The sequence below is a fragment of the Papaver somniferum genome, chromosome 1 (assembly GCF_003573695.1).
Source record: "Papaver somniferum cultivar HN1 chromosome 1, ASM357369v1, whole genome shotgun sequence".
NCBI classification, from domain to species: domain Eukaryota; kingdom Viridiplantae; phylum Streptophyta; class Magnoliopsida; order Ranunculales; family Papaveraceae; genus Papaver; species Papaver somniferum.
In genome coordinates, this window is record NC_039358.1 from 49964364 (window position 1) to 50036452 (window position 72089).

The window sequence follows — 72089 nt, forward strand, 5'->3', positions numbered from 1 at the left end:
ATATATGGAGAAATAAAATTTGTTCGTCCTTTCCAAATAAATTGATTGCATTCTTTTTTTTATGGGTACCAAGTAATATTGTGTGAAATCCACCGTTAGCTGCTAGTTTTTTTTTTCTTTTTTGTATTTGGTACAGTGTTATTGTGGTAGTGTTTTACAATTGCCATTGTTAATCAACAATGGGCTTGATGCTGGTTATAGTAATATTGTTAAGCTAAAATGTAAACAAAGAATGGTATTGTCCCTTTATTTCATTGCCACCCCTAAAGGACACTAGTTCCATGTGAAAGTGTTTCATTAAATTATAACTTCAGTTGAAGTATTATTGGATTTGGTTGAGTAGGTTGCGGCTAGGTTCTAGTACATCATTCATTTCACTTTAGTGCTTGCAGGAACATTTGTTATATGTTTTAATCTGGGAAAACTTCATTCCATGCCGCGTAATATTGTGCTTACGTTCATTATTAGTTGTTATTAAGATGCTAGCTTAATAGGGCAGACGAGTTCATCAGTATATAAAAAAGACTATATTGTGAATTAGTGATTCTTTGTCAATATTACTATTGATCACATTGTTAGATCACTAATTTTACTTTTCACATCCTAGTGGGTATATTAAACTTGTGTTACTGGTACGTACTAGCCTTTTAGACTGCTTATGGCCAACCATATAAAATGCTCTAGTGTATTTCCATGTATCCACACTTATCATCTAATACGAACCTTGAGCAGGTATACAGAAGTATGAACTATAAATGATAACACGCGGCACATTTCATCTCTGGTTGGATTTGCTAGACTTCAGAGAGTTCCTTGATTAATTTTTGATTAATTTCTGCAATGGTTACATGAAATATGCTTTCATTTAAGATTTTATGTTATCTGTTGAGTCCAAAGATAGCATTATAGGGAAATACATAGAAATCTCAGAACCTTTTCTACAATAAAAGCTGCTATTAAGAAATATGTGCTTCTTCTGTGTAGACATATTTCTAAAATTCATGAATCCAGGAGGACTTACAAATTGATTTAGGAATACTTAGGGGATATCTCTTGCTTCCTTTTAAATTTTGGGACTACTTTGATATTCACCAGCACATTACTTTGAAAGAGAACTGCTTATTTGAATTCAAACAAATAGTGTGTGTCCTCAATTATGCAATACTAATCCTCACTGTTTTTTTAATGCTTTTGCAGTTACAAGTCTACTTGATATCTGATCTTGCACCCTATGTTACTACCTAGACTAGGTCAAGCCATGTTTCTTTGTACTGCAATATATGTTGTTTGTTGATGTTATCAGGTGTTGAGGGTAAAATGCATATTTTTAGTTTAAGAGTAAATCATTGGTACGGTGGGGCTGTGAGTGAAAGATTGCAGATATGCTTTGTTAGAGCCAGGAAATGTGAATGGTCTTTATTGTTTTTATGCAAACTGATTATGTTGTTCTCGTATATGTATTATGATGATTCAACTAATACGTTAATACACTTACCTTGCATTGTTTGTTGATACTCACTTTACAGATAAAATTTGAAAGATCCTGACTATACTTTAATTGCTTAAAGCTTATTAGTCTGAGTTACTAATGTAATGGTCTTTATTTTTTTTAAGCTTATACTGAAACTTTATAGGATAATATGTTTCTTCATTAGCTTATATAATAAGTACTATAACTGGATATTACTTCTGCAATGGCTTTGATAGTGATCAGATGAGGCGAAATTGAGTGGTTTACAAGATGGTTGAATGAGTATATTGAGTAGTTGGTGTTCTATTTCCATGAGCTGACGGGTCTGATGCTGTTATGATGTTTGTGGTGGTGTCAGTGTATAGATTGAGAAGTATTGCAGCTGAGTAAGAAGCAAGAAGATATGAGCAGGCAGAGCAGTCAATATGCAATTGGAGTGGCGCCCAAAGATAAGGTACTTTATGTCGATCCTTAAACTATGTTTAACTTTGAAATTTTTGTATCCTAAATTTCTCACACTAACATTATCCGTATCAATAACAGATTTTTAAGAAATATATTGAGATTGAGCTGCAACTTGGTGACATGGATCGTTGTCGAACCCTTTATGCGAGGTACTTGGTTTTCCCGTCAGTCGCTCGTTTTTTCGGCTATAAAGAAAACTGCAAGAGCTCTCGGCGAAGCACTATTCAATGCAGAACTTGGTAAACCAATTGGACAGATCACCATGGAAAGTTCAGTAAAGGTAATAGGTAATTCACTTGTTCTGTATATCTATTTTTGTATCCTAAATTTCTCACACTAACATTATCCGTATCAATAACAGATTTTTAAGAAATATATTGAGATTGAGCTGCAACTTGGCGACATGGATCATTGTCGAACCCTTTATGCGAGGTACTTGGTTTGCCCGTCAGTCGCTCGTTTTTTCGGCTATAAATAAAACTGCAAGAGCTCTCGGCGAAGCACTATTCAATGCAGAACTTGGTAAACCAATTGGACAGATCACCATGGAAAGTTCAGTAAAGGTAATAGGTAATTCACTTGTTCTGTATATCTATTGTGTATGTGCAAAGAGATTCGATTCTTGTTTTATTGTTCTGGTGTTTGTGGTGTGGTAAGTGATTAGTCAAGATTGTATGATGCTGTTTGGATCTCTTGAACACCATCAAAATAATTGTCGCTCACTAGGATTTCTATCTTATGCATGCTAATATATAAAATGTCAAATAGTTGTATCTCTTATATTTAGTTCTTATTGATTACTATGTGTACTTATCAGATATCGACCTTAGCTGCTCCTCCAGCTATTCAGAAGCTAAGAGAGAACTTTCCTAGGTAAAATTTGCTGGTGATTTTTGATGTTTTATTGAATACATGTTGATGCAGATGAGACGAGAGTGCAGATTGAAAAGGCACAATTATGCCTTTTTAGGTGTTGCAGAATGGTTAGTATGGCCTCTAAAATGCTACTAGACAGTATATTGGGTATTTTTATAGCGAGTACCTCTCCCGTGTTTGTTGTTCCTTATTGGACCTGTAGTCATTTGAACCTTACATTTTACGTTGTTACTCATTTCAGATTTAGACATCTTGCGGTTGTAGGTTGGTTTGTAGGTTGGCTTAATTGATAGTGATCCTTAAACTTTGCAGTTTCAACCAAACAATGAAAAGTTTCTCAAAGATCATATATGTAATAACTAACTGTGCATTTCGCCTTTTGTTATTCTGGTTCATTTTTTTTCTGCAGTTTGTTAAGTTCATAAAATCAATCTCGCCTCTTTGTGTTTCTCTTGAAAACTAACTTGTTTGAATCTCTTGGAAATTCCACAGGTGTTAATTACCAAGTATCCTCCAACTGCATCTATCCATTTGGGCAAAAAGCAGACTACAAGTTGTGGAGATTCAGGATTTGCTGGTTTCTTTACACTTGAATGATGAATGATCAGAGAGGAACTTAAACACAAGAATGATGGCAATATGAATCTCTTATTATGAGCTTGGTGCTACAAAGTCGAAGGAGTGTTCATCTTTAGTTTCAAAATTAACGAAATTGTAATCATCATTTTTTAAAGAAATGATTAGTTTGTATTTTTGATCTTTTTGTTCCTCTAAAGGTTGTCTTTTTTTTAAAGAAATGATGTAAATTGATCTATGTGATATAATAAAACATGATTCAGTTTTTAATTTGGTTCATAATTTGTTTTAGTATCAATTTTAATTGTAATTTTAATTTTAATTTCAATTTAGGATTATCTAAATCGAAATAGGCCAGATACTTCCGGCACCAGAACAACAGATGTAGCGGGGTAGCTCAAAAATGTAAGCAACCAACTTCAGGGCAAAAAATTTGGTAGCTCAAAAATGTAAGCGACCAACTTCGGTAGCTCAAAAACGTAAGCAACCAACTTCAAGGCAAAACATTTGGTAGCTCAAAAATGTAAGCAACCAACTTCAGGTATTTCACTTGCTCTATTATGGTTGGTCTATCTATGAAGTGATCAACGTTTTACTTGTTGTATTTTGGTTGGTCTAGCTTTAAAGCGATCACTATTTTGCTTGCTCTATGGAGGTCGGTCTAGCCATGAAGCAATTAAGATAAAAGACACTACATGATAGTTGCTTGATTACTAAAACGATTGCCTAGCTGCTCTAGACTTGTAGAAATCCCACCTTTTGCAACTCGAGAGCGAGAGCCAAATTAAGTCGCTTTAAGGGTTAGAGCGACTCAATATGGGTTTTTCCAACCAAAAATGCCCGGTCGCTTAATCCAACTTTTCTTGTAGTGTGTCAACTTGAATTACCTAGAGGTTTAAAGAGAATTTTTACCTTAGTTGGTTCGAGTCCAATACCAAGACCCGAGATCTTAGCTTTTGATCCATGCAGTTATTCCTTCGTAGCTGAGGTTAATAAGTACAGCTTTAGTGCCTCAGATTTAAATGGTAAAAATTTTCAAACCGAAAGAAGAGATATTCCGGTTGTGCTTAATTGGGGGATCGGGAATAAGACGTGTGAAGAAGCGGTAAAAGATTCATCTACTTTTGTTTGCCAAAAGAATAGTAAATGCAGAAACTCAGATGATGGTCCTGGATACATTTGCGCTTGTGAATCAGGCTTCGCGGGGAACCCCTATCTCAGCCCTGGATGCCAAGGTATATAAATTCTGTCTGCTAAATTAAACTTTGCCGTGTGTGTTGTGCATGATCTAATTAACTAGTGTATAAGCATTTAATAGCTGTTTATAATTCAATTTTTAGTTGCCATTCAAAAACAAATAAAAGTTGGTTGATCCTACTAATGTGTTAATTTAATTATATATTTTTATGCGAGACGATAAACAGATGTAAATGAATGTGAGGATCAAGAGAACAACCCTTGTGAAGGAACTTGCACAAACACCATCGGAGGTTACGTATGCCAATGTCCAGTTGACACCTATGGAGTTGGAAAGAAAGGTGGAATTGGTTGCTTACGCAGAAAAGCAGAATTTCCCCATACTGAAAGTCACTTTAGGTAAGCATTACTCCTTATTCCCTCAACCAGATAGGGTTGTTTATTCTTTTAGCCACAATACTTTTCTGAATTGACGTAATTATGTTAACGCAGGCATTGGATTAGGGCTCTTGTTCCTAATTGTTACAAGTTCTTTAATATACTTCAGCATAAGGAACAGATAGCTAAGTAAACTTAAGAACAAGTTTTTCCAACAAAATGGTGGTTTGTTGCTACAACAAAAATTGTCCTCAAAGGCAGGTGGTGTAGAAGCTACAAAGGTTTTTACAGCAAAAGAATTGGAATTGGCAACCAAGAACTACAGCGATAAATCAATACTTGGCCGAGGAGGTTTTGGAGTGGTCTACAAGGGAACTTTACCAGATAAGCGCATAGTCGCCATAAAAAAGTCGAAAGTAGTTGATGAGACTCAGATTGATCAATTCATTAATGAGCTTGTGATATTAAGTCAGGTTAACCATCGAAATGTGGTGAAGGTCTTAGGATGTTGTTTAGAAACTGAGGTACCTGTTGGAATATTTTCAACGACGCTAACCAAAGGGGGGTCCTGGGGGAATATTTTCAAAAAACTGAAGAATTTTTTGAACTGACGGTTTTATTTGGCCGATAAAAGCCTGTTCGAAAATTTCGAATCCAAAAGACACCATTGATGTCTGTTGATGAAGGAACCTGACGTTTCGTGAATAGAAACCTGTTGGCGAATAAAAACCTATTCCCAACAGGTGCAAAACCCTTTATAAATAGCTTCTCCCAGTTTCGTTTAACATATAAGAAAAATCAATCTGTTTTCTCTGTTTCAAAAAGCATCATCAGAAATCAGAAATCTCTTTGTGTGTTCTTGATTGAATCAAGGGGTACAAACCTTGAATTCAGTTTTCGTTGCAGGGCTTTCATTGTATCCTGAAGGCAATATTTCGCATACCTGTTGTAATCGCCAATTGTTATTGGGAGGGTAGAAATATTTGTCTAAAAGAAATTTATACAAGCCTTGAAAGTTTTGGAGTGCAACACTTTCTTCTCTGTGTCATTCATCCTTTGTGAAACCAATTTTTTCCAACAGTACCTTTGCTTGTTTACGAATATGTTTCCAATGGCACCCTCTTACAACACATCCATAACAAGGTGGATGGAAAATCATCTTCCTCCCTTTCTTGGCAAAGTCGTTTGAGGATTGCAACCGAAAGTGCAGGAGCACTTGCGTATTTACATTCTGCAGCTACAACACCCATCATTCATAGAGATATCAAATCTGCAAATATACTATTAGATGATAATTACACTGCAAAAGTATCTGATTTTGGAGCCTCAAGGTTGAACTCATTGGATGAAACTCAAATTGATACACTAGTTCAGGGGACATTGGGGTACTTAGTTCCAGAATACTATCAAACAAGTCTATTGACAGACAAAAGTGATGTTTATAGCTTTGGTGTTGTTCTTGTCGAACTCTTAACAGGAGAAAAACCCATTTCTTTCGATCGGCCAGAAGATCAGAGAGGTCTTGCTTCATATTTCATTTATGCAATGGAAAGAAATGATTTGTTCGAAATTATTGAGCCCCAAGTAGCAAATGAAGGAAGTAGGGAGCACATTGTTGCAGTTGCAGTGCTTGCCAAGAGGTGCCTTAAAATGACCGGTGAAGAAAGACCATCAATGAAACAAGTTGCTGCTGAACTAGAAAGTCTTAGTAAATTAGTGACGCAACCATCTGAAGTTTATAATCGGCATAGGCATGAGAAAAAGCCCAACATGTTCATCGATGAGCCAACAGACCTCTATTCTGTACCAATAAGCTCTGAAACTTCTGGTGATTCTGGGCAATATAGCATTGAGAAAAATGCAATGATGTCAATGACCATGCCGCGGTAATATTGTATATAATGTTTCTTCAATTTATTGTGTGCACTAATTTTCAAAATTAGTGCTGGTTTTTGGCATGTATATCTTGTTATATCGTTTGTTCTTCGTGGGATGAGTTCTTTCTACTAGTAAATTTATTTGTTGTTCCTGTATGGAAAATGCAAATACTAAGTGGTAAAATGCCCCAATTTGGAGTATAACGTTGTGAAAATGCCCCAGACGTTAGGCAAAAGATCAAAATGCCCCATTCCGTTACTTTTATCTTGAATAGTCAAAATCAGTCAAAATTGGTCAAAATGCCCCAGCTTGACTAGTCAACTGTATTGTGAATTGGCGATTTTGCCCTTCAATGAAAATGACGGTAGGCATGTTGCACGTGTGCTTATAATTTCGTGAGACACGTGGAAAATAAAACGTTGACACGTATGCAATGTAAAACGATGACACGTGGACTGTGGCCGACACCTGTACCATACGAGCGGGTTCGTACTTCTGCTTCTAGTCTTATCTTCAACCTTGGTGTTTCAGCCACAGAAAAAAAAAAAGAACCAGACCGATAGAGAGAGAGATCGAGAAACAGAGAGAAATTTCCAAAAAAGAGAGACAGAGAGAGATCGAGAAAGGAGAAGAGCAGTGATGAACCAGATCGAGAAGAGAAGATAGATGAGACGGAGAAGATAAGATCCGTGTTCGAGAACACTGAAGAACAGGTAATTTCCCTTTCTTCGTTAAACCCTAATTTTGTTTTACGATTTCTGATTTTCGATTCGTTTGTTTTTCTTGAAACCCAACCTTGTGAAAATGGATTTATGAACTTAGGGTTTCAGAGACTTGAAATGAAATTAGGGTTTCAGAAGCTGTAACTAGGGTTTCATGAAACGAAATTAGGGATTATAATTTGGGGTTTTTCAATTTTAGCCGATGAGATTGGTTTGTATGATGATTTATAATTGTGTCTTTGTCCCTCTTTCTCTGAATTTTGTCTATCTCTTTTGCTTTATAACCATGCCATGGCTAAGAATTGAATGAATCTACTAAGTGACCTTTGATTTTAGTGTATTGATTAATTTTGATTACTACATGATAACCTGTATCTTATATGTTTCAAATTGTATCCACACTTTTCAAATGACCTTTGGATTTAGTGTTTTAGTAACTTGAAGTGCCCTGACTTGAATGTGCACTAGTAGAATTAAGGGATAATTTGTGTTTTTGTATATAATTGAGTGTTTATAGTACAATTCTATTCAGTTGGTCACACTTTGCTGCAATTAAATTAGTAAGCAATTGAATTAGGGTCTCAGATAAACAAATTATGTTCAATTTAGCATTTTTATTGGTGGGGTTAGTGGGCTTGATATTTGAAAAGTAAGCATTTTAATTTATGTAACCCCTGTAACAAATCGGGACACTTTTTGAATACTCTGAAGATTTTGATAATATATGTATTTGGAGCCATATCTTACTGAAATTATAAAGAGTTTTAGACACAAAATGAATGGCACATGAAGGTACTGAATGCATATATATCCAGTCAGCTCAGTCAGTTGAACATATGAAAATGACAGTCTGTTAAATCACTGCCTGTTTTAACCGGATTTATAATGGTCCTGTTAAGAATTCTAGACAAACAATCAACATTACTGAACCATCATCAAAAAGGGTTAGAAAGCCTAACTCTAAATATCAGTAATGTCAGAAATCTTGGGCTCTTTTTCAATTATGTTTTTTTTAGCATTTCTAGACCTATGAAGTTTTCATGGCAGATATACTAGTTGCTAGTTTATGTTTAAGAGTTTTAACAGTCTTTTGTTTATAAATCTATAGTTTTACTTAAAAAGTATGGAGACAATCATGATTTTTTTTCTTAATTCATGAGTTAACAGTTTTTTGTTTATAAATGTATGGTTTGAATTGATGTTCAGTTAATTTGTAGCGGTTAGTTTGAATTGATGGCATACGTGTCGCAATCCTAGTTAATAGGATACGGTGGTCATTTGTAAAAAATAACAATCATTTCGGTAAAACACATCCTCATCTGGGACCGCCCATTTCTGATTTTTTTTGCCACGTGTCACCTTTTTAGTACACGATGGGAAAATGCCCAGAAGCCAAAACAGTCACCCTTATGCCATCTTTTTTATCAAAAGGGTATAAATGTCTTCTTATCACGCATACGGACCGTATGCTTCTGAATTTGACCACTTAACCATGTCTAACGGCAACTTTAACGGATTGGGGCCTTTCGATATCATTTTGGGCATTTTAATCTTTCGCCTAACGTCCGGGGCATTTTCACAACCATGATATCTATTTTGGGGCATTTTGCCACTTAACCCTTTTACGTAATGCAAATTTAAAGAGAGATTTTGTATATTATTGTCTGAGCACATGTTAGAACTGGGGTGGGGACCTCTAGTGTGTGAGACTAATAATGCTCCCTTTAATTTATCGCATATTCGGGAAGTATTATGAGTTTACTGACTAACGAATGCACAATTCCAAAAATTAGTAAGAACAAGCAGCAGAAGAGCCAAATTGGCCCCTGAGCAAGTTCTTTCAAACATCGATGCGGTCACCGCTGTTAAAAACTCAAGAAATAAAAATAAAGATAATAAAATAACGTACATCTTAGATAATTACTGGAGCACAGTCGTACTGGGAACCAGTCCTGAAGGTTTTGTTGTAGTCGCGTAGTATTAGAGAAGAGATATGGCCACGACGTCAGAGATGAATAAGTCAACTTAGGCCATCGAGGAGGGAGGCAGGAGAGAACCCATCTTCAGGTGATTTTCTTTCTTTTATAAAACATACTCCCTCGGTTTCAGAAAAGAGATACTATCACAGTATCACTTATCACTTTTCAAGAGACGGAGTAGTATTGATTTTCTACTGTGGTTATTTATTTTGAATTATACTTTTTTTAGTGAAAACGGTCCAGCAATCTGGTTCTTGTTAGCTAAAATTGAGTGGTCATGACTCATAAGTCAAGTCCAAGTCCAATTATACTTCCTTCCGATAAACCTAATAGTGACAGTACAATGATTGCGGACTCATATTGGGGAAGCATAAGAGGAATATCTGGTGATCAGTATTCTTAAGAAAAACTTGCTTAAACATGTACTTCAGAACATCCACAATATAAGGTATCTATACCAATTATGTTACAGCAATTAAATCACAATATTGCTGCGTCTAGAAATTTTGCAGCATTGCCTACTGAAAATGCCAAATTTGGCGATTTCAGAGGGCAACAGGTAGATATAATGATTACAAGGAAGGTGCATAATGCAATCATCGTGGATTAAATGATGACATTGACATGTCTCTTTCTGTACTGAACTGGTCAGAATCACCGAGTGAGTAGTGGCCTATTGGTACTGTATATAAATCTGTTGGCTCAGATATTGAATATGTTCGCTCTTCGTTGTGTTTACGATAAGGGTTAAAGGACAAAATGCCCCAAAATCGACCCCCTAGGTTTGAAAATGCCGCGGACGTTAGGCAAGAAATCAAAATGCCCCATTCCGTTAGTTTTCCCTATTTTGGTCGAAATGGGGCATTTTCACTTCCTTTGACTAGTCAATTGTTAGGTGAATTTTCTTTTTTGCCCTTTCATAAACGAAGCGTGTACCACGGCTGACACGTGTGCCCCAAAATTATTGACACGTGTGCATCTAAGTCTAAGTCCAATTATGGAATGCGGATCTTATCTTTTCTATTTTCTCAGTTGATAGTGCTGAGAAAATCCTTGGAATAAGGGTGACATCTACAGTTAATGATACTCTTATTTGGAAATCAGACAAATAAGGTAATTTTTCTGTCAAGAGTTGTTATAATTCTCTTGGTAACTTTGAGTATGACAATCCTACAACTCCTATTGAGATATGGAAGTTTCTTTGGAGTCTTAAATTACCACATAGGATTCAACTTTTTATGTGGAAATGCCTTAATGATATACTCCTTATCAGGGATAAAATTCTACAATTAACAAATAGAACCCCATTGTAATTTCTGTCATGCTCGTATAGGTCTTTTATCCCTGATAATGATATACTCCTTATCAGGGATAAAAGACCCATCTTATTTTTAGTTTATAAAACATACTCCCGTTCCAGAAAAAGAGATACTATCACAGTGTACTTTTCAGGAAATGGAGTAGTATACTATCGAATTTCTACCGTGGTCATTTATTTTGGAATGTTTGTTCTTAATTCGAATTTTTAAATTTTTTGCGAAATCGGTCCAGCAATCTGATTCTTGTTAGCTAATTGAAAACTGAATGGTTATGACTCATGAGTCCAAGTCTAAGTCCAATTATGCCTCCTTCTGAGAAACCTAACACTGACAGTAATTATTGCTTGATTCATTTTGGGAAGCATAAGAGGAATATCTGGTGATCAGTATTCTTAAGAAAACTTGCTTAAACATGTACTTTAGAACGTCCACAATACAAGGTATCTATACCAATTATGTTACAGAAATTAAATCACAATATGATTGCTGCGTCTAGCAATTTTGCAGCATTGCCTACTGAAAATGCCAAATTTGGCGATTTCAGAGGGCAACAGGTAGATATAATGATTACAAGGAAGGTGCATAATGCAATCATCGTGGATTAAATGATGACATTGACATGTCTCTTTCTGTACTGAACTGGTCAGAATCACCGAGTGAGTAGTGGCCTATTGGTACTGTATATAAATCTGTTGGCTCAGATGTTGAATATGTTGGCTCTTCGTTGTGTTTACGATAATTATCTTGCATTGATGTGTGTGTTGACGATGACGATTTCATCAAATTTTCTAGCTCCATAGCAACTTCTTTCATTGTAGGCCTATCTTCACTCTTCAAACTGAGGCATCTCTTTGCAAGTTTTGCAACTGAAAGGACTTGCTCTCTATTCCCTTCAGCCACAACCCGAGTCTCAAGGACATGGAGCACATTGTTTCCTTTCATCAATGAAATGAAATATGATGCGATATTACGTTGTTCTTCGGATCTCTCCAACGATATAGGTCTTTCTCCTGTTAGGAGCTCTACAAGAACTACACCAAAACTATAAACATCGCTTTTACCTGTCAACTGGCCAGAATGATGGTATTCTGGATCCAAATAACCTAAGGTCCCCTGAACAAGTGTGTCTATTTCATTTTGATCTAACGGATTTAACCTTGATGCTCCAAAATCAGCCACTTTTGCTGTGTAATTTTCATCCAACAGTACATTGGCTGATTTAATATCTCTATGAATAATGGGTATAGAAGCTGCAGAGTGTAAGTATGCAATTGCGCCTGCAGTTTCGGCTGCAATTCTCAACCTACTTTCCCAAGAAATGGATGATGACATTCCATCTTTAGCGATATGGATATGTTGAGAGAGGGTTCCATTAGAAACATATTCATAGACAAGTAAGGGGACTTCAGTCTCTAAACAACACCCCAAAATCTTCACAACATTTCGGTGGTTAACCTGAGTTAAGATGACTAGCTCATTGATGAATTCTTCAATCTGACTCTCATCAACTATTTTTGATTTCTTTATGGCAACAACACGATTATCAGATAAAGTTCCTTTGTAAACTACACCATGACCTCCACGCCCAAGGATCAATTTGTCATCATAGTTGTTGGTTGCCAGTTTTAGTTCTTCTGCTGTAAAGATCTTTGCAGATGATTCTCCGCCACCTTCTTGTGAAGACGTTTGCTGCTTTAACAATAAACCTCCATTCTTTTGAAAGAATTTTGCCTTGAGAAGGATTTGCTTTCTTTTCCTCAAACTTAGGTATAACAAAGAACTACCAATAACTAAAAACAAGAGGCCTAAACCGATACCTGCATTCACATTGACCATTTTTATTTTAGTATGCCAAAGCCAAACATATATATATCTTAAATTTTAAAACTAAATTGGAGTTGATGTTTATTGATGACTCTATATATTCTGATATCATTTAACTTTTAAGCAGTTTAGGGAAGTTTTACCAAGAGAGATCTTAAATATTGGAGACCCTTCATTACTGTGAACGCAACCACTCCCACCTCTCCTCCCATCACCACGACTCCCTTTTGCACAAGAACAATTGTAACTTCCCATGGTGTTGGTGCAAATCCCTACACAAGGATTGCTTGTTTGATCCTCACACTCATTTATGTCTGTTTAAAATACATAGAAATTGCATTAGCTCTGCAGTTGTAGTTAACACAAGAAGATAAATTAGTGTAAATTAGCATGGACCAGCCACGTGAATTATTCGTAATTTCACACACCTTGGCATCCAGGGCTGAGATATGGGTTTCCCTCGTATCCACTATTGCAAGTGCAAAGGTATCCAGGATTGTTGTCAAGATTGGTGCACTGACTGTTTTCTTGGCAAACAAAGTTTGCCAAGTCTTTTTGTGCTTCTTCACAAGTCTTATTCCCTATAGCCCAATCAAGTACAATAGGTACAACTTCCACTTTGCTCATAAAATTGTTTCCCTCCAAGATATCTGATGCAATGAATGTGTACTGATCTTGCTCAGCTACGAAAGCATAACTACAAGGATCGAACGACCAGGTTGATGAAACATTCTGCGATGGGTTTTTCTCTCTCACGAGCATAGGCATAAACTCCTGTATTCCCTTCGGGATGGTACTTTGACAACACCCTTTTCCGAAGCAAGACCCAGTTACCACACTTTCCTTATTATCACAACGTGACGAGCACGAGCCGGAGTAATCTTTTAAGTCGGTCCCACTACCATATAGAGATGCATATGTGTCACACCCGATCCCGAAGAACATGTTCTTAGTATAAGATAAAGTAAATGGCGTCTGATTGAAATTTGTCGATGTCCACCACCTATCAACCGTCACGTTACCAGATTCAGTGTAACATAAGATAGCTGGGTAGTTGTTAATGCGAATTTCGGTTTCTGTTATATCTATGACTTCAATGTTACCTGTATCTAGGAAGGGCTTGGGAGGGTGGAAAGAAGTATTGCAAGTAATTCTGTAATCAAACCCAGTTTCCCCAATTGAGCAATCATTACCGTTCGAATTGATTATTCCAAAGGGATAGGGAATTGAAACGTTACCACATTTGGCATCACAACCTGCTTTTGTCTTGACGAATGGAGGAACAGATGATGACGACGCTAGGGTTAAGAAACAGAATTGCACGAGATATAAGAGCTGTAGAAGCATGATGCAACAGGTACGTATTATGTTTCTTGGTTATGAAATGATGGGTGATATGTGTAATCAGTTTGAACGAAGAAGAAGGTTGCTATACTGCTACATAAATACAAGGCTGCAGTTTGACTTGGTGAATGGAGTGAATGTGATTATAAACAGAAATAATATCGGACAATGGGTCATTTGTCCAAAAAAATTTAAAACATGGTTCAAATGGACGAGTAAAAATTAGTATGGGTGAAATGAAATGGACACAAAAAAAGTAGTAAGGATGAAACTGGATTCATCCTGACTTAAACTTAAAAAATAGCGAGGATGAAACTGGATGCATCGTGATGTAAATTAAAAAGAAAAAAAAGTATTTGAAAATGGGTAGGATGAAACTGGTTACATCCTGACTATTTTCATATTTTTATCCATTTAAACAGTATCAAAATCTAAATGTCCTTTTCATCTAGAAATTGTTGATTTTGGTCTTTTTAATTGTGAAATAATATTGGATTCTGAAATATTCTTTTCTTCCTTGACTTGAAAATGTCAGCTAAATAAAACAAATACATACAACTAATATTGCATCATTCATAATGCATCTTCTCGACTACTACTTCCTATCGTGTTGTACATTCGGTTTGTTGGATACTTTCAACAAACCCTTGAATTGTAGGCGTTTAGGCTATTTCCGGGGTTTGACCTTGAATTGTTGGAAATTTTCTGTTCTAGGATTTTCATTGTCAGTTAGAAAAACTGAATAGAAATCTCGTTTCACCAATGGATGCATTGAATGAAGAGACGCGCCTGTTCACTCTGAAAAGATGCCTGTAGAGATGAAGAGTCATCTCCAAAGGGTGTGATTTCCTCTTTAAATAGGAGACTTGTTTTCCATTCAAAATACATCTCAACTCTCTCCGTTCTCTTTCTTACAAGCATCATCAGAAACAAAACCAGTGTGTTCTTGGTTGGACCAAGGTCGTACAAGCTTTGAATCCAACATTGTTGTGGGGCTTCAAGTATCCTGACGGCGATGTTCATTGACCTATTTGTACTCGCCAATTCAATTGGGAAAAGGTCGAATAATTGTCGAAAAGAATCTTTCATTAGAACCTTGAATCCTAATACAACATTCTTTTCTTCACCCTGTTTTAGTGTCAATTTTTCCAACACGGTTGTACATAGTCACGTAAGCACTGAAATGGCTTGTTTCGATATTTACTTCACTTTGTATATTGGCTCATATAATCTTTAATCCAATTGATTAGCCCACATTCTAAACAAGTTGCAATTCATTTAGACCCGTTCACCAAAATTGTTTCTGAACCCTCTTTCTTCTTCGAGCAAGGTAAGTAGTTAAAGCTACATATGTATATATACTAGGTATCATCCCGGCCTATGGCTGGGGCTCAACCTTTTAGAGTTCTGTTTATTGTTTGATCGGTCGGCCAGTGTCTTCCCATATTTTAGTCCATCTATAATAGTCCGGAATATATTTAGTTAGTCCGGTTAATACCACAACGGTCCTGATATTTAGTTGGTCGTGTCATATTATACCGTGTTAGTTAGTCGGGTCACAATAGCGTGTTCAATTAGGCGGGTCATAGTAGCCGGATGGAGCCGGGGCCTACGGCCCCGACCGTGGATTAGAAAATTTAAAGGCAAATATGATATCCGCATTAAAATTAGCCGTGATTAGGTAAAATCTATAGAGTCTTCAAATTAATATTTGTTTTTTTTTTGGTAAAATCAGAAAGGATATTTATAGTTAGTGCATGAAAACTTTCAAGGAAACCGACACGCATTAGGAAATGTTGATTCGAGTCACATAAGGAAATGTTGAGTCTCGTTTTGCACCGGGCCGGGGCATAATCCCTGCCGTCTAAAACAAAATATTAAAAGAAGATCATCTCACGAACCGACGGACGTAAATATCTCTCAAAATTATATGTCTAAAACGGACGGATGGATAGAAATCTCGCCAACTATCTTTCTCAGCCGTCGGATTGCCGAAATCAAGGGTCGTCTATTACCCAAGACAGACATCACTTCTTTTTATAACAGCCTTATTATTACTTCAAAGTCATATATTCTTATATCGTGGCATCAATCCCGAACGTCCAAAATAATAAAATCCCCGTCATATATACAACAGACGGATGTACATTTCGCGAACTAACGGTCCAAGCGCCAGAATGGCCAAAGTTAATGTTTGGATCTGTCCCAAGGCTAATTTGTAATATGCGTGAATCTAATATCTCTATACATGGTTCTAAAATTGTATATAGAATATTAGTAAACTACACCGAGTTTGTTTGTCCATTTTGTTGTACAACTTTGTCTCCATTCAGCAATTTGTACATTTGCAACCTCGAAGGTCTGATTGACCGAGTCAAACTTTTAGGTTGTTCATTTTTTATGTTTTTGGGCAAGGTTTTATGCTTGCTCCTCGTGCTTTATTTAAATTGCAAATTAAATTATGGCATTGGGTATTTAATTTGCAAGAGATGATTTCATGGGGTGCTATTCGTGTTTTTGAGTTCGTGTCTATTTGGTAACATTTTCTTTTTGCTTTGTCTTAATTTTCTGCGAAAGGAAGAGAATGAAGCACCAGGTTGCACCCGGGTGAAGCTTCCTGCCCAACAACTTTCTCCAATTCCTTACTTGACCTTACCATAACTTAGTTAGTTTAACTTGATACCTAGTACATATATAGATACTGTGATATTGTGCTAATGTCCTACGGCTGTCTACATTTTTTTTGGAAAAAAAATTTGCGAATTTTTTTGCATTGGTTTCCTTTTTTGTTTTTTGTTTTCCCTTGTAGATGAAACGTAAGTATCTCTCAAAACGTAGTAAGATAAGGAATTTTAATATATCTTTCTCCCATATTTTTATTAGGAAACGTAGTTAACGTGGTATTTTTTTCCCGATATATAATGGTGTTATGGAAGCATAGTCAAATCAGGAAATCCAACAATCCGACGGACGTCTATATAGAACATATAACGAATCGATCCACGCTGTGGGATGACGAAATCGATGGTCGGATTTATCAGGCTACACACACAACACTTCTTTTTATAATATATATATATATATATAGAGTGTCATTTTCAGCTAAGGTGGATATTGTGCTTTATTTAAACTTTAACGGGCAGGATTCGGATAGAAGACCAATTTTCAGCTAAGGTGGATATTGTGCTTTATTTAAACTTTAACGGGTAGGATTCGGATAGAAGACCACCATCGTCAGGTGAATATTGTTCTTTATTTAAACATTTAATTCCTTCCTCTAAATTCATTGATGAATGTATTCAGTTTATGCATCATTGCATCAAGGTTAGTTTTTAATTGGGAAAATTGGGAATATGTCCCATTTTCACTAATTCGTTTGGGGATCTATCCCATAACGGAAAAAATTAGTGAATCTATCCTAGAGAGAGAAAAAAACTGTCAAGTGGCTAGTATTCCACATGTGTGGGCTTACACATGCGACAGAGAGACGTGTTTACCCTCATCGGTTAGATGATCCACACGTCACCTACAGTTACACGTGTTTGGGATCCGACGAATTTGAGTGATAGCTTTGTGAAACTGGTCGTCTTCTCTGTAGAGAAAAGAGATCGAGACAAACAAAAAAACTTTGCACCGAGAAATAGAGAACCAGGCAAAAGAAAAAAGTAAATCGACTGAAACAGTGATAGACGTAGTTCATTGATGTGTTTTTAGAGATGATTAGGTGTTTTTAAAGGAAGAACAACTCTAATATACATACGTTGCCTTTTTCTACTTCAAAGTTGTGAAGGCTTCTCAAATCCAGATTATAGTGCTGCAAAACATGTAAGTTCTTCAAACCCAGTTGCATTCGTTGTTGTATCTCACATCTAGTAGGTTAATTTTGCTTTAATTGCAATTTTGAATTTAGGGTTTATGTAAAAATCAGTTTTAGGGTTTCTAAAATTGAGGGAGGGTGTTGGTTTAGACATGTAGGTTCTGGAATTTCGTTACATGCTGCTATTTTAGGATAACAGTTTGAAAGGAATTTTTGTTGAATGTATATGTAAATTATTGAAAAGAATTTTAGGCTAACTGTTACATGAATTTTTTTTCCAGGAAAGTGATTGAAAGGAATTTTAGGCTAACTGTCCTAAATCAGATTGCCGGGATTGAAGCTGGTAAACCATTGTATGTGTTGAATGTATTTGCAAATGATATTAGCTTTGATGGGTTTATTGAACACTTAAGGAGTAGGTTGAATTTGTCTAAGGACTACAAAATTGAAATACTCTAGGACAGTAAGTTACTAGTTGATGCATGCGATTTCTTTGAAATGTTTAAATGTGCTGAGCAAGATGAGGATGTATTTGTTATGTTAGATTTGTATATAAGTGGTGGTGAAGATGCTGATATGGATGGTGGTGGCGGGGTTCATATGGAAAGAAGTTGTGTAACTAATCCTAGATTCAGAAAGAAGATGACACCAAATATGACACCTAGAAGAAGTCCAAGACTGCAAGAGAAATCAAAGAAGCAAGAGAAGTTAAAGAAAAAGAGACCTACAAGACTACATTTTGAAGATGAAGCTATGAACGAAGTTGAAGTTCAAGTTAAACAGGCTAGTGTGGCTGATAACCAAGAAGTAGTAGATGTGATAGAAAGTGAAGCATCTAAGCATGCAGATAAACTGGAAGTTACACTTGGTGAAGAAGAAGATCAACCAGTACAACTCCCAAATACAGCTGTAGATGAGTGTAACCCGGATGATAATTTTGAGTTTGAGTATAAATCAAGTGATGACGAAGATAAAGGGAGGGAAATAGATGTTGAAGGGTATGGAACTGATGATGATGGGTATTTTCTTTATGATTATGCTGATGTAGAAGTTGAAGAAGATGATGAGGGGAATGGAACTGATGATACTGAGGCCAATCGTAATGTTCTTGGAAATGATGATGTGTCTGCAAGTAGTGATGTTCCTGCAAACGTTGACGTGCCTATAAATATTTATGTTCCTATAAGTGGTGATATACCTGCAAATGGTGATATTCCTGCAAATGTTCTTGCAAATGGTTATGTTCCTACAGATGGAGATACCCTTGAAGTACCTTGGACTGAAGATATGGAAGCTGAGTGGCAATTTCATTTTGGTGGTACAAATGCTGAGGACCCGATAGATTTTTCTATGCTTGAAGAAGCAATTCCTGAACCTACTCCTGGTGTGTTGATGAAGGGGATGATTTTTCCAGATAGAGATGCTTTCACAGATCATCTTAGGTATTATGCAGTGAAGACGAAGAACAATTTTAAGTACAAGAAGCTTGACTTTGAAAGAGTTGTCGCTGAGTGTAAGAATAAAGACAGTCAAGGTTGTAGATCTCACTTCCCACATGATTGTGCATTTGAACACATCAATAACAACTTTTCTGAATCATTTAATGCAATGGCTACCAAGATCAGGGACAAGCCAGTTTGCAAGTTGCTAACCATGTACTCTCAGATGGTTATGTTGTTGTTTTCCAAGAGAAATGCAGTAGCTGCCAAATGGAAAAGTGGTCAACTAGTCCCTGCTGCACTCGATCTAATTAAGAAGATGACAGATAACATAAGCCAGTTTAAGACTGGTCCTTCACAGATATTAAAATCGTATGAAGTTACTAACAGGGCCACAGGAAAAGTGTTTACAGTTGACATTATTGAAAAAACTTGTTCTTGTATCCAATGGCAGCTCAGGGACTTCCCCTGTCAGCATGCTGTGTGTGTGTTGGTCACCATGAGACCAGATTGGCCTAAGTAAGATGTTTGGTTGAAATATTTTATTTCATTGTTTGTATTTGATTGAAATATTTTTTTCATTATTTGTACTTGTCTGTTTGGTTGAAACTCTAAATTTTGTGCTTGTGTGTTGTTGTGATATTGCAGGTACTGTAGTAAATACTACACAGTGGATTTTTATAGGACCACATACTCCTGGGCAATTACACCACTAGAAAACATGGAAGACTGGCCTGAGGTTTGTTTATTGGGAACCTTTTACTTTAAGAATCTTTTCATTTTATATTCTTATCTTATTTTCATTATTTTGTCCTTTAGTAATTGTTTTAGTCTATCCACTTTGGATTCCTTCTTTATAGATCTGTAAATGAGGCAAAAATCTAATTTCCTCTATTTTCTAATTTTCTTTACTTTTCTTCTACACTTTCAAACTGCATCTGTTTTTCTTGCACACAGTGTGAAGGAGTAAAGATCAAACCTCCACATTTGCTTAGAGAACCAGGCAGGCCTTGTGTCAACAGGAAGAGGTCCTGGACAGAGATGAACCCCGAGAAGAAAGCGAGACACTGTCCTAAGTGTGGTGGTTCGAGGCACAACAGCAGAACATGTAAAGGTGGTGAGGTTGGATCCAACCCCAAGGGAAAGAAAGCTAGAGTTGAATGCGAGGTGAATGGAAGTTCATTTACAACCACTACCTCAAAACCAAAAAAGATTCCCACTGGAACCAAGATCAGAAGGAGCAGAGCAAGTGATTCTGGTAAAAAGACAACCTCAAGGACTGCTTCATCTTCTGAAACTGTTAAAAAGACTACATCAATTGCAACAACTAAGCCAGAAGGAAAACAACCAAAGCCTAAAACTGCTGCTACATCATCTAGTGTGAATGTGTCCATCAGAAACATCAACAAGGGCCCTGTGAAGCAGACCATTAACAATTTCAACTATGATGCAGGTTCAAAGAGGCAGAGGAAGCCTACAGTCCAGTTTGATTTGTAAGCTTGATCAATGTTCATTTTGGTGTTTAAATTCGATTTAATCTGTGTGAGAAGCAACTGTTGATATAGTGTGTTGGACCAATGTTAAATTATCTTTGGTTAAATGTTTGACAGTACTACTAGAACTAGCCTAACTAGTCTTTTGTTCTTTCTGTGTTAACATCTCAAGATTATATAAAGACAAACTTGATTTCATAATTTCTTTTATTTAAATTGTTAATTTTATTATGTATCTTAATTTTTGTATCTTAATTTTTTTCTTAACTTCCAATAAAAGTTTCTCCACGGTGGAAGTAGGATGATGATGAAGACTTTCGATAATTTTTCTATTAAATAGGGTAAAAGTGTCATTTCAAGTATCAAGGTAAAAATAGACCATTGGATTTCATAACACGTGGCTATCATCGACATAATAGGTGACGTGGCGCTCATTTATATGCTAGTTGACGTGGCGCTCATCCAACGGTCGAGGGCAGAAATGTCAATCTGTCGCATGTGTAAGCCCACACATGTGGGATGCTAGCCACTTGACAGTTTTTTTCTCTCTCTAGGATAGATTCACTAATTTTTTCCGTTATGGGATAGATCCCCAAACGAATTAGTGAAAATGGGACATATTCCCAATTTTCCCTTTTTAATTATCCTTAGTCATCAATTATTTACTGGCTTTGGATCGAGGAGGGCACATCTTCATTTGATTTTTCGTTTTGTTAAACTGACCTGTTCTTTCTTAATTAATCAAAGATGCAACATGTAAAAAAACTCTAGTTATTTATCTTGGACTTTAGTTTTTCTTGATTTGTTCCATTCCATAGTTGGGAATTAGGATTCTGAAATATCTAACAGAATGGGTCCATTAATCTTTTTTTATGAATTAACTATGACTTGGTTTGTTGTTGGTTGATTCATTTGGAAACCATTATTGAACTGTGAGTGGTTATGTACTTTAGGTGTATTGGGTGATCATTGTTGGATAAAATTTTGGCTTAAGAGCAAGGGCTACAGAGTGGGTGTTCTCACTCAAATTGGGTCAAACTTGCTCTAAGTATGTACTTTAGGATATCCACTGTGTTCATTTTTACACCAATTTTTAGTTGTGTAACCCCAATTTTCCCATGCAAATTGTGCCCTGTACATTTTTCACCCGTTACAGGTTTCTAATCCTAAGTGCCTGACCATATATTTTGCAATACATTTCTCTTCCCAACAAAGTCCAAGTCTGGAGCAGACAGTAATTCCCCGGGTGTAACTTATAGGGAAATTTGGGAATATGCCCCAAAATCCACTGTCATTTTGGGGATATGTCCCAGGATTCCAGTTTTTGAGAATATGCTCCAAAGTAACGGTTTCCGTCAAGGAACCGTTAGTCAATTTATCGTAAATGTGTCTGAACTTTCTCTCTAGTTTTTTCGAGATTTTTTCGTTTGAATATGTTCCTGAACCTTGTAAAGGTGTTAGTATATCGTAATTTGTCTTTTTAATTCGCATATGTGATCCCAAGCGTGTGCGAATATTGATTACTTAACGATTTTGGATGGAAATTTGGATGGCTGGGGTATTATTCCCGAAGACTGGAATCCTTGGCATATCCCCAAAATGACAGTCGATTTTGGGGCATATCCCCAATATTCCCTAACTTATATTATTGACCAATGTACGTGCACACATATCTACTGTACTTTTCTTTTCTTTCTTTTTGATTGATCGATTGGTTCTACTATGTGTGTATGCCAAGTCTCTGCCATTTGAAGTTTGAAAAATTATATGTACTGCAACTTGATCGAAAAGGTAAGTTGTGGAGCACAATCATGAATCAGAACTCTTCTTATCGGGAACATCTTATCCACGATGAGTTTTTACAGCAAGTGGAAATAAATTAAAAGGGTCTAATAGTAAATATAAATATAAATTTCCAAGTCCATTGATCAAGACTTCTAGGAAGCAGTCATTACTGAGTCACCAGATGTAGGATCGTTGAAATTTGTATGAACTTGGTGGTACTCAACAGACAACAGACATATCCTTTATATTAGTATTTGATAATTACCATATCAACGCGCTAAAAACCAGAATATAATGATTAGTTTAATAACATATATATATATATATATATGTCTCCTCTACCCAGAATTCATTTCCATCTATGGAAAGCAAAGCATAACAAAAACCAGAATATCATATCTACAGCTTGTGCTATTATGCTTCTACATCTCTTATTGCTATTGCAGCTCTCAGGGCTAACCCTAACATCATCAACAACTCCATTGCCACAGTCGAAGCCTGGATGCGAAGCCAAATGCGGTAACGTCGCAATTCCATACCCATTTGGTATAGGTCCCAGCGAGAACGGGTGTTCCTTTACCGGAGACGGACTACAGCTCTACAACATCACATGCAATACATCTTTTAACTCTCCAAAACCGTTCTTATGGCTTGGTACAAACCTGACTTCAGGTAAAATTAATATGATTGAACTGATAGGTATATCAGATAACGAAGTGCGTGTAAAGAAATCACCAGCTACACTGTGTTATGAACAGAAAACTGGCAATGTTACCCTAGACGAATCCACAAATTTTTTGAGTACCAGAAATACCCCATTTACAATTTCATCAACCAAGAACAAATTATTCGGGATTGGTTGTTATTCCATGGGGTTCATTTTTGAGCCAAATGTTAACTTCAGTACAAGTTGCGTCACGAGTTGTGAAACTAAAGAAAATATTGTAGATGGGTCTTGTTCTGGAAGTGGGTGTTGTCAAGTAGAATTACCTAAAGGAATCAAGAGGTTTCTAAACTATGCTGATTCTTTAAACGCAACAAAGGAGAGTGTATCCTTCAATCCTTGCAGTTACTCATTCATAGGTGAGTCTGATAACTACACATTTAATGCTTCAGATATATTAGGTACAAATTTTCGTACCAAAGGGGCAAATATTCCGATAGTGCTCGATTGGGCTATTGGTAACAAGACGTGCGAAGAAGCTCAAAAAGATATGTCTACGTTTGCCTGCCAAAAAGATAGTAATTGTAGCAATTCGGACAAGGTTCCTGGATATTCTTGCACTTGCAACACGGGTTTCATGGGGAACCCATATCTAAGCCCTGGATGCCAAGGTATGAATTGGTAAACTAAAAGTCCTTGTGTTTACAATTTAGTCAATCGAACTAGTGTGGTAGAAATAATTTCTGTGACCCCCTATCCAGATATGTTGTCTCTGAATAAATTAGGTTTATTATGCTAACTGATGAGTTTGTCGGTTACTTTTCATGGTGGAGGATAAACAGATGTGGATGAGTGTGAGGATCAACATAAAAATCCTTGCTCAGGAATATGCACAAACACAATAGGAAGTTACAGTTGTACTTGTCCACAGGGCCACCACGGAGATGGGAGGAAAGGTGGAATTGGTTGCATTCGCAAAAACAAGGAATTTCCTATATTATATGTCACTCTTGGTATGCAATACTCCTTCTCCCTTTGATTGGATATGCGCAATATTATTTTTGTTGATTGAAATAAGATTGATGCAGGTATTGGATTAGGGTTCTTATTTCTTATCGTTGCCAGTTCTTTGGTATACTTGAGCGTAAAAAGAAATAAGTTAAATGAACTTAAAGAGAAGTTCTTTCGGCAAAATGGTGGTATATTGTTGAAACAACAACTATCATCATACGAAGGTGGGTCGCAGGCTACAAAAATCTTTACAGCAGAAGAATTAAAAGCAGCGACTAATAATTATAGTGATAAACTGATCCTTGGTAAGGGAAGTTTTGGAACAGTTTATTTGGGAACTTTATCTGATAAAAGTGTAGTTGCCATCAAAAAGTCAAAAGTAATTGATGAGAGCCAAATTGAACAATTCATTAATGAGCTTGTTATTTTATCTCAAGTTAACCATCGAAATGTGGTTAAGGTGTTGGGATGTTGTTTGGAATCCGAGGTTCCGCTGCTTGTGTACGAGTATATTTCAAATGGCACCCTCTTCCAACACATCCATAACAAGGTAGACGGAAAATCGTCATCTTCCCTTTCTTGGAAAATCCGTTTGAGGATTGCAACTGAGAGTGCAGGAGCACTTGCATATTTGCACTCAGCGGCTTCTATACCCATCATTCATAGGGATATTAAGTCCGCCAACATACTTTTAGATGAAAATTACACCGCAAAAGTATCAGATTTTGGAGCATCAAGGTTGAATACACTAGGCCTAACCCAAATAGATACACTAGTTCAGGGGACGTTAGGGTATTTAGATCCGGAGTACTTTGAAACTAGCCAATTGACAGATAAAAGCGATGTTTATAGTTTTGGGGTAGTTCTTGTCGAACTCTTAACAGGAGAAATGCCCATTTCTCCAAATCGATCACTAGAACAAAGAAGTCTAGGTTCATTTTTCCTTTATACAATGGAAAGGAATGACGTCTTTAAGCTTATTCAACCTCAAGTAGCGAACGAAGGGAGGCGTGAACATGTTATTGCAGTTGCAGAGCTTGCAAGGAGATGCCTCAGTATGGAGGGTGGAGGAAGACCTACAATGAAACAAGTTGCTGCAGAGCTGGAAAGCTTGAGTAAATCAGAAATACAACTATCTGGAGTTAATTATCAACCGAGCCAGGAATTAAAGCCCAAAGTATTCAATGATGAACCAACAGATCTCTACTATGTACCTATAAACTCTTACACCACTGGTGATTCTGGTCAATGCAGTAGTATGGAAAAAGATGTGTTCAAGCCGATGAACATGCTCAGGTAATACTGTCTGAATTTGTTTGTTGTTTCCCCAAATTACATTTTAATAAATTGTATCCAATGAATGCGTAAGTTTCTATAGGTGGTTACCTACTTCGGTAAGAATATATTTATTTATACTTTTTCTCTATCTGGGATGGATGATTAATTCTCAGATTTCAGTAACTTGATTGCATTTTGATTTCAATAATATGATGTACTTATTGTTGAGCAGCATAACCCAATTTCTCATATTTCCCTAAAACCAATTATACGAGAATAAATTTGAAATATCCAAAATTTAATCCTTTATTCTTGGGACGCACAACAGTCTGTCGGTCAGTTCTTAGGCAAAACCGCCGACCTAACTGTGTATAACACGGTTCTCACATCTGAGACCGAAGCTGAACTGTTCAGTCTTCGCTTCTGTTAATTTAAGGTTTTGACCGATGGCTTTTCACGAAATTTTAAAAATTAATCACAACTATAAATATTTGTATTACAATTCTAAAATGCATACTGAATTTCAAGTTACAGGTTCAAATTTAAGAATTAAGAGAGTTCAATTTTCACTAGATCCATTTACAGGTGATCGAGAGGCTGGAGATGAACTTGACCTCTTTTTTTGTAACCAAAACTGAACAACTTGATCCAACATTAGAAGTTAGAACCCCTAAGAAATGCAAACAAGTCATTTACAGTTGCACCCATAAGATTTAAGGGAAAAAAAATTGTTAGAGCACTGCTCGGTCGAACTCGCAAGCATTGCTATCTCAAGCTTGTTTGTCAATGTTAGTGATCAAAACTATAAGTCTTAATTTCTAGTCTACTTATAGTGATATCTCGGACTAGGATAGATTGTATAGTAGAGCATTAGACTTCACGGCGTTCATCAATTGAAGACGAAGAACTACTAAGGAGACCTTGTGGAACTTCATCAACAAAAGGTATGTGGAGACTAAAACTCGTCTATCGCTTGGAAAGTCTATTTCTACTCTATTTCCTACATTAAGACAAAAGTCGTATTACTATATAGTTGTCGATTATACACATTTGAGCTTTCGAGTTGAGATTAACTCGCTTACATATTTCTCGAAATATGTGTTGGTAAGCTTTGGCTTCAATCAAGTTCATCTTATATTCTTGACGAAATTCAAAAGATAATCATGTGAAAATTTCCGAGTAACATCTTACATGGTTTGTGTGATACAATCATTTGGTGTAGTCTTGGAATGTTTCGTCATGATTATTTCAATAACTTGAAAATTGCTTTGATGCTAATAGTGTGTGAAAACGGCTATTTTCATTCTCTAAGAAAGTTTCAATGATTGAAATAGAGTTTAGAACTATTGGATTATAAATATAGTGTGCATTCTTGCATGTATGTGATCCATGACCGGAACTAGAGTATGCATACCCGTATACGTACTTGTAGTTGTGAAATTCTGTGTACCAAGTACACATATCGGTACGCATACTTGCGTAAGGTATAGGTCCGGGAATTTCGGCTGGGTTTTGGAAGTGTACTAAGGTATGTGTACCCGTTCACATACTGGCGAACCCAAACTCAGACCGGCTACTTAAGTATGCGTACCCGTTTGCATACTTGAGTGATTAAAGTTCTAAAATCGGTTGTGACATGACCTAATACATTGATATATTAAGGAATGCATTCTTTGCAAACCGTGGATATAATGTTCATGAATTGATTCGAGTGAATCAAACCGATTTTGCTTCAATTGTGTTCTTGTATACTTCTATGAGAATATAGCAATTGAAAAAGTCTTTAACTAGTTTCATTTGAGTCATTTGAACTAGTTGTGGTTAAGATGAATAAGGTTGATATGAGAGTGTTCATATAGTTAACCTCGGTTAACTACTGTTGAGCCAACATGGTGTACACGTTTAGGTATGATTACTTAAACCTTAATGAAGGTACATTTCATTTGTGTATAACAAGATAAGTTCTATCTAACAGTTGAAAGATATTAACTTGAATCTAATCAGGTTTTCATCTAACAGTGAATATTGAATGCTTTGTTACCAAGGTAACTTAGATTGCAAACCCTTATTTGAAAACTATATAAAGAAGAACTCTAGCAACTGGGAAACCTAATCCCCACACCTCCTTTAACCTTAGGTTTTTCACGAAACCCTTTAGGTTAACGACTTAAAGTTTTCATTGGGATTGTGAAGCCAGACCCCAACTATTTTCTCTGTAATTGCGTGTTCTGATCTTTCCTTGTTCTATCGTATTGACTACTATCTTCTCTAAGATTTTCCCGAGATTAATTCTCCGATAGGAAAGATAAAAAGTAGTCACAAACATCTTCGTCTCATCGTTTGTGATTCCACAATTTCTTATTTCGGTACCATACGATTAAGATTATTTTGAGGTGATTGATAATACTAGGTTGTTCTTATGGAATATAAGTACGGTTTATCAATTGGTTCCTATGCACCTTGATTTATCAAAAAGCGGAACAAAACTCGCAGGTATTTCTACGGGAGACAGATTTATCTATACCAATAGACTTTTCTGTGTGAGATGTATTTGTTTATCAAGTCTTCGACTTTGGGTCGTAGAAACTCTTGGTTGTGGGTGAGATCAGCTAAGGGAATCAAGTACGTAGTATCCTACTGATATCAGAGATGTAAGGAGCACAACTGTACCCTGAATCAATGTGAGATTGATTAGGGTTCAACTACATTCCAGTCCGAAGTTCATTGGTAGTAGGCTAGTGTCTGTAGCGGCTTAATACAGTGTAGTGTTCAAAGATGGACTAGGTCCCGGGGTTTTTCTGCATTTGCGGTTTTCCTCGTTAACAAAATTCTGGTTCTGTGTTATTTCCTTTCCGCATTATATTTTGTTATATAATTGAAATATTACAGGTTGTGCGTTGAATCGATCAATTGGTAAATCCAACCTTTGGTTGTTGATTGAAATTTAATGATCCTTGAATATTGGTCTTTGGTAACGTTCAAGTTACTTCTCTTATATTTAATCGGGATCGCAAATTCCTATTTGCTGATTGCATATTGAATTGAGAGATATAGATATAGATATAAAAATCTTTGATATACTTTTCTCTAGATTGAGTCTGAGTGTCTAGTTGATTCTCTTGAAAGTATAATGGTGTTTGTCTATTCAGATTGCCAAACGAAATATTGGGTGTGGTTGTTGTACCCCCGCTTTTTCAACTGGTATCAGAGCATCCAAACACATTTAAGACATTGTAAATCTGTGTTTGTAGCGATCTGAATATGGACAAAAGTGTTATCTCCATAAACGCACCACCAGTCTTCGATGGCTCAAATTACTTATGGTGAAAAATTGTTATGCGTGCCTTTCTTCAAGAGCGTGATTTTCAATCATAGGTTTATGTTGTTAATGGCTATAATCCTCCGATTGTTGCAGAAAGCGATGCAACTGTTCCAAAGGATATTGGTGCATTTGAACCTACCGAGATTCTCGCTGCAAAGAAAAAATTCTGACGGGTTAAATGCTATCATCCATGCCATTACCCCAAATCTTCATCACCATGTGACTACGTGCACTCAATCTAAAGATGCTTGGGATATCTTAGAAACCGTATTTGAAGGAAATACCAGTGGAAAGGAAGCCAGGCTTCAAAACCTAAATTCCGATTGGGAAAACCTTCGTATGGAAGATGAAGATTTACTTGATGAGTTTAATCACAAAGTGTCTGAAATTGTTAATGCATCTTTTGCATTGGGTAAGACTATTCCTGAAAAGGATATTGTGATGAAAATTCTCAGATCGCTGCCATCCAAATACGATTCTAAGAAGCATGCCATCGTTTAAGGTAATAACCTTGCAACTCTTTCCAGAAACACTCTGGTTGGGAAGTTAAAGATCTTTGATCATGAGCATACATCCAAATTCGGAAAGGATGTTGCTTTCAAAGAACAAAAGTACACTAAATTACTTGACAAAAGTAAAAGTGTTTGCATCTCTGAAGATGATATTTCCGAGGCTGATTCATCAGATGAAGATCTTGACAAGTCAGTCTCCTTGATCACTAGACAGTTTAGGGATCTTCTTTTGAAGAGAAGTAAACGATTCTCCAGAGATAAACCTAGGTCATCGGTTAAACCTCATAATCGTGTCCCTCCTAAAAACATGGATATAGATGAAACTGATGACGACGATATGCCCCACTTCTTTAAGTGTAAAAGTTTTGGTCATTTTGCAAATGAGTGTCCAAATCGTAAAAAATACACTGGGAACAAAGGTCTAGCTGCAAGTCTTGATGAAATGTATGACAACTATGATTCTAATGAAGAAGAAAAGTCAAGTGTTGCACTTCTTTGTGAAAATATTCATTTTGATAATTGTAGCAACACATACATCAATCTTGATACTTTCAGAAGAAATCTTAACAGGTCTGGAAGAAAAAAATGATTTTACCTGTTTCTACTGGAAACTCTTTTTCTGATTTTTCAGGTTCCACTATGTGTCTAGATGCCTACACATCTCGGGCATCTGAATCATCTTCCATGTTCACATGCTCTTATTGTACTCTCAAAGGTCATGAACTTTCAAAGTGTTTTAAGTACAAACACAAAATAAGATATGTCAACAAACTTCAACGAAGAACGATCGATTAGCAAACAAGGTCAAACTTGTTCAAAAATCATCAGAGGTATGTAAACGCATCTCTTCTTCAAAGAAGTTAGTTTCCAAAGAAAAGACTATATCATTAGAGAAAAAATTATGGTCTAAACACTCTGAGAAACATAGCTCTATGAATTTCTTTCGAAAAGGTTATGGTGGACAGATTATTGTTCACCCCAGCACATCTTAATTGTGTTGGTTAGTGCATCTTGTCTCATGTGCCTGATCAAAAGAGACAAGATTATGCACACATCAGGCTTTAGGAAAACAAAATTGTTTTAGATTGTTGTGATATTTTTTTTCTCTTTTTTGCTCTGCTAAGCCTTGCAAGTCTGAAATTCGTGCCTCTTTTCATATATAATTGATATTGGAAGGGACTTCCCTGTTTAATCAATAAAAGAAGGTTATTCTCGACAATTCTACCCTTTTTAGGGTTGAGAGTTGTGCGTTGATAAGCACGTATGTGCTACATTTTATACCCATATTTATATCAGTTACGACTCGATATTTTGGCTAATGATCATATTTCAGTGCTTTTGTAGAAAGTACCAGTAAAATCCAATCACCGGAACGATGAATGGTTAAAGGGAGGAAAAATGACATTGGCGACAAAAATGATCGATAAGAGAGCCTCAAATGTGGTGGCCTGGTATGTTTATCTATCAGCACCACTCAAGCGCGGCCCACTAGTTATTTATCATCAAAGAGAAGTGAGAAACTTTCAAGCAGCAGCTACAGGAGAGAGGTGTTTTGTTATCAACAACACAATACTTCGAAGCCGAGAATAAAGACGCTCATGGCTGCATGCTAGAACAAAACATCATCAACTCTTGTAGAGATGCAGAGAAGAAAAGAGTTCACTGCCGTGGATGATTTTTGCGGTGGTTCAATGCAATTTTCAGCAGTAAGGTGAAGATGAATCGATCTTCGAATCTAACTGGAATTAATTACACCGGAGCAAAATGAATCAAAATGGTGGTCGCAAAATTAATTACTGGAATTGATTTTTGCTGTTTTTGGCCTGATTTTTGTACCGTCGAAACATCTATGGACATGGTTGTTGCAGTCAATGTTTGTGGATGTATGGCTTGGATTTATCATTGCTTTTACAACCCTGTGGTACGAGGGAACTTTGGTTCTCTTTAGATTTGAAATTCCAGGTGAAACTCGTCATAGAAGGAAGCCAGAAATCAGCAATGATACACCTCCTAAAGCACAGAAAATTGCCCAAAAGATGTTTGAGAAATCGGCTGAGAGAAAATACAAGGAAATGAATGGTGCAGTGGCTGTGAATCTACTAAGATGTTACAATGCTTTGCTGTCAAAGGTGGGTGAACTGCAGTTGCCGGTGATAACTTGGAGTTGGGTGTGGTGGCTATGAATCCTCTAATGGCTGAGATAACTATGTTTGGCGAAACTGGAATCGAAATGGGACTCTAGTTCATACCGCGAAGAGGTTGGCTGAACTGGTGCCGGGTGGGGTTGTACGTAGCTGGTGAACTGAAGCCGAGATGGTCAGGGATTAGACTGGTTTTGCTCAGGGATTGAACTGTTTGGAGCTCAAAACTAGTATTGTGATGTTGTTGCTGGTGAAATGATTGCAGTAGCTGATGTTTGTGTCTGGAAAGGTTATCTCGGTTGATGTTTGTGGTCGAGATTTGTATGGATAGAAGATTGGAGTTGTTGTGTGTGATCACTGAAGGTGAGTTCTTAGTCAGAGAATATGAAATGCGGTTGGGTCGTGGCAGCTGTATGTGAAGCTGTAGATATGAAGAAAAATGGCCACAACGAGTTTTGGAAGGAGCTGGAATGGATAGACAATGAGAAGTGGAAGTGCAGAGAAGTTAAAGACGTTGACGGTGGCTACATGTGATCGACAACAAGCAAAGCAGGGACCTGATCTCGGTTTTTGAGTTTATTTTGTGGTTAACTGGTCGGGCTGTTAAACCAGTGGTGGGAGTGATGATTCGTGTTTTGTTTAGGGGCACTGTTGTTGCAGCCTGTGGTTCACGAGCGTATAAGAAAGAGTATGTGGAGTTCAAATGTTTATGACTTGTGTCAACATCATATCTTAACTTTCCTATTGTGCTAAGATTCTTTCACAACGTTTATGGAAACAAAATGAGCACGAGACATCTAGAAGATCAGATGGCAGACAAGTGTTTGAAATGAAGACGTGGCGAAACTTCATTGGGTGATTTTGTTTATCCCTCAACATGTGTCATAGGTTAATTGGCTGATGACGTGGTGTAGAGAATTAATAAGGGAATTAGATTTATTTGGTGAGACTATGTATACGATCACATATTGAGACAAAGACGAGGCCCACGGCCATAGTGCCGCAAGGAGAGAAGGGTTTTGAAGTTTTGTTTTCGATTCTTCATTTTTCATTAGCTAGAGTTTGATTTTAATATGTTTATGGCTTTTGAGAAAACCATGTCTAGCTAGAGTCATGTTTGGGTTTAGGTAGAAATCAATTAATTGTGAAAACTCTACATTGATATATTCTTAATAATGATTTGATTGATTAATAGTTTTTTCTTCACAAAGCTTGGTGTTTAATCGTTTATGTAATTTTCTTGATTATTTATGCTTTTGAATTGATATTTCGTGCTTCGGTTAAATCCCTAGACGTGGTATGCAAGGATTGATAGGTAATGCTTTAGAATCACTACCCATGAAGCGAAGAAAACTATAGCGGAGAAATAGTATTTGAAAATAAAAGCATGAAATATATTTTTAAAGATTAGTAGAGTTTGCATAGCTATTTGGTGGAAACCGAAAATCCTAATAACCCGCTCTCATTCTGTTTATTGTTAACAATTATTTATTATTTCATTTTGTCCCGAATTCCTGAAAAATCGTTAAACATCACCTTATTGATTTATTGATTCTTGGTATTAGTTAGTAGAAGTATTTCACACTCCTCGTGGGAACGACCTGTACATGCCATTGTCTACTAGTTAGACGTTGTGCACTTGCAGTATTTATTGTAGGTTTATGAGCCTACCAAGTTTTTGGCGCCGCTGCCGGGGAGTGGTTGTAAAATACTCTCTGATTGATATCTTTTTGTACATTATTTTATTTTATTGTTCTTTAAGATTTCTTTTGGTTCTTTTTATGTATTTTATTTGATTTTTTTTTAGGTACCTTAGCCTGAAGTGTTGTGGGTGAAAAGAAAGTATGCACTCGCAAGGCTTTTGCAAGAGCGACTTGAAAGATCCATTAGAGGTTTGCTTAGCTTATTTTGGGTATGATTTTGATGATGATAGTGTTATTTGTGAAGTCAATGCTTTGTTAGACTCCACACCGCTGCTAGACACTAATAAATTGAAACCCAAACTAGAACCTCTAGTTTTTACTGAGTCTCGACTAGTTCCATTAGTTGAGAAAGTTCTGACCTTGACCCTTAATAATGAAACCGTTGTGAATGATAATGGGCCAATTAGTCACGATATCATTGTTCCGTTGAGCCCTTGTTTCTCGGATCGTGATTTTCTAAAAGCTTATATGAATGTTCCGAATAAGACTGGGTTCAGTTTTTGCTATCTGGGTACTAATCATTATTACTGCAGGATCATCTTTTCATTAAAACTGATTAGTTGGGTTGATCCCCAACTTTTCAGACTGTATATATATGATTTGCAGCGTACTCTGGGTTCCAACCTCACCTTATTTGAGACTACATGCTACTGGAAAGCAGGGAAACAAATACCTTTCGCTTCATGGGAGTCAACCCATCAGATTTGTTTCCTGGACTCTATCTTTTATTTTTATTGTATTTTAAAATTTTCCACCTTAATTTCTACGTTGGATGACTCAATCACATTGAGGACAATGTAATGTTCAAGTGTGGGGGAGTGGTCTTCTCGTTAGGAATTATGATCCCAAATTAAAAAAAAAAAGTTATCATTATGATATTATGATTATGACCAGATGTGTAGCGGGTCTTGTGTATGGTATTTGTCATGACAAGCTGTATAGCGGGTCTTTTGTATGGTATTTTCGATGACCAACTGTGTAGCGGGTCTAACTCTCTCTTATAATATGACCAGCTGTGTAGCGGGTCAATTTTTTGTTTTGCTCGAGGACTAGCAAAATATAAGTGTGGGGGTGTTGATAAGCACGTATGTGCTACATTTTATACCCATATTTATATCAGTTAGGACTCGATATTTTGGCTAATGATCATATTTTAGTGTTTTTGTAGAAAGTACAAGTAAAATCCAATCACCGGAACGATGAATGGTTAAAGGGAGACAAAATGACATTGGCGACAAAAATGATCGATAAGAGAGCCTCAAATGTGGTGGCCTGGTATGTTTATCTATCAGCACCACTCAAGCCCGGCTCACTAGTTATTTATCATCAAAGAGAAGTGAGAAACTTTCAAGCAGCAACTACAGGCGAGAGGTGTATTGTTATCAACAACACCATACTTCGAAGCCGAGAATAAAGACGTTCATGACTGCATGCTAGAATAAATCATCATCAGCTCTTGTAGAGATGCAGAGAAGAAAAGAGTTCACTGCCGTGGCTGATTTTTACGGTGGTTCAATGCAATTTTCATCAGTAAGGTGAAGATGAATCGAGCTTCGAATCTAACTGGAATTAATTACACCGGAGCAAAATGAATCAAAATGGTGGTGGCTGTTTTTGGCCTGATTTTTGTACCGTCGAAACATCTAGGGAAATGGTTGTTGCAGTCGATGTTTGTGGATGTATGGCTTGGATTTATCATTGCTTTTACAACCCTGTGGTACGAGGGAACTTTGGTTCTCTTTAGATTTAAAATTGCAGGTGAAACTCTTCATAGAAGGAAGCCAGAAATCAGCAATGATACACCTCCTCAAGCACAGAAAATTGCCCAAAATATGTTTGAGAAATTGGATGAGAGAAAATACAAGGAAATGAATGTTGCAGTGGATGTGAATCTACTAAGATGTTGCAATGCTTTGCTGTCGAAGGTGGGTGAACTGCAGTTGCCGGTGATAACTTGGAGTTGGGTGTGGTGGCGATGAATCCTCTAATGGCTGAGATAACTATGTTTGGAGAAACTGGAATCGAAATGGGACTCTGGTTCATACCGTGAAGAGGTTGGTTGAATTTGTGCCGAGTGGGGTTGTACGTAGCTGGTGAACTGAATCCGAGATGGTAAGGGATTAGACTGGTTTTGCTCGGTGGTGGTTTTGCTCAGGGATTGTACTGTTTGGAGCTCAAAACTAGTATTATGATGTTGTTGCTGGTGAAACGATTGCAGTAGCTGATGTTTGTGTCTGCAAAGGTTATCTTGGTTGATATTTGTGGTCGAGATTTGTATGGATAGAAGATTGGATTTGATGTGTGTGATCACTGGAGGTGAGTTCTTAGTCAGAGAATATGAAATGCGGTTGGGTCGTGGCAGCTGTATCTGAAGCTGTAGATATGAAGAAAAATGGCCACAACGAGTTTTGGAAGGAGCTGGAATGGATAGACAATGAGAAGTGGAAGTGGAGAGAAGTTAAAGAAGTTGACATTGGATACATGTGTTCGACAACAAGCAAAGCAGAGACCTGATCTCGGTTTTTGAGTTTATTTTGTGGTTAACTAGTCGGGCTGTTGGACCAGTGGTGGGAGTGGTGATTCGTGTTTTGTTTAGGGGTACTGTTGTTGCATCCTGTGGTTCACGAGCGTCTGAAAAGGATTCTGTGGAGTCAAATGTTTATGACTTGTGTAAACATCATATCTTAACTTTCCCATATTGTGCTAAGATTCTTTTACAACGTTTATGGAAACAAAATGAGCACGAGACATCTAGAAGATCAGATGGAAGAAAAGTGTTGGAAATGAAGACGTGGCGAAATTTCATTGGGTGATTTTGTTTATCCCTCAACATGTGTCATAGGTTAATTGGCTGATGACGTGGTGTAGAGAATTAATAAGGAAATTAGATTTCTTTGGTGAGGCTATGTATACGATCACATATTGAGCCAAAGATGAGGCCCCCGGCCATAGTGCCATAAGGACAGAAGGGTTTTGAAGTTTTGTTTTCGATTCTTCATTTTTCATTATCTAGAGTTTGATTTTTAATATGTTTATGGCTTTTGAGAAAGCCATGTCTAGCTAGAGTCATGTTAGGGTTTAGTTAGAAATCAATTAATTGTGAAAACTCTACATTAATATATGCTTAATAATGATTTGATTGGTTGATAGTTTTTCTTCACAAAGCTTGGTGTTTAATCGTTTATGTGATTTTCTTGATTATTAGTGCTTTTGAATTGATATTTCGTGCTTCGGTTAAATCCCTAGACGTGGTATGCAAGGATTGATAGGTAATGCTTTAGAATCACTACCCATGAAGCGAAGAAAACTATAACAGAGAAACAGTATTTGAAAATAAAAGCATGGAATATATTTTTAAAGATTAGTAGAGTTTGCATAGTTATTTGGTGGAAACCGATAATCCTAATAACCCGCTCTCATTCCGTTTATTGTTAACAATTATTTATTATTTCATTTTGTCCCGAATTCCTGAAAAATCATTAAACACCACCTTATTTATTTGTTGATTCTTGGTATTAGTTAGTAGAAGTATTTCACACTCCTCGTGGGAACGACCTGTACTTGCCATTGTCTACTAGTTAGACGTTGTGCACTTGCAGTATTTATTGTAGGTTTATGAGCCTACCATGCGTTCGTGAACTTTTGTATTTAAAAGTTTCGTAACCCTACATTCCTTTTTCCTTCACTTGAAACTCTTTTTATCATAAGACAGCTTGTTGAGATTATCTTGTGATTTCCTCTCACAATTCCGCTCGTATGGATACTCCAAGCATTATGTCTTCTAATGGAAAAGATGTTAATATGATTGTTAAGCCATGAATCATGAAGGAAAAAGATAAATCTCCGTTACCTCCAACTTTAAAAAGAAAAAGAAGGAACGTGAAGCCAAGAGATGTTCCTTCAATTTCTCAGAAGTTTTCTGGTGTTCTTGAAGAGTTGAAGGAAACAAGGAAGGAGATTCAGGAAATAAAGGTTATTGCTTTGAGAACTCTTGAAATTCAGAAGGCCCTGGTTCGGTATCAGTTGAAAAGGTTTGTTGGAATTAACTCCTTTCTTCATGAACCTTATGTTCCCATGGCTGTTGACAACAAGGAGTTCTGGAACGATAAATTTTTTTTCAGAGGTCTCAATGTATAGGAAACTTCTTATGAGAATTTATTCTTTTGCTTTTTAAGAAGGATAACTAGGGTTTGGAATAGCCATTATTGTGAGTACACATAGTTACTGCCAACGTTTTCATCTTGTAATGTTTTTAGATTTATTTGTTTAAATTCTAAAGGTTATTTGGAAGATGATTTTTGCAGTATTAATCTCTATGGTTATATTGCAAATTGTTATGGGATATGTTGTTTACGTCCGTGAACCTTGACTGTCCCATATTTGTTCAAAAGTTAACTCTATTATATGTCGGTATGAAAGTATTGATAAAAGATAGAATGAACTTTTGATTATAAAATTAAGCCTTTTATGTCATTATGCAAATATTGATGGAAGAAAAGATGAACTTTTGTTTACAAAGATTAAGTCTATTATATGTCATTGTGCAAATAGTGATGAAAATTAAAATAAATCTTTGATTATTCCGCAGTATTGGTCTTTCCCTGATCCACATCTTTGTGTATGTATTGTGTTGCTCTGTAAGTTCTCTTATGTTGAGCACGACCAATTGAATTGATCATTTTCCTTGTAGTTAACTCAGTTGAGATTTTTGGATAAAAATTCATGTTTCATGTGATTTTTTAATGTCCAAATAAATCCTTCTTTTCTTGCAAAAGTAAGGTCACCCTTGTTGTTCTTTCGGGAATGACATTTTATGGGGGAGAGTTCTTAATTAAACTTGTGCTTAATTGCCAAATCTTTGTGGGGAGTGCGGTTTTGAAATATTGTAGGAGTTATCTTGTATCTTTATAAACTCCTTGATGAATACACTAAGTTTCGACTATGTGAAATATTCGAAACAAGTTGGTTTGTCGTTCTTATTTGGTCATGAAGTATCCTATGAAAATTTCATGAGGATCCCACTAGTTTTCGGACCTTTGCCAATTTATATTGACAAAAAGGGGGAGAATTAATGTGTATTTCACACTACAAATACATATGGTTTACGGATCATTATGTAAGGTGGAGTGGTTTTCATTGTAGGATAAAGTATTGACTAAGGGGGAGTGATACATATCACCATAGTATTATTGTCAAAGTTATGATACAATTGAACTTTGATGCTGTGTAATGATATTATGGCACTGTATAACAATGATTGAGAGCAATTGTTTCATCATTGTTATTTATACGGATCTTCAACAACTATGATGCTGAGTTGAACACATTTGGAATCATTGGAGTACTTGGAAGTGACGATGATTTTGAGTAATGTTGAAGAACCAAGGAGATCAAGCATTTGGATGAGAATCTACAAAGTTTATTTATTTTGTAATCCATATGTATTGATAGTTTTGTCATTAAAATTGACAAAGGGGAAGATTATTAGATCACTGCTCGGTCGAACTCGTAAGCGTTGCTATCTTAAGCTTGTTTGTCAATGTTAGTGAATAAAACTATAAGTCTTAATTTCTAGTCTACTTATAGTGATGTCTCGTACTAGGATAGATTGTATAGTTGAGCATTAGATTTCACGACATTCATCAATTTAAGACAAAGAACTACTAAGGAGAGCTTGTGGAACTTCATCAACAAAAGGTATGTGGAGACTAAAACTCATATATCATTTGGAAAGTCTATTTCTACTCTATATCATATATTGAGACAAAAGTCGTATTACTATGTAGTTTTCGATTATACACATTTGAGATTTCGAGCTGAGATTAACTCACTTACAGATTTCTCGAAATATGTGTTGGTAAGCTTTCGCTTCAATCAAGTTCATCTTATATTCTTGACGAAAGTCTGATCATGTGAAAATTGCCGAGTAACATCTTACATGGTTTGTGTGATACAATCATTTGGTGTAGTCTTGGAATGTTTCGTCATTATTATTTCAATAACTTGAAAATTGCTTTGATGCTAATAGTGTGTGAAAACGGCTATTTTCATTCTCTAAGAAAGTTTGAATGATTGAAATAGAGTTTAGAACTATTGGATTATAAATATAGTGTGCATTCTTGCATGTATGTGATCCATGACCGGAACTAGAGTATGCATACCCGTATACGTACTTGTAGTTGTGAAATTCCGTGTACCAAGTACACATATCGGTACGCATACTTGCGTAAGGTATAGGTCCGGGAATTTCGGCTGGGTTTTGGAAGTGTACTATGGTATGCGTACCCGTTCGCATACTGGCGAACCCAAACTCAGACCGGCTACTTAAGTATGCGTACCCGTTTGCATACTTGAACGATTAAAATTCTAAAATCGGTTGTGACATGAACTAATACATTTATATATTAAGGAATGCATTCTTTGCAAACCGTGGCTATAATGTTCATGAATTGATTCCAGTGAATCAAACCGATTTTCCTTCAATTGTGTGCTTGTATACTTCTATGAGAATATAGCAATTGAACAACTCTTTAACTAGTTTCATTTGAGTCATTTAAACTAGTTGTGGTTAAGATGAATAAGGTTGATATGAGAGTGTTCACATAGCTAACCTCGGTTAACTATTGTTGAGCCAACATGGTGTACACGTTTAGGTACGGTTACTTAAACCTTAATGAAGGTACATTTCAGTTGGGTATAACAAGCTAAGTTCGATCTAACGGTTGAAAGATATTAGCTTGAATCTAATCAGATTTTCATCTAATGGTGAATATTGAATGCTTTGTTACCAAGGTAACTTAGATTGCAAACCCTTATTTGAAAACTATATAAAGGAGAACTCTAGCAACTGGAAAAACCTAATCCCTACACCTCATGTGTGATACTAGTTGCATAAGATAGAGTCGATTCTTCTTTAACCTTATGTTTTTCACGAAACCCTGTAGGTTAACGACTTAAATATTTCATTGGTATTGTGAAGCTAGACCCAACTATTTTCTCTGTAGCTGCGTGTTCTGATCTTTCCCTGTTCTATCGTATTGAGTACTATCTTCTCTGAGATTTGCTCGAGATTGATTCTCCGATAGGAAAGATAAAAAGTAGTCACAAACATCTTCGTCTCATCGTTTATGATTCCACAATATCTCGTTTCGCTACCATATAATTAATATATTCTGAGGTGATTGATAATAGTAGGTTGTTCTTCGGGAATATAAGTCTGGTTTATCAATTGGTTCCTGTGCACCTTGATTTATCAAAATACAGAACAAAACTCGTAGGTATTTCTGTGGGATACGGATTTATCTATTCCAATAGACTTTTCTATGTGAGACAGATTTTTTTATCAAGTCTTCGACTTTGGGTCGTAGCAACTCTTGGTTGTGGGTGAGATCAGCTAAGGGAATCAAGTGGGTAGTATCCTGCTGGGATCAGAGACGTAAGAAGCATAACTGTACCTTGAATCAATGTCATATTGATTAGGTTTCAACTACATTCCAGTCCGAAGTTCATTGGTAGTAGGCTAGTGTCTGTAGAGGCTTAATACAGTATGGTGTTCAAAGCTGGACTAGGTCTCGTGGTTTTTCTGCATTTGCGGTTTTCCTCGTTAATTAATGCTGGTGTCTGTGTTATTTCTTTTCCTCATTATATTTTGTTATATAATTGAAATATCACAGGTTGTGCGTTTCGATTGATGATGAAGAAAGAGAATTCTTGGTTCAGTTCTCCACCTTAACGACAAAAAAAAGGATTGATCAAATTCTATTGAGTCTGACTCATAATGATCATTTATCAAAGAATGACTTTGAATCGATCAATTGGTAAATCCAACCTTTGGTTGTTGATTGAAATTGATCGATACTTGAACATTGGTTTTTGGTACCGTTCAAGTTACTTCTCTTATATTCAATCGGGCTCGCAGATTGAATTGAGAGATAGAGATATAAAACTATTTGATACACTTTTCTCTATATTAAGTCTGACTGTCTAGTTGATTCTCTTGAAAGTATATTGGAGTTTGTCTATTCATATTTCCAAACGAAATATTGGGTGTGGTTGTTGTGCCCCCGCTTTTACAATAATCAATGATTTCATTTTCAAATTAAAGAAACATTCCAGTACCCATTATTCCCCTTTTGAAAATTAAAGTTGTGTAGAAATCTAATAAAAAACAAATAAATCTAATCTAGATCACAAACATACGAACAGATGAATACCCTCGTTCAATCTGTCAAGGAAAGTCATACGCTATGCCCTACATATTGTCAACCATCTCAGTCAAGTAAACAAATTGCTCTACAAAAAACTGATTCTGATCAGCAACAATAATCTCCGACTAAAATCATGGAGTTGTTATTTATCTTTTGAGTTATTGTTATATTATGTTTTTCAATAATTTATTAGTTTTCTCGTATAAATAGAAAACATAAAATGTCCACAACTTTATATGGAAGATATTCACCCAAAAACCTAGTTCTAAGTTGGTATCACTCTTCGATCCAAACCACGCCCAAATCCCTTCTTATCAATGGCTGCAAACACAAACCAACTGCACCAAATCCAAATCCATCAACTAGAAACACTCAAACTCACAGATACAAACTACCTCTTATGGAAAACATAATTCAATCCAATTCTTAAAGTCTACAATCTCACAGGATTAGTTGATGGCTCAACGGTTAAACCCTCACGAAAACTACCTGACTCTGAGAAAATTAATCCAGAGTTCACCAATTATGAAGAAAAAGACTCACTTCTTATAGGTTGGATGTCTTCCTCTCTAACAGAAGGAGTGCTTGGAAAATTCAGTGGCTTGGAAACATCAAAAGAAGTCTGGGATACTCTAGAAAAAGACACTTTGCACCAAAAACCAAAGCACACCAGAAATCTCTTCTTCTATGCTAAAGGCTTTGTATGTTGTTCCGTCATATACGGTGATATATAAAACTTCTTATTCCTTTATGAAGATTTAACATTGTTATATACTTGTACTTCTTGTGTGTGTGTGTGTGATTATGTTCTTAGCAATATTGGAGTATCGTTGTAGCTGTGCAGACTTAACGCTTTCGTAGGTCTTGGCGCAACACTGAATACATCATCGGGATCTTTATCTTTTGATCCTTGTATATATTCTTTAGCGAGTCTGAGAAGTGTACATTCAGTGCTTTAGATTTGAACAATATGAGCTTTCATAGTAAAACAAAAGATGTACTGGTTGTTCTGGATTGGGTAATAGGAACAAAAGCATATGAAGAAGCGGAACAAGATATGTCTAGTTTTGCATGCCATAAGAATAATACATGTTTCAGTTCAGACAAAGTTCCCTGATATTTTTGTACTTGCAACAAAGGTTTTGAATGGAACCCTTATCTCATCCATGGATGCCAAGGTATGGAATGATGAGCAGAAAAAACTACTCTTTACCTTTTTGAGTTTTTAATTTTATACTTGCTGCATGTGTATACCAGTAAAATTAAAACATCAAAAAGAGAAAGAGTAGTTTTCCCTTTTTCGTATAGGAAAGAAAGTAATTTTCTCAAAAACGAATTTCATTGCCAATTTTTTGATTTCTGTTTATTGAAGCATCCAAAATTTTGATTTTTTGAAAAACGATTACAGGTAGCATTAAAAGTTTTAGATCCTTTTTTTAAGTAAAAAATTCATTAAAAAGACCTAAGACTCGGGTCGAGTCACAGTTATAGAGATAGTATAGATCCATCTAATATGGGATTTTGAGAGTTCCCAATATTATATTTATCTACTATTAAGTGGTGCATACAACAAACTGGTGGATAAGTTACCCATTCAATGTTTGAGTTTAAATGCCTAACATGTTTCGCCAAAATATCCACTACTTGATTGCCTAATCTAGGAACAAAAGAGAAACCCAAAAAATTGTCACAAAGTTGAGCTAGTCGATTTGCTTCACTAATACAAGCTTTGGCTTTCCAGGAGATGTCTGCATTTTTTCCATTGGTGAAACCAATGATGCTCTCACAGTCTCCTTCTATGCTGAAATTCTATAGTTGTTTTCCTTTAGCACATCTTACCGCCTGAAGCATTCATATAGCCTCTGCCTCTTGTGGAGCTGAACCTGCTGCCTGTCCTGCACTTCCTCCTTCGCAATCTCCTGTGTGATTTCTCAGAATAAAAGCATAAGTATATGGTAATGAGTCGGATATCCAAGTAGCATCTACATTGATCTTAAGAGTGTTTGTATTTGGGGCTTTCCAAGTCGGTTTAGGGTTCTTCTTTTTCGCATGTTTAAACTTAGGGCATAGTTCTTTTCTTGTAGTCCAAAAATCTATGTGTCTGTGTATTTCTAGACCTAGAGTATCAGCAGTTTTAGTTTTATCCTCGAAAATTGTATCACATCTTTCTTTCCATATAAACCAAATCTTAGTAAGGAGAAGTTCAATAGAAATGTCATTCCTAGGTTAGTCTATCCAATTCTTGTAGAGGTCTAAAATAGTATCTGAGGTATCTAGCTTGAGGTTGACAGGGTTTGGAGAAGAATTGCATAATGACTTAGCATAGGGACAGTGGAAAAGGAGATGTTCCGTTGTTTCTATTTCATTACAACAAATAATGCAGAAAAGAGTAACATCCTTAACCTTACCAGTAAGCTTGACATTAGTAGGGAGAGCATTTTGCAAACATTTCCATAGAAAAGGCTTAATTCTTTCTGAAATATTTAACTTCCAAAAAGATTCTGGTAAAGCTAGACTGACTATATTTAGACCACTTTCATTCAATTTCTCATACATGGATTTAACAGTAAATTCTCCAGAATTTGTTAGTGTCCAACGAAGCTGATCCTTTATAAGGTTTTGATTATTATCTCTGAAAAGATTAATTTGACTGATTTTTAGCACAATATCATTAGGAAAAGCTGAGCAAAGTAAATTACTATTCCATGTATTTGTTTCTGTATTAATCAAGTCTGAGACCTAATTAAGTGATTGTTGCTAGGATTAATAAGGTTTTGGATGTTATATTTTAATCCTGGTATCCAAATATCCTTCCATATATTGATATTTTGCCATCTCCTATACTTTTGTACCAGTTCTATTCCTTGTCTGATACAGTTCCATGTCCAAGATCCTTTTGTTAAGGTTTTAGTTCTTAAAGGTGATTTGTTCCTAAAGTATTTGGAACCCATGTTTTTTTTTCCTTTTTGATAGAATTAGGGGCTTAAAAAAAACCCTAGAATTATTTATTAAAATACCTCATTCAAATTGAGGTTTGGATTGTTACATAGAAGAGATGGTAGAATGACATACCCTTTTGTTACATCATTATTCATTGTACATTGACAAATCCAATTTACAATGTGATTTCTTTGATCTACATGAAACTGAAAAACATGGAAGAACCTAACCAAATCCTTGAATCTCCAAGGAACCTTTTGTTCATTCCCCAAAATGGCTTGCTCAATATTATCTGCATCTCCTTCCATTATCACATCATTGAGATTTGGAACCCATGGTTTTTACCCAAAGAGCATCTGGCTCTTTTATCATTCTCCAAGCAATCTTAGTCAGTATCGCAAGATTAAACTTTCGATAATTTCTAAATCCTAGGCCTCCTTTAAGAATAGGCTTGCATAGGGTTGGCCATGGCTTTGGATAATAGCCTTTACCTCCAGCATCCTTTCCGCACCAAAAGTCTCTTTGAATGACATCTATTCTATTTGTTATTTTTTGGGGTTAGAGAAAGGACCCCATTAGATAAGATGGTATATTGGCTAACACAACTCTGTTCAGGATTGATCTACAAGTTTGGGCTAGGACTAGGATTTTCCATCCCTTGGACTTACTTTCCATGCTTTCCAAAATTGGGGTGAAGGTTTTGATTTTTGACCTTTCCATGTTAAAATGCGGGGGTACAACAACCACACCCAACGATTCGTTTGGCAATCTGAGAGGACTTACTCCAATACACTTTCTAGAGAATCAACTAGACAGTCAGACTCAATCTAGATTAAAGTATATCAAAGAGTTTAATATCTCTAACTCTTAATTCAATCCGCAATCAGCAAATAGAAATCTGCGAGCCTGATTGAATATAAGAGGAATTACTTGAACGGTACCAAAGACCAATGTTCAAGTGTCAAATCAACAACCAAAGGTTGGATATTCTAATTGATTGATCTTAATGCACAACCTGTGATATTTCAATTATATAACAAAATATAATGCGCAAAAGAAATAACACAGACACCAGAATTTTGTTAACGAGGAAACCGCAAATGCAGAAAAACCCCGGAACCTAGTCCAGATTGAACACCACACTGTATTAAGTCACTACAGACACTAGCCTACTACCAATTAACTTCGGTCTGGACTGTAGTTGAACCCTAATCAATCTCACACTGATTCAAGGTACAGTTGCACTCCTTACGTCTGTGATCCCAGCCGGATACTACACACTTGATTCCCTTAGCTGATCTCACCCACAAGTAAGATTTGCTACGACCCAAAATCGAAGACTTGATAGACGAATCTGTCTCACACACAGAAAATTCTATAGGATTGAATAAATCTGTCTCCCACAGAAATGCCCAAGAGTTTTTGTTCCGTATTTTGATAAATCAAGGTGAAGAGGAACCAATTGATAAACCAGACTTATATTCCCGAAGAACAACCTAGTATTATCAATCACCTCACAATAAACTTAATCGACTAGCGAAACAAGTTATTGCGGAATCACAAACGATGATACGAAGTTTGTTTGCGATTACTTTTCTATCTTGCCTATCGAAGATATAAATCTCGAGCCAATTATTTCAATTGCACTCAACACGATAGAAACAAAAAGATCGGATAACGCAACTACAAAGATAATAGTTGGGTTTGGCTTCACAATCCTAATGAAGTCTTCAAGTCATTAACCTACAGGGTATCGAGAAGAAACTTAAGGTTAAAGGAGAATCGACTCTAGTTATGCAACTAGTAACACACAGGTGGTATGGGGATTAGTTTTCCCAGTTGCTAGAGTTCTCCTTTCTATAGTTTTCAAATCAAGGTTTTTAATCCAAGTTACCTTGGCAACAAAGCATTCAATATTCACCGTTAGATGAAAAACCTGATTCAACCAAGCTAATATCTTTCAACCGTTAGATCGAACTTTTCTTGTTACACACAAATGAAATGTACCCTCATTTAGGTTTATGCATCCATACCTAAACGTGTACACCATGTTGGTTCACAAATAGTTAACCGAGGTTAGCCATATGATTACTCTCATATCAACCTTATTCATCTTAACCATAACTAGTTCAAATGACTCAAATGAAACTAGTTAAGAGTTGTTCAATTGTTTAGAAAACACAATTGAAATCAAATCGGTTTGATTCACTTGAATCAATCATGAACATTATATCCACGGTTTACAAAGACTGCATTCCTTATGATTTAAATGTTTAAGTTCATGGACTTGACCGATTTGACAAAGTAACCAGCTTAAGTATGCGTACTTAAGCAACTGGTTTTGAGTTTGTAAAGTTTCCAAACTCAGCAGAAATTTTCGGTTCAAAAACTTCCGCCAGCATGCGTACGGGTACACATACTTAAGGTGACTGGTTTGTGAGTTTTTCCAAAACCAAACTCAGCATAAATTCTCGGTTTGAGAACTTCCACCAGTATGCGTACGGGTACGCATACTTAACCTGTCTCCTTCAACAAATTCTTATACACACATATGCATACTCTTGGCTTTCGGTTTATGGACTTATACACTAATATGAGAACACACTATATATGCTTATATCCAAAGATGGTTACATCATCAACTCTTTATTTTAATCATTGAAACATTCTTCTATAATGTTAATAGCCGTTTTCACACACTATCAACATCAAAGCAATTTTCAAGATATTGAAATAATTATTATTGAAACCTTCCAAGTCTTACACCAAATGATTGTATCACACAAACCATGTAAGATGTTACTCGGCAATTTTCTCATGATATAAGATGAACTTGGTCGAAGCAAAAGCTTACCAACACATATTTCGAGAAATATGTAAGCGAGATATACTCAGCTCGAAATCTCAAATGTGTATAAAGAGAATTATATCGTAACACGACTTATGTCTCAATATAGGAGATAGTAGAAATAGACTTTCCAAGTGATAGATAAGTTCAAGTCTCCACATACGTTTTGTCGAAGAAGTTCCACAAGCTCCCTTTAGTAGTTCTTCGTCTTCAAGAGATGAACGTCGAGAGATTTAAGCTCAACTACACTATCTATGTCCTAGTCTGAGATATTTACAAATAGGCTAGAAATAAAGACTTATAATTTTGATCACTAACATTGACAAACATGCTTGAGATAGCAATGCATGCGAGTTTGACCGAGCAATGCTCTAACACCATGATAAGTGGAGCTCTTAAATATGGGCATATGAGATTGATATGTTTTATCTTTAACATTTTAGACATCATCCTTCGGTGTTTTGGTTCAACTTTCCTACTAAAAAACACACCAGATTTTTCAAAGTTTATTAATTGACCCGAGGCTTTACTAAATTTTGTTATTGTGTCTAGTAAGTTTCTACATTCTAGTAAGTCATCTATCACAAAGAGCAAACAATCATCGGCAAAAAAAAGGTAAGAAATTGGTTCACTTTTAGGTGTTATCTTCACTCCATGAAGAATTTTATTTTGTTCTTGAGTTAGCAAAAGTCTATAGAAAATTTCCATGCAGATTATAAACAAGTATGGAGATAGGGGATCTCCTTGGCGTAAACCTCTAGTAGGTTTGAAGGCTTGTCCAGGTGTTCCATTTAAAAGGACAGAGATAGAAGTTGTTGAGATACATTGTTCAAAAAGTTGGCATCCTTCTGCATTGAAACCAAAAGATTTAAGCGCAGAAAGTAAGAAGCTCGAGTTTACCCTATCAAAAGCCTTAGGCATATCTATTTTGATCCCTAGCCTTTATGTTCTAGCTTTTTTCTTTTTAAAAGAATGTGTGATTTCATGAGCTACAATGATATTATCAAAAATTTGCCTAGATGATAGAAAAGCTGATTGAAAAGGAGATATAGTCTTTTCCATAAAAGGTTTGATTATGTTCGCTAGTAGTTTAGCTATAAGTTTGTAAACATTGTTGCAGAGACCTATTGGTCTAAACTGATTTGGGTTCTTATGGTGCTTTACCTTAGGAATCAAAAAAAGATAAGTTTTATTTGAATCAGGATTCATTTTACCTTCTTTGAAAAATTTTTGTATTGTTTCTATCACCTGTGCAACCACTAAGTTCTAGTTATGGATGAAAAAGCTTACCGGGAAACCATCAAGTCCAAAAATTTTAGATACTTGGATTAGATGATCTTTACTATAACCTTTCTTCGCTTATATTTAATAATGAACATGTGTCCTTTATGCATATGTGGATGTAAATGAGTGTGAGGATCAAAACAAAAAACCCTGTGCAGGAATTTGCACAAGTACCATCTGAGCTATGATTGCTCTTGCCCAAAAGTAAGTCCTGGTGATGTGAGAGAAGGTGGAACTGGATGCTTTTGTGATACTAAAGAGTTTCCAATAATAATAGTTACACTTGGTACGTAAGTTAACCTGACGAGATTGGGGTATACCCAGATTAATTGGGGTAATACCTAATAAGACCAAACTCGGGTCATTATGAAGTAAAATACAATACCCCTTAACCATTTATTTTCAAAATGATTAATATACCCTCGATTAATTAATACTAATAATGTGTTTAGGTTAGTTAATTTAGTTAGTTAATTAGTTGAATTAAAATTCTCAAATTAGGTATTATTTGGATTGAACTCGTGGATTATGTTAAGTTTTTTGAGGATTTTTTTTTTGAGATTTTTTTTTTGTAACGGAAATGAAACTGCACTAGCCAAACAGTATTGCAAAGTTGCTGCGTGATTTTATACTCAAAATTATAGAAGGAATCAACATTTTCAATTCTGAAAATATGAAAAGTCGGCAAGATCGACAAAAAACTACCCTGCCGACTATAGGATTTTTGACACACAAAGAAAGGTGTTTAGAAATGCATGATTAGTCGGCAAGGTATTAATTTCATAACCTGCCGATAAAAAAATAACCGACAAGGGATAGGGATGGATGCCGCGACGACCCTGTAACTGCTAATTTCAGAGATAAAAAGTCGTCACGGTATTCAACCTTATACCCTGCCGACTATAGTTTAGTCGGCAAGGTCGACAAAAAAAATATCCTGCCGACTTTTGATTCGTTTTGATTCTTCCTTTTTTTTTTTCTTTCATTTTTTGATTCCATCATGTATAGTTAGAGTTTTGAAGAAAGATTTTGAATTTTTTTTTAAATATGTTTTAATCGGCATGGTTGTTTTATTATATTAATAGTATGGGCAATTTGGCCACACCTTTTAGACACCCCTTCGCACACTAATTTGAATGAGAACAAAATGGGTACACCCCAATTAATCTGGGTATATCCCAATCTCGCCAGGTAAATAATGACTTTTTTGAGATATATATATTATTTCCACTCAATCAAAATCAAATTTATACATTATACTGTTGATGTAGGTATTGGATTAAGGTCCTTATTAGGCCCAAGGACTAGACACAAAAGATTGAATTTGGTTCAACGATGAAAGGACGACACTATCCCCTTTGATTTTTTTCCTCCCTTAAACATACATAAATAATTATAATGTTGAGGGGCATTTTTGTAAAATAAAAAAAACAAAAACACCTTTCATAAAATTAAAATGATTAGGCTCGAGTTAGAGGTCCCAGGGTCGCATCCAGGCCACCTCCAAAAATTTACTTTTTTTTTCCTTTCTTTCTTCTTCTTCCTCCTCCTCTCGATTTCTCTGTAATTCCTTCACCACCATCTCTGCGAGGTTATTTCTGAATCCACCACTATCAGGATTCAGGACCAAAACCGCCACCGGTACCACCTCCGCCGCCACAAACACCACCACTACCACCCAGTCCACCCGCCATTAGCCGCACTGATAGACGCATTTATGTGTCTATTTGTTCTCATTTGTATGTATTGTTAGTGCTCGATTTTCTATTTATTATGGTTTTTTGTTTCTTCGTAGGTGTTTTTGGAGAAATGAGTTTTTGCGGCAAAATTGGCTCGAAAAGTGGCATTTGCACCTCCGTGAGGAATTACTAAAGCACCCCAGAAATGCGTTATTGGCACCCGGAGAAGGTTAAAAATGCGCCCAAGTTTTGGTTATTTCCACCCCAAGAAGTCCTATTTCTACCCAAGTTACTAAGGGCATTCCCGGCTTAGAAAGGGGCACTCCATCCCCTTCCTTTTGAAAAATTGTTTTGGCGGGAAAATAAATCAGTCAGCAGCGATGACAGTGATGATTTTCTGGGCAGATTTGGTCGGTGTTTTGCTAGAATCTCTAATTAGTTTGACTTGGTATGAGTTTTTACAACACAAACAGGACTGTTACGTGTGCCAGAGTTGAGAAACGAAGAGTTGTCGACAATTAAGGGAGGAGAATATACCGGGTTTTGGATCGATTTTGAGGAGAGTTCAGCCGGATTTGTTCACTGGATTAAACTGGGATAGGCCTGTTAAGGTTAAACAGTCTCGGTAATGGTCTTCTATACGAATAGAAAGGAAGAAAACCAAGTTTGGAAATAAACAGAGGTGGTGAGAAAGTCACGGGAATTTTGGAGTTATTCTTGGAAGTTATGACATTATCTTCCCTGTTATATCCGGTATTATTTCTAGAAAGAGTTTGGGAAGTTTGGAAAACCCAAGGAAGACGCGTAGAAGAGATAAAAGAGGGAAAGCAATCCCGTGCTTGGAAAGAAAGAAACGGAGAAGATTTGGAAAAGATACTCGCAAGATATTGACCCTGTTGGTTATAAATAAGAGATATAGGAGTCACAGACGGATAATCGGGAGTTTGGGGTCGACTTGGGGGATTAGCAGAGAAGTACCGGAGCTGAGGTCGGAGAAAAGGAAGTTGCAGAACTCATTCCTGAACTTTCGGGCGAAGAAGAATAGATCACTGGATACAAACTGTCATTGTTTCTTTGTAACAGTCCTCCGGTTGTAACAGTGACATTTGTAATATCGTTAAGCGTTACAAATCTCTGTGTTATACAATTTCTTCAATAAAACACCTTTTTGAGCTATGAAAAACTATTTTGTGCGTGTTTTTGATATGAGGAGCTAAACCCTAACACCGGGACAATGTAGGAAGCCACTTTCACAATTGATTGGTAACTACAGTTGATTCTTTATGACTTTTGCACTAGTTTTAATTGAATTATGAATTTTATCAATTGATTGTGATTTTATTTGATAGTGTATGCTTAGTCTAAGAACTTTTGATGCACTATGCTTATGATTTACAATTAATGTTTTACAAAATCTACTTTTGGCAAAGAAATAGAGTTTACAAAAGAGCTAGAATTGTTATGAATAATTATATGAACCAATTGAACGTCATTAGTGATGAAATCCTAAGTCCCAGTCCCTCTCGTAATATTATTATTACTTTTATTTAAATTTAAAATCAATCTTCACCGGTCCGAGTTGAACGAATCTTTACTTCCACTTTGCAACAACAATTAAAAACAACATCACGCACCAATACACAAATCAATACACTACACAAATTTCATATATTTCTATCTCAATTTTATCTTGGTTTCAACAACTCAACAATTTCATCTCAATTACACAGAGATTCATCATATTCAATCAGAAAACTGAAAAAAAAAGAACAAATTTTTAAGAACCATAGAGTTCTAACATATTCCTGCAATTACATCATGCACACAATACCACCGTCAATTAAACTAAGCAACTAAAATAAACATTAGTCAACACACAAATTACGTAAATAAATTGAAACCCAGAAGAATATGTTAGAAAACGGGCATCCAACTCAAAACCAATTTGCAATGAGTGGAGAGGTCCTTAGGATTATAAACCGCATGATCTTAGATTGCCCAGACAATATGGGATTAATCTATAATACAAAACAGAATGGGTTTTGAACCTTGGACGGTTGGATAACATTTTGAGAGACAAACGTTGCATCCGATCATCCCAGTCTCATCCCAGCAAAAGACATCCGACGGTCATAAGAATTGTTATTCATCATGAAGATTCTTTGAGTGGATTCCATCATAATTAGGACCATAAGTAAAAATTATATTAAATGTTTAAAAAAAAATTTTAAGACCATGAGCATTGGTTATCTCATTATTTATTTTTACATTGTATTCTCTATCTACAAATAAATAAATAAAACACCAATAAAAAAAATCAAAATATGAATCACAAAATTTCAATTAAAATCACAAACTTAAATGGATAAGTTATTATTTATGATCCATGATAACCAACTATAGAGAAATTCCATGATAACCAATTGTAATTTTTATTTAATCATGCATCATGAAGCAAATTTAGTAAAAAAAAAATATGATAAAAAGATACAAATCATTTATAAAGAACAAAATTATATAACATTTCTAGATAAGAAACAAATCAAAGCACAAAATTGTTTGGAAATTATCTTGGTAATACGAAGATGTTTGGCGCAGAGAATCACAACCACCATTTTCATTACTATGAATCAACTCCTTCAATTGATAAACATGTGTAAAGAATCACATTTACATAATGAATTTTGCATGTTTTCTCCTGAACCACGCATCACAAATCTGATAATATATAATATCGCTAAATCTCCCTCTCTAAAATGCAGTAGACATGAGATGGAAATCAAGAATGCGTTCAAAATTTATTCAGTTGATCTGCATCACTTGAGATTTCAACGGTTGCATTAACTCATGCAAATTTTGGGTTGAAATATTGTAAAATGTTTATTTGTTTGACTAGCTTCTACATAGGACAGACGCCAACCTTCTTTCACTCTAAATTTTCATATTTAAAGTTGATGTATAGATAATGGAATACAGATGTACATACCATCTGAATTACTAAGAACTAAGAACAAGTATGTGGGATTCGGCTTCACCATGTTTAAGATAAATTTTGCAACGAGTGCTGTTACGGCACGGGTTATATCTATTTTGTTATGAATTTTAATTGATTGGTTCCCTCATAATTAGGGTCATGAACTTCATATTATGAATGTACATTGACTGGATTTCTTCATTTAAATAAAATAAATGTAATACAAATCTCTTTTAAGAGTATTCTTTATGTGTTTTACGGTTCTAAACACAGTAAAATTTATTATTATTATTTTTACGAAAATGAGGTATACTTTGTTAATCAAGTAGAAGTGAGAAAAATTTGCTTTGGTACGAATTTTCTACTTATCATGTTGTGCCCTCCCTCATTTTTTATGTTTGTAGGAAGAAACCATAGGTAGATCAAAAAATTATTTTTCAAGATAAAATTAATAACACATAAGAATTTTTTATCAAATAAATTTACATTTTTTTGTTTAGTAAAATGACTTGGTATTAAAATGCAAAGGGTTGTTAGATGGATTGATGATACAATCTTAAAGATTTTGTATATTAATTCAAGTTTGACCGAGCTTATGTCTTTTTAGTTTTGGTGATCAAATTAATAAAATAATATAACACGATAAAACAATTTGACTAGCAAGATTTAAGTAATTGCTCTTAAATCAACCGATTTTAGACCAACATTAAAAATTATTTATATTAAACTTCCAGGTTCATAAGTTCTTATACCTGGAATTCCGCTTAACAAGATTTTGATACCTAATTAAATATAATCATTAATTTAATACATGTCGAACAACTCTTTTTCTATATGTTTTTATTAAATGTTTACTATAGTCTATGCTAGCCTCATGTCGTGCGTTACGGCACGGGTTATTTCTAGTAATCTCAACACGCCACCTCACGTGTAGCCTCGTTGGGTCTAACACGTGGACAATTAAATAGGATGGCGCGGAGTAAAGGCGCGGTCTAATGACTCGTCGCAAATAGCCTACTCTGATACCATGTTAGAATACGAGCATCCAACTCAAAACTAATTGGAAATGAGTGGAGAGGCCCTTAAGATTATAAACCACAAGATCTTAGATTTCCAAGACAATGTGGGACTAATAATCTCAACAAAATACATGTCCAATCAAACTATAAAACTAGAAACTAAAAAATAAAAACCCAATTTTTTAAGAGCCCTAAATCTCTTCAGTTATGCAACAAAAATTCAAAACATATATCCATCTCTTCAAGCAGGTGGTGTAGCCATATTCATCAACCGAGATGCTGATGCTGCCGTTGTTTTCTATCGAATCAAAAACATAATTTCAAAACTCACAGTAACATCACCAAAGAAAACAAATTTTCAAAAATTTAAATGCTGAATAAAGAATTTCGACGTAGTGGAAGGAAATAGGAGAATGAAAAAAAAATTAAAAAAAGAAAACAAGAGATTAATGTTTTTTTTTATTTACATATAGTTCAAGAAGCAGAAGAAGGTGGTTCTGTAGCAATCGGGAAGGAAAGGCGGTAGTACAAAAGGAAAATGAGAAAGTAGAATTAGGGATAGGGCGCCGACACTGCATCGAAGAGTTTTTATATACTCAAGAAACGGGTACGATGTAATGTATGTATATCTACGGTTATATTATGATCAGTTGTTACTGGGACTATTTACTCGTCTTTTTACCACTACCCCGTGAGGTAGACACAAAACCACCACCAATACACACGTCTCTAGACTCTCTACTGACTACAGTGGTGAATGTCTTACATGTAGCCAATTAAAGTATGCTTCAAATGAGAATCGTGCTGACTAGTCCATATCACCATTTTTATATCCGATGTATCATTGATTAACGTGTATTGATTGTACGATGCTTGACAAATTTATAAGTCGGACTTCGTGCCATTACAATGGAACTAAATAGTGAATACAAAATTGAGTTTTATATCAATTTTTTTGGTCCGTCGTCCCACCGTGGAAGCGGTCATCTAGTTTATGATAGTTGCTAGTCCGTTCTTATATTTGAGCGTGTGGATAAGACGATTACATAATCTTAATGACAAATTGTTTCACCTTAATGAAACAACACTTTTTTATCCTATAAAGGTGTTGTGGGGGATACAAAAATCTTTACAGCTGCAGAACTAGAAGCAACAACCAATAATTATAGTGATGAATTGATTATTGGTGGAGGAGGTTTTTGAGCAGTTTATTTAGGAACATTATAAGATAAACGTTAGTTTGTCATTAGAAAGTCGAAAAGAAATTATAGGAACCAAATTAGATGGTGAAGTTTTTGGGATGTTGTTTGGAAACTGAAATTCCCTTGCTTGTGTACGAGTACATTTCAAATGGAGCTCTCTTCCAACAGATCCATAAAAAGGTGGAAGGGATGTTGTGGTCATTCTCCGTGGATGAAATGTCATTGTCATTCTCCCTTTCTTGGAAAAACCGTATGAAGATCACAACTGAAATGCAGGAGAGCTTGCATATTTGCACCATCCATTGATAGGGATATTAAATCATCCAATATACTCCTGGATGATATGTTCACACTGCAAAGTACCAGATTTTGGAGCATCAAGGTTGAATACATTGGGTGAAACCCAAATAGATACACTGGTTCAAGGGAAATTGGGATATTTAGATCCAGAATACTACCAAACAAGCCTATTGAAAGACACAAGTGATGTTTATAGCTTTGACGTGGTTCTTGTGGAACTCTTAACAAGAGAAAACCCTATTTCTCTTGATCGACCACAAGCACAAAGAAGTCTTGCTTCATTCTTCTTATATGCCATGGAGAGAAATGATGTCTTTATGCTTATACAACCTCGAGTGGAAAACGAAGCGAATCGCAGACATATATATTGCAGTTTCAGATCTTGCAAAGAGATGCGTCAACATGAAAAATGGAGAAAGACCTACTATGAAGCAAGTTGTTGCAGAGCTTGAACGTTTGAGTAAATTAGAGTCACATCCATAAGGAGCTCATAATCTACCGATCAATGAAGAAGAGCCCAATATTTTTATTGATGAGTTCATAGACCTCTATTTAGTTTCAATGAGATCTAACACTTCTAGTGATTCTGGTCTATACAGTGTAGACAAAGAAATGTTCACATCAACGAACATGCTGCGATGATTGTACAAGTACGAATTCTCAGACTTAAAACCTCTTTAGAATACCAACTTGTTATCTGTTTTGTAAGTGTAATGTTTCTCGAATATTTCGGTTGGTCTTTCTTCACAGCATCTAGTTGCTCTTACTCTTGATTTCTGAATTGAATATGCTTTTGTTTGTAAAGACTATACTACTACATAGTTTTTGATTGCCAAAAGTACAATATCATGTGTACTATCATGTAAGGGATATTCCGTCTTGATACTGTGATCATTAATTATTGAAATTATTAGTCCCACATTGTGTGGGTTATATCGATCCTGCAGTTTATAGGTCTTGAGAGCAACTGCAGTGGACGACTAAACCCAAATTTAGTGTCGAGTGGGATGGCGTAGTGGGACGGACCATCGATCAAAATTTGATCAAAGAGTAAAACCCAGACCAAATTTGGTCAGCGATCAAGACCAAACCCAAATATAGTCGGGCGTTTATATAATGTCCGCCTACCCGACGGGCGTTGGTATAATGTCCGCATGTAGCCGCGCGTTCGTAAAGTTAACGCCTGATGCAGGGGCGTTGGTATAATGTCCGCCTGGATGGGGCGTTGGTATAATGTCCGCCTGGATGGGGCGTACGTAAAGTTAACGCCGGACACCCAGGCGTACATAAAGTTAACGCCTCTCTTGGGGCGTTGATATAGTCATGATCCCACCATTAACTAGTTTTGAAAACTTGGCTTGGGGCGTTGTCTTTATCAACGCCCCATTTTTTTTTTTTTTTGAATCCGGGCGAACGTATAATCTCCGTCCCACACACCAGGCGTTGCTATAGTTCACGCCCCATACCAGGCGTTATCTTTATCAACGCCCCATACCAGGCGTTATCTTTATCAACGCCCCATGCCAGGCGTAATCTTTATCTACGCTGGACGATGAAGCGGACTTTATATCAACGCGCGACCAAATTTACTCGTCACCCGCTACGCCACAGGACGGACTAAACCCAAATTTGATCTTTTTTTTAGTCTTTGGTCTTTAGTTATACTCGCACCACTGTGGACGCTCTGAGCAACCCTAATTAACCTAAGGGCGAGAAAAAAAAACGAATCCACATTTTGGCGGGTGGACACTCAGTCTGTTTCTCGGCAGATTGGATGCTAGTGAATTTTTGAAACCGGTCGTTTTTACAGGTTGGACGTGGGTGGAACATCACTCATACGTTGGACACCCGATCCTAAAAATAATGTTAGTATTATACATATATGAAGGTTATTATAGAAAATTCGTAGATAAACTATATACTCCCTTGATTTTTGGAAAAAAGATACTATCACTTTTTCAATTTGTATTTTTTTAGTCTAAATTTTTTTTTTCCAAAAGAAAAAGGTTATATTAAGGAACAAAAAAACAAGCCAAAACAAGAAGTTAAGACTGCATAACATCAGAAAAACAGATGTTAGAGCTGCAGGTCTCCAAAACTAAAACAACAGACAAAACAAAAGACATCAACAGTACTGCAAACGGGTCTGCAAAAACTGCCCAACCAAACAACAAAACAGGCCTAAGAAAAGGACAACAGACAACTTAAAGACGGCAGCAAAACTTCATTGCAGAAGAGAAGAAACTGCACTTTCCAGGTCCACCTAAATAAGCCTGCGAAGACTAAACCAACATCACCCGGAATTGCTAAGACAACTGCCAAAGCTAACAGGCAAAATTACTTATGCAATACAACTTCCCAGTTGGTTAGGATTTGAGTAGTATCAATAAACTTGAAAGTATCGAACTCACAGCACCACAGCACAAGAGTCTGTTTTATATGAATGAGTAACTCATAAAAAGACTTTGAACTACCGCCAAAAACTCTGTTGTTTCGCTCCTCCCATATGTTCCAAATTACTGCATAATGAAGAAGACTCCACACATCTTTACGCCTGCCTTGTAAAACATTATTGCTCCAAGCTTCAAAAAGCTGTAAAACCGTGGCTGAAATTGGCCAAGAGATATGCAAGGTCTTTAAGAAGTAATCCCAGACTTTAAAAGTTGTATTGCAGTGCAAGAATAGATGATTTGCAGACTCATCTTCCATACTACACATAAAACAAACTGCACTTTCCACCCATACACCTCTATGAGCAAGAAAATCCCGTATTGGCAGTGAATCGTTAAAGATTGCCCATAATGTAAAACTCACTTTTGAAGGTATAATCTTTTTCCACAAGAAATTACCAAAATCACAAGCTTTCGTTGTTACCTGACATAGCCTCATAACAAGCACTAGTTGAGAGCTTGTCCAAAATTAAAAAATTAAAAAAATGATAACATCTTCTTTTTAACACAGAAAGAGTATATAATTTGCTATTAGAAGTTGATGATCCTCAATCGTGTTCCAAAAGTAAATTTTTTTGGAGTAATCGGAAGCCTTCATATCAATAAACATTATAATTTTGGTTTTTGGAAAAATATTGTGTTCAACATGTATGCGTTTTCGTTTATAATCTTCTAATATTTGTAAATTCATCTGTATCCAATCTGCTCATCCGCTCACCCACAGGTGTCACATCGGCGGGTAATAGATCAGGCATGGATGAAAATCCCAAATCCTTCATTTAGATGGGTTGGACACGGGTGATACCTAATTCGCATCCACCCATTCATTGCTCACCCGTTAACTTTGCATGCTGATTTTCGAGGTTAATATGGCCCATGAACTTCAATACTAACTTTTCTGCTGGAGTCAAACTATCCAAATTACAAGATAATAAACGGGGCCAGTATTGAAAGAAGTGCAAACTATCCTAACTACAAGATACATATGCAGGCCCAGTAGTGAAAAGAAGTGCAAACTATCCCGACTACAAGATAGACCAACTGGAAGTCCGAATCTTAGCTACTTACTTCAGGAAGAATTTGTCCGGAATACTAACTCATCATGTTGAAGCTAGCTAGCCACTCAAACATTCGTCTGAGGGATGCCGGAATGTGAAATAACACTGTACAGCCAACGTGCATACGTCTAGTCTAGTTGTATATATATAAAAATATAATGTCTAGCTGTATAGAAATATAATATGATTTCGCCAAGTCAGTTGATATCTGGAAAATTCTAATAAGCATTTTTGCTAGAAAGATAGATCGAAAAGCCAAATTAACATGAAAACGAGACATCTTATCCAAGATAGATTTAATTAATATGTAGTATTACAATAAAAAAAAAAGGGAATCCTGCTCAGTACATTCCCACAACAGCCAACCAGAAGTTACGAGGCCATCTCTTTTCCGCTTAATTTGCTGAAGGAACACCTTATTAGCTAGTGCAGATCGCCAACTTAATTGATAGGGTTATTGAATTCTAGTAAGTACTTTATGCTCAAATGGTGCGCCGTTCCCCAATATTTTCTTTTTCTATTGCTAAATAAGGTGGCCTATTTACCATGTCAACGCGCTAAAGAATAAATCGAAGTGATATAATATATCTTCCATCCAACACAAATTGTTGTTTTTTAATTAATCAAATAAGATTTTTTAATATTATTTTGAAATGGAAATCAACTCTTCTTTTTATAAGTTTTCGATCTATATTAACTCTCTTTATTCGTTTCTAACTTGTTTTTAATGACATATATCCTACATATTTGTGTATGCTCGCTCAAAAATTATTAGCAAATACAAAAGATCAGATGAAATTGTTGGAAAAATACGGTTTTATGTGAATAAAAAGTTATTATAAAACGGTTTTTCAAAATAATTAAAGGATCTTCCAAAATTATATCTTGTTTTTATGGGGTAAGTTTAGCTTATATATTTGGATTTGCACTAGGGTTTTAATATATATAGAAAAACCTCTCTCATATCCCCCGGTGTTGAGTACTTCTTCTTCGTTTTTCTATGTTTGATACGAGGGTTTTAAGTTCTAACGATTCGTGAGTTTTCCGCTGCCAAGTGCTAGATAGAATAAGGTTTGAGTGTGCTCTTCAAACTTTATTGAGATTGTTGTATCTTGGAGGCAGATGTCCAGTAGGGCTATAACAACATCCTTTTTTGGAGTGTAGCAGAGCATTCTTGTCTTAAGGACAGTATGTTGAACATGCGCCTCAATCCACCATTACTGGTTTCTTCTTTTTATGGTGTTTAGCAGGATGTTCAAGACATCAACAGTTGACTAAGGAGAAGACACAAAAAATCAGATAAGTGCCTTTTATATTATTTAGTTGTTTGATCAATCTTTAATTGTTATTCCCAACAATCTTAAGACAAGAATGTTTTCACCACGTATCTATATTTATGCAGTGGTTAATTAGTACCTCATCATTGATGGGAAGTTTGACAGATATTTAAACGTTTTTCAAAAGTGTGTATTGATGAAGTGAAAACTAAAACTTTTTGTCCTGTATATATACTGTTTGATATCTTGCCTTTGAGAAATTGAAAAAAATTGGTAGGACACAATGCTTTTCCATTTAAATGCAATTTTATTGTGTCTCTTATTCACTTTGGACAGTAAAGCTCGTGAGTCGAATTTCTGATTGGTCTTTGAACTCACTATGTGGATTACTAAATAATTTAGTTAATCTGAGATGTTTCTTTCGTTTTTACATTTGATTTACTGGTGTTTGATTCTTGTGGTCAGCTGAAAGATATCGCGTGTCTGGTACATTCACAAGCATATCAACTTTCATGGGCCAATTGCGCTAAATATTGCGCCTACTAGAGAACTAGTGCAGCAGATTCACAAGGATATCATGAAGTTTGCTAAAGTGCTGGGTATACGGTCTGTTCTCGTTAATGGAGGATCACAAACCAACAAACAGATCAATGACTTAAATAATGGAGCCGAGATTTTTATTTGTACTACGGGTAGGATGATCGACTTTCTATGTAAAAATAATGGGAGAATGATAGACCTTCATAAGGTTACTTATCTTTTTTCAGATGAGGCTGATAGAATGTTGGACATGGGTTTTGAACCTCAAATAACTCACATTGTTCAAAGTACACGACCTGATCGTCAGACTGTGCTCTTCTCTGCCACATTTCCGCGTACAGTTGAGCAACTGACACTCCAGATACTGACTAAGCCTGTCGAGATACAGGTAAGAGGAAGGAACGTAGTGAACAAGGATATAAGCCAGTTGGTTGAGGTGAGACCAGAGAGTGAATGGTTGCTAAGGTTATTGGATCTCCTTGGAAAATGGTACGAGAAGGGTAAGATTTTGATTTTTGTTCAGTCGCAAGCTACATGTGATTCTTTGTTAAAGAATCTATTAAGCCATGGATATACTTGCCTCTCACTTCATGGAGCCAAGGACCAGATGGATCGTGAGTCGGCAATTTCAGATTTCAGGAATGATGTCAGTAAGATATTGATTGCCACAAGCGTTGCTGCTAGGGGATTAGATGTGAAGGAGCTTGAACTGGTCATCAACTTCCATGTCTCAAACCACTATGAAAACTACATCCATCGTGTTGGTAGGACAGGCAGAGCTGGAAGGAAAGAATCATGACTTCTTCGGGACGTGATCAGACAGCTCATTCTGATGCAGCAACAACAGTCTGAAATTCATTACCAACATCATCCCCAAGCACCTGGAATCTTACATCCTGGCGTGGCATCATCCTTGATGGAATATATGATGCCTCCTCACTATGAAGTTGGACTTGTTGTGGGACCAGCTTATCCTTTCCCAGTTTCGTACTTCAGAAGTATTTTTGCATATGGCGCTCAACCTATGTTGAAGATCCTGTATAAGTTAATGATAATCAATATCATGTTAATGGTTTGTCAACTCTCATATTCGATATATGCAGCTTACAGGTAGGATGAGACGGTGGATGCGGGAACTGAGGAACACTAGATTGTGCGAATCAAAGTGTGTTCTCCACCAATAAAATCATGCAAAGGTACTACAGTACTCGTCGGTATGAGAAATTTAATTTGCCCATTCTTTAGAATAATCATGCAAAGGTACAGTGGAACTCGTTCCAGGTACGAACCCCCATCTAGATATATGTCTGTGATTGCATGTTTATTTTGAGATTGTGTAAGTCTCTTCTTGGAGTAAGTAATTTAAGGTTAAAATTCCTAAATACAAGTCGTGTATGTAACTGTCGTTGAAAACCATTTAGGTTTTATTCCTTTTAAACAATACTCTTTAGAACATTAACATTCTAAATTTGTGTTGAGAGTCTCAACTACAGGGGAAGAGCATCATCTAATCATGCTTAATTCTTGTACTTGCTGTCGGTTTGCACTTGCTCAAACCAAGAGCTAAGTTTTAAATAATTCTTAAGAGAAGTATTTAAATATGGGGGATAAGATCTATGTTTTTTAGTTGGTGCACCTCATCCAGGGGAGGTTTTGGAGTTAGCAACATTTTGTTGTCAACAGATTTTGAGAATGTGTCGATCTTACAAGAGAAACCTAGATGTTTCCCCAGGAAAACCCTGTTTTGGCTCTCTTTTGTATTTTTAAAGAAGAGAGGAAGTTGATATCTAAGATTTTACTTAGAGAATATTGTTGAAGTCGAACTTTAGATTAATTTTGGGACTTCATAAGCTCATGTAGAGTGAGTTCTGGACAGTAGATTTGTGTTTATGGACTATTTCAGGTAGTCATGGTCCAGAAAAATAAGTAATACGGAGATTACTAAGCATGTTTTCATAATTCAGTAAGATCATGTTAATTTATGCATTAAGTATGTGTCGATGTGTAATGATACATAAGTAGAGGTTGTGGTAGTATCTGTAAAAGGTTAATCAGATGCGGGACAAACTACAAGGTTTGGATAAAATGAAGTATACCTGATACAACCATATTTTACATATAAATATATAAGCTTAGATACTAATCTTGTAGACTTCCTTAATTATGAAATATCTTGTGATATCATAAACATGTTTTACATCTACTAATAACTCAGTGTTGTTTAAGATTTTGACATGAAACTAATATGCGGTTGACGTGGTTTAAAGGATCAATAAGTAACCAAAAGAAATTTTGAGGAAATAGTTTTTGTATAAAGTGTTTAGTATGTGTTGTAAAACAGATTTGCATATCCGCATTTATTCTGAGAAATCCCAGGGATGCTCTGACTGAAGGATCAGAGATTGGAATGCATGAGGTATATATTTTAATTTCAACTATGTGATATATATTGCACTAACCTTAATCTTGAGGAAGATGTAAAGAATGTACTACGGAATAGTACATGTATTTTTTATATGCTTTACAACCACCTATGAAATATGTGATATTTACGATTTGACTGAAAAAAGAAAGTTGGATGATATGATCTAAAGGATCGAAGGGAACCAGATGAAATTCTGAAGAAAATGATCTTTGTCAAACTCGATGCGTTTAATGTGTGTTGTAAATGTGCAGTATATCAAGTGTATACAAATACACTAGTATCTCAAAAGAGTGGGATAATCTGATCAGAGACTTGCGATATGACTTGTCATACTTGAGGTACATCTTAAATTGTGTATGGAATACATAGTGTACTGACCTTAAGAGATGTTGTTGTTTCAGGCTATGAAAAATCTTAGCATATGTGTGTATCCTCTTAAGGAGTGTCTGTCTAAGGAAGTCCTTAAAACAGACAAGATGAACTTGTATATTGAAGAAATCAAAGTTCGTGTGCTTTAATTCAAGAATAAGAGGAAGACGAATAATTACTAAGATGCTTCTTAGAAGATATTCCTCTGTGACCGAAGCCTGTGGCCATCATTGCAGAAACTCAATTGACTATGTGAGTCTAAAGTAAATGAGCGATGACAAAGTCTAGACATACTCGGAGAAGGCTAATTCAGTAAGACAACTATATTCTTTAATGAAGTAATTTTAGTTGATTCGTGAAGTCAAAAAGAGGTCTCAGTAGACATGTAAAGTCAAAAGAGAACCTCACAGACTTAGGGAAGTCAACAAAAAAATTAGTGGTTCTTTGACGAAAGGATTTTCTAAAGAGATAGTTCGTAATTATACATCGAGGGGGAATGGGACTTAAGCTCATATAAATAAACTTGCCATGAAGGATACTCAACCTTGCTGACTGGAGATCCCAAGATCAAGGTTTCGAATGAGACAACTAATTTATGGGCGGGTAAAGGTAAACACTATCATAGAATTATATTCTCTATCCCTTCCCTATGGTGTAGATGTGATAGTGTGACTGCATGTGAAGGATGACTTTTAATAAGTCTTAATGAGTTCCATAGTTTCAATTTAAGATTGAAGTGGGGTGTAGCAGTGAACACTCTTGATGGAACTCACCTATCTGAATGAGGAAGTGGGTCGCTTCCTATGAGAATATGAGCTAATTCTCTAGAGCATTCTGAGAAACAAGATACGTGCAGGGCCAAAATGGACACAACGGCGGAGCTTGGTAGCAACCTCGGAGATATCATGTGTGGTTGTTATCGCGAGTTACACCAAATATTAGACAGTTCAAGACCTTATGGACACTTGCTAATAAGTAGTTTTCAGGTAACCTCTCACTAAGCAAAGTTTCAAGACCTTATGGACACCTATGCCTATTCGTGATATTTCCTGTTTTCCGTGTTTTATCGTATTTTTATTCATGTGGGGGATTGTTGGAAAAATACGGTTTTATGTGAATAAAAAGTTATTATAAAACGGTTTTTCAAAATAATTAAAAGACCTTCCAAAATTATCTCTTGTTTTTATGGGGTAAGTTTAGCTTATATATATTTAGATTTGCACTAGGGTTTTAATATATATAGAAAAACCTCTCTCATATCCCCCTGTGTTGAGTACTTCTTCGTTTTTCTATGTTTGATACGAGGGTTTTAAGTGCTAACGATTCGTGAGTTTTCCGCTGCCAAGTTCTAGATAGAATAAGGTTTGAGTGTGCTCTTCAAACTTTATTGAGATTGTTGTATCTTGGAGGCAGATGTCCAGCAGGGCTATAGCAACATCCTTTTTTGGAGTGTAGCAGGGCATTCTTGTCTTAAGGACAGTATGTTGAACATGCGCCTCAATCCACCATTACTGGTTTCTTCTTTTTATGGTGTTTAACAGGATGTTCAAGACATCAACAGTTGACTAAGGAGAAGACACAAAAAATCAGATAAGTGCCTCTTATATTATTTAGTTGTTTGATCAATCTTTAATTGTTATTCCCAACAGAAATCGCTCTCTCTATCATGTTTCTACAGGTCTTGTTGTTCTTGCAGCTCACAAGGCTTACCCTCACATCATCATCATCAACTCCATTGCCATTAACGAAGCCTGGGTGCCAAGCCAAATGCGGAGACCTCACAATTCCATATCCGTTCAGTATAGGTCCCGGCGAGAATGGATGTTCTTTTACCGGAGATGGAATACAGCTCTACAACGTCACATGCGATACATCTTTTAACCCTCCAAAGCCATTCTTATGGTTGGGTACAAACCTAAGTACAGGTGTAAACAGAATGATGGAAATGATAAGCATATCAGAAACCGAAGTACGTGTAAAAAATTTACCAGCAACAATGTGTCACGACTATAAAACTGGTAAAGCTACCTTAGATGATTCGATAACTTGGATGAGTTTTACTAAAACCCCATTTACCGTTTCATCAACCAAGAACAAGTTCTTCGCGCTAGGTTGTATTAGCGTAGGTTATATTGTAGACAATCTGCGTATTATTAATGGAAGTTGCTTAACGACATGTCAGACCACGGAAATTATACTAGATGGGTCATGTGCTGGAAGAGGGTGTTGCCAAGTTTCAATACCCAGAGGTGTAAAGAGGTCTATAACCATAGCTGATTCGATTGATCCAAAATCCCAGACCTTATCTTTTGATCTGTGCAGTTATTCCTTTGTTGGTGAGATTGATAAGTACAAATTTAGTGCTTCAGATTTAAACGGTACAAACTTTCATATCAAAGGGAAAGATATTCCGGTTGTGCTTAATTGGGCAATCGGTAATAAGACGTGTGAAGAAGCGCAAAAAGATCCGTCTACTTTTGTCTGCCAGAAGAATAGCAAATGTAGCAATGCAGATGATGGTCCTGGATACATTTGCACTTGTGACACAGGCTTCGCAGGAAACCCTTATCTCATCCCTGGATGCCAAGGTATGAACTCGATGAATTAAGCGTTGTTGTGTTTGTGTCTAACTGGGTTGTGCATGATCTAATCAATTAATTGATGAGAATGTTAATAGTTGTTCATAATATAATTCGTAGTTAGTTCCTACTCAATAAACAGAAAAGTTGGTTGATTCTACTAACGTGTTATTTAAAAATGCTAATGCGAGACAATAAACAGATGTAAATGAATGTGAGGATCAAGATAACAACCCTTGTGAAGGAACTTGCACAAATACCATCGGAGGTTACATATGCCAATGTCCAGAAGGCACCTTTGGAGATGGAAAGAAAGGGGGAATAGGTTGCATACGCAGAAAAGAAGATTTTCCCATACTGAAAGTCACTTTAAGTAAGCATTGCTCCTTATCCCTCAACTAGATAAGGTACTTTATGCTTTTAATCATTATATTTTCGGTTGACCTAATTATGTTGATGCAGGCATCGGATTGGGGCTCTTGTTCCTTATTGTTGCAAGTTCTTTAATATACTTAAGCATACGAAACAGAAAGCTAAACGAACTTAAGGAGAAGTTTTTCCAACAAAATGGTGGTTTGTTGTTGCAACAAAAATTGTCCTTAAAGACAGGTGGTGTAGAAGCCACAAAATTTTTACAGCTAAGGAACTGGAATTGGCAACCAAAAACTACAGTGATAAACTAATCCTTGGCCGAGGAGGTTTTGGAGTGGTCTACAAAGGAACTTTACCAGATAAACGGATAGTCGCCATCAAAAAGTTCAAAGTAGTTGATGAGACTCAAATTGATCAGTTCATTAATGAGCTTGAGATATTAAGTCAGGTTAACCATCGAAATGTGGTGAAGGTCTTGGGATGTTGTTTATAAACTGAAGTTCCTTTGCTTGTTTATGAATATGTTTCTAATGGCACCCTTTTACAACACATCCATAACAAGGTGGATGGAAAATCATCTTCCTCTCTTTCTTGGCAAAGTCGTGTGAGGATTGCAACAGAGAGTGCAGGAGCACACGTTCTGCAGCTACGACACCCATCATTCATCGAGATATCAAATCTGCAAATATATTGTTAGATGATACTTACACTGCGAAAGTATCTGATTTTGGAGCCTCAAGGTTGAACTCATTGGATGAAACTCAAATTGATACAGTAATTCAGGGTACATTAGGTTATTTGGATCCAGAATATTTTCTTACTAGCCTATTAACTGATAAAAGCGATGTTTATAGTTTCGGTGTGGTGCTTGTTGAACTCTTAACAGGAGAAAAAACCCATTGCCCTAAGAGGTCTCAAGAACAGAAAAGTCTTGCTTCATATTTCATTGTCGCGATCGAAAGAAATGATTTGTTCGAAGTTATTGAGCCCCGAGTAGCAAATGAAGGAAATAAGGAGCACATTGTTGCAGTTGCAAAGCTTGCTAAGTGGTGCCTTAAGATGACCGGCGAAGAAAGACCATCAATGAAACAAGTTGCTTCTGAACTAGAAAGCCTTAGTAAATCAGTGACACAACCATCTGGAATTTATAATCAACAAAGCCATGAAGACAAGCCCAGAGTATTTAACGACGAAATAACAGACCTCTATTCTGTACCAATAAGCTCTTACACTTCCGGTGATTCAGGTCAATGTAGCATGGAGAACAATTCGACGATGGTGATGCCCATGACACGGTAATATTGTGTAATTTTGGTCAATTTATTGTATGCAATAATTTTGCAAATTACAAATGGTTTTTTATTTCCATATAGTTCTTAATACACTGTTGCTCTGTCCTGGCGGACTGAGTTATTTATCTTACAATCTGTCACATGCCCATTTAATCGCCTAAAATTTTCATGGACATGACCGGCAATGATTGTGGTTCAGTGAATCAACTTCACCCAAAATCATTCATTCTTGCATACTTGCATCAAAGTACGCATCTATCTTCACACATAAGGCTTTGCACAACGGAAGTCTTTTCTTCTTTCTCTCTAACTCTTCATGCCCCCATAAGCATAAGAGGTTCTGCCATGTACTTAATCAATTCTCACACAACATCAGCAACATAATGAACACAAAGGATACTGCAACAAACCCATTTTTATTGCACTAAAGGAAGATTACAAAACTCATCCATCACATGAACCAAAACAGGCCATTCACCCTCTTGGTGAATGCCTAAAACTCTCTCTACATTAGTGGTTCTTCTCCCAAAATGAACAACACCAACATTATTGATTCCTAAGATATTTATACATGCTAGGATCAGGCCAAAACTTCTGTGCAACCCCTTGCACCTCCTACAGACAGCCACATGTCCATAGATAGTTTTCCTAACCACCAATCTTCTTTTCAACTGCCACCTTTTGTGTTGTCGTGCAGATTGAAGCCACGCTTGTCTTGAACGGTTAGAGACACTCTAATAAGGTTATGAACTCATTTCATAACCCTTCCAACTTGACTCGCACCTTTGGAACGCTTGTGAAGCCAATAACCAACTTGTAATAGCCACCTGAGTCGTATTGCACAACTGTTGTGCTTTACTGAATTCTGCCTCGCTCCAACGCCCAGCCACCTTGGCCTTGCATTATTATCACTTTAAGCTAATGCACGAACAATCTTTGTGCTTCAAACATCGAGGTCAGCTCCTGAAGCTCACTCTAGTTACTCATGCGTCATATATGCTTCACTTCGCCAATTAGCTTGACAACAACAATGCAACTCTTGCATTACCAACTTGTTTACATTGTTCAAGCTTTGGCCAACCTTGAACTAATGCATAGACTAATATTTAGTCTATTCTACATGCTTGCATCGTCCTTGAGTTTGGGCCAACTCAATTCCACGGACATGCCAACATGCTGCATTCAAACATGCCAACTCGCATGTTGCATGTTGCATCTTGCAACTTTGGCTTTGTCTTTCCTTCTACTTAATGAAGCTTCATTGTGTCGTCCAATAGCTTCATTACTTAGCCAAATGCATTTACAATGTAGTGCCATCCTTGCACTTCATTGGCCCTACGGGAGTGTGCCATTCTAAGCACTTGACAGTCTACGCAGTGTCGCGCCATCCTGGCTGCACACTGACTTGGCCTGCAACTTTGTAACGCATAATCATTATACGCCACTTGCATCCCTGTTATAGACCTCCCCCACCCAATCTGTTCAACGTCCTCGTTGAACGCAACCAAGTATACTCAATATACTTTTTCTCCGGCCTTGTACTCTTTTGAGCCCTTCTCAAAAATCAGCAAACTTTGCTTGGCCTTCAACTTTGCCAAAATTTCTCTGCCTGGTACTAAATGCTATCACTTATCTTTACTGCCTTGCCATTAATCCTACTGATCTTGAACCTTTTTTTTTGCGTCGCGACCGCTTTGAACTCCATCTCAAATCATGTATCAACACCCAAGTGCAACTTGAAAATTCTTCTTGCCAATTCCCTGAATTAGGCTTGAATTTCACTTGAATCATTTGCGCCTAAGTACACGCAAGAAATGATTCCTCCGAACTGATCACAATGATGATTACCATAGTCTTATGCCTTCACTTTCCGACTTTAGTTGCACCATGCAACTTGACAGGACTTATACAAAACTTGACCTCATTCTTCAATCATATGCGCGTACGCCAAATCATGCCATGCCTTAAGGTATGCACTCTATGATTTCATACCACTCTTGGTATGCGCCACAATCTATAGCTTTTGCTGCACTTTGCCAACATCAGAACTTTTAATAGAAATTCACCTTCTTGGACTTGCATCATTTGTATTCCAAAGAACCTGCACCTTGCTGTTCTTTGCTTGCATCACTAGTGGAAATCAACAGTTTCGCGACCGAAAAAGAAAGTCAGTTAACTTGTATCTATGACTTGCTTTGTCAGTTAAATAAAGGGTCGCTGTTTGAGCATCTTTTTCAACTATGACATGTCTCTGGGAGTCGTTGAAAATCTTATATCAACCACCGATTTTAACGGTCAATTCTTTATGACTGTTTTCAATCATTCATAGATATAAATCTTAATATAAAAAAAAATTAATTCAGATTGGCTGTCTGGCTTGACTGAATCTGACTAAATCTGAAATGAAACTCAAATGAAAACCAAATTCAAATGAGAATCAAATGAAACTCAAATTAGAATTCAAATGAGAATCAAATGAAACTCAAATTAAAATTCAAATGAGAATCAAATGAATACCCAATTCAAATCAAATAAAAATGAGAATCAAATTAAACTAGCACACAATAATCACTCAATTTAACATTCATTGATTCATTGGTTTCAAATTACACAAAGGATTAAAATCTGTAGTTCTGACCAGATAGTTCTAGGATTCGATTCCAAAACGATGAACTAAAAAACTATTGATTAAATAGAAAAATTATAAAGTTCTAGGATTCGATTCCAAAACGATGAACTAAAAAACTATTGATTAAATAGCAAAATTATAAACTCCGATGATGATGAACTGATCCCACCCTTATCAATCGAGTACCTGCAGCAAAATTAATTTTTCAAAATCAATAAAACTAACAAACAAAGACAAGCTGACAACTTCTTATAACTTCATCAAAGCAATTAGATTACTGAAATTGCTCAAAACCCACCTGTGCATAGAAATAATTTGACAATTTCAATTTGGATGGTATCCATAATTAATCCTAGTAAAGAGTCCGTTAAGACAAGTCCAGGCTCAGCAAGTTTTCTTAGCTGCATCTTGCCAGTGAATTAGTTGTATGTCTGCCAACCTGTAACAATCCATCATCCACTATTGATTTTAAAGCAGGTGGGAACCTCCCATTACTCAAGGGGGTCAAGAATTAAACAAAAAGTTATAGGCAAAATTAACAGTAAACAAGACAAAAAAAGAGGAGAAGAAAAAAAACACAAGCCATTGGATGGAGACTTCAAACTCACCATTGTAGAACCTCAACAACTGGTTCCCTGCAGAATCATGTGGCCAAACTTCTCCCTGAATTTTCAAACAAGAAAGTTAAAGAACCATCTTACATAAGAAGACTAAGAAAGCAAAAAAAAAGAAATGACAACATATAGGCTAATACCTGTAAAGAAGCAATGGAGGAGAAATTTCCAGTAGAAGCACAACTGCAATCGATACAACATTCTTGATGTAAGAAACAACATAGTAAACAACTGCAATCCAACTGCACTACAGGGAATAGGAACACTGCACCTAGAGAAGGCTTGGAGAAGTAGATAAATAATTTATTAATCAAACATATACGTAATGTACAGAAACATGAAACTTAATCTTGAACACCTTCAGGAGCTCACTAATCCAAGTAATTCAAGTGGGAAACAAACTCCCTGTATTTTGTCAAGTAACGAAAAATTTAAGCCAAAATGATAAAGGATTTTGAGGATGAATTGAAAATTAATAACACATTCACACGTGATATTTTAGATAAGTGGATCAATCTACGCATTCGAATTTGAGCTCTTCTTAACACATCTTAGTGATAGTCAAATGGACATTGACTATTTAGTGGGTTTAGATAAGTGAATCAATCTAACTAATGCCATAAGCAAACAAGAATACCTACAAGTTTTAGCATGCTATTGTTCAGTTATTTCTGCATACACCCATAAGCTACAACTTGTTAGTCCGGCAAAAGGTCAAATTTATAGTTAAAACTTGTTAGTCCGGTAAAAAGGACAGATTCATAGAAATCCATCATGTAGATGCACACATATAGATACATATGAAGTATCAGCTGGAAACCATATATTAACATCACT

General features: G+C 36.2%; 4 protein-coding genes and 1 pseudogene across 4 annotated transcripts; 4 read left to right on the forward strand and 1 right to left on the reverse strand.

The window, feature by feature from the left end:
• The first annotated feature begins 4818 nt into the window (after positions 1-4818).
• On the forward strand, positions 4819-10293 carry LOC113306455 (putative wall-associated receptor kinase-like 16). The gene is made up of 6 exons (XM_026555411.1): positions 4819-4984; positions 5078-5113; positions 5225-5470; positions 6045-6849; positions 10044-10101; positions 10195-10293. Exons 1-6 carry the CDS (start codon positions 4819-4821, stop codon positions 10291-10293), a joined length of 1410 nt encoding a protein of 469 aa, XP_026411196.1.
• A 1159-nt stretch (positions 10294-11452) lies between these two features.
• On the reverse strand, positions 11453-14032 carry LOC113306529 (wall-associated receptor kinase 2-like). The gene is made up of 3 exons (XM_026555484.1): positions 13114-14032; positions 12829-12999; positions 11453-12678 (listed from the first exon to the last, which is right to left on the reverse strand). Exons 1-3 carry the CDS (start codon positions 14030-14032, stop codon positions 11453-11455), a joined length of 2316 nt encoding a protein of 771 aa, XP_026411269.1.
• Positions 14033-22545: 8513 nt separating this feature from the next.
• Positions 22546-34608, forward strand: LOC113306616 (wall-associated receptor kinase 2-like). The gene is made up of 6 exons (XM_026555561.1): positions 22546-22569; positions 23010-23898; positions 24316-25534; positions 25617-25632; positions 31219-31479; positions 34363-34608. The coding sequence occupies exons 1-6, from the start codon at positions 22546-22548 to the stop codon at positions 34606-34608; spliced, it is 2655 nt and encodes an 884-aa protein (XP_026411346.1).
• A 26401-nt stretch (positions 34609-61009) lies between these two features.
• LOC113306709 (DEAD-box ATP-dependent RNA helicase 42-like) lies at positions 61010-61771 on the forward strand. The gene has a single exon (XM_026555649.1). It carries the CDS (start codon positions 61010-61012, stop codon positions 61769-61771), a length of 762 nt encoding a protein of 253 aa, XP_026411434.1.
• Positions 61772-61804: 33 nt separating this feature from the next.
• Positions 61805-68016, forward strand: LOC113306797 (annotated as a pseudogene).
• Positions 68017-72089: the final 4073 nt, after the last annotated feature.

Bases quoted from the DNA above. Each gene is read 5' to 3' on its own strand.
- LOC113306455 (XM_026555411.1), top strand. From the start codon at position 4,819: ATGAATGTGAGGATCAAGAGAACAACCCTTGTGAAGGAACTTGCACAA. The intron at 5,114-5,224 runs GTTCTTTAATAT...CCTCAAAGGCAG, and splicing joins CTTGTTCCTAATTGTTACAA to GTGGTGTAGAAGCTACAAAG. The intron at 6,850-10,043 runs GTAATATTGTAT...TGCTGCGTCTAG, and splicing joins ATGTCAATGACCATGCCGCG to AAATTTTGCAGCATTGCCTA.
- LOC113306616 (XM_026555561.1), top strand. From the start codon at position 22,546: ATGTACTGCAACTTGATCGAAAAG. The intron at 23,899-24,315 runs GTATGAATTGGT...AGATTGATGCAG, and splicing joins TCTAAGCCCTGGATGCCAAG to GTATTGGATTAGGGTTCTTA. The intron at 31,480-34,362 runs GTGGGTGAACTG...GTGTTTTTGTAG, and splicing joins ACAATGCTTTGCTGTCAAAG to AAAGTACAAGTAAAATCCAA.
- LOC113306529 (XM_026555484.1), bottom strand. From the start codon at position 14,032: ATGCTTCTACAGCTCTTATATCTCGTGCAATTCTGTTTCTTAACCCTA. The intron at 13,000-13,113 runs GTGTGTGAAATT...TATTTTAAACAG, and splicing joins TCTCAGCCCTGGATGCCAAG to ACATAAATGAGTGTGAGGAT. The intron at 12,679-12,828 runs GTAAAACTTCCC...ATGTGAATGCAG, and splicing joins AATATTTAAGATCTCTCTTG to GTATCGGTTTAGGCCTCTTG.
- LOC113306709 (XM_026555649.1), top strand. From the start codon at position 61,010: ATGAAGTTTGCTAAAGTGCTGGGTATACGGTCTGTTCTCGTTAATGGA.